General features: G+C 50.9%; 1 protein-coding gene across 1 annotated transcript; it reads left to right on the top strand.

Annotated features, from left to right (window-relative positions):
* Positions 1 to 28,525: 28,525 nt before the first annotated feature.
* On the top strand, positions 28,526 to 38,574 carry LOC141152662 (taste receptor type 2 member 114-like). Its single transcript, XM_073637219.1, has 2 exons — positions 28,526 to 29,400; positions 38,337 to 38,574. The coding sequence occupies exons 1-2, from the start codon at positions 28,526 to 28,528 to the stop codon at positions 38,572 to 38,574; spliced, it is 1,113 nt and encodes a 370-aa protein (XP_073493320.1).
* Positions 38,575 to 72,089: the final 33,515 nt, after the last annotated feature.

Raw genomic sequence — 72,089 nt, 5'->3', positions numbered from 1 at the left:
CCATCAGGTTGCAAATTAAAAATAATTTTTTTCTGCATCTAGCTCTGAAAAAATATTTGGGCTTCTAGCAGTGTGTGGGACTTGGTCTATTAGTCCATCTATACTGACCTCCATCAGGTTGCAAATTAAAAATAATTTTTTTCTTCATTTAGCTCTGAAAAAATATTTGGGCTTCTAGCAATGTGTGGGACTTGTTCTATTAGTCCTTCTATACTGACGTCCAGCAGGTTGCAAATTGAATATAATTTTTTTCTGCATCTAGCTCTGAAAAAATATTTGGGCTTCTAGCGGTGTGTGGGACTTGGTCTATTAGTCCTTCTATACTGACCTCCATCAGGTTGCAAATTAAAAATAATTTTTTTCTGCATCTAACCCAGCCAATAGTTTTGGCCTAATACCACAGTTTGGCCACTCAGCTCTGCTCGGTTACCATCCATTGTTTTTTTGTGCAAACAACTCCAGAGTTGTGAATTAGTTAACCACCAAAATGAGTGGAAAAAGGCCTGCTGCTGGTGGAAAGGGGAATAGGCGTGTTGGGAAGGGGAAAAAAGGTTGTGTCCGTGGGGTAGGTGCAGAAGAAAGACCATCTTCCAGCCAAACTAAAATGTCTACTTCTTTTAGCGGACAATGTGATAAGATCCCTTTCTTACGGCCACGCCAATCGCTACAAATTCCAGATGAGGCACAAAAACAGCAGGTGCTTCAACGGATATCAAGTGCTCCTTTAAGTGGGCTCTCCTCCACATCAACTTCAACATCACAAATACTCCAGTCCTCAAAGGTGTCACCCAAATCGCACTTGCTTCCTCACAGCTCCCAAATCTCCAGCTGCCCGTCTGAGTATGAGGTAGAACAGATGGTTGAGTCTGCAGAGCTGTTTACTCATACTATAGCCTGGGAATCAGAGGTCGACTCCAGCGCTTCTGTGAATCCAGACGAGGAAATGATCTGCACTGATGCCCAGAATCTTTATGAGTCGGATCCAGGACCAGACGCAGAAGGTTCTGACCATAATGTAGACCCTCATTCCCAAACTGTAACTCCTGTTGGTGGAGACAATGAGGAAGACGATGATAAGACTCAAATACCTGATTGGAGCGACAACTTTAGTTTTTTGTCAGGGCAGGAACAGGTTGGCTCTGAGGACGACGGGTGTGATAACGCACAGGGTGATGATGATGAGGTCGGAGATCCCACTTACTGTCAACCCACAGTCAGCCAAGAGATGAGGTCAGCAGAGGAGGTGGAGGAAGATGCTAGTGACGACGAGGTCAGGTTGCGCCTTCCTGGACAGAGACGTAGTACTGGAAGCACGTCAACAACTGCATCCTCAAACACAACTCTGCCTCTCACCACAAGTCGTGGTGGCTCTTCAGGTCGCATGGGTGCTAAGCCTTGCATAGCCTGGGCATTTTTTCAGATCGATAAAGATGACCCAACTCGTGTTATCTGTAACATTTGTCAGCAAAAGCTAAGTAGAGGCCAAAAAATACATAGTTTGAGTACTTCATGCATGAACCGGCACATGGACATGAAGCATAAGTTGCAGTGGGAAGATCAGTGTGCTACAATGCGGTCTAGCCGGCCGGGCCAACCACCGTCTGCCATATCTTGTGCATCCGCGGCCTCTTCATCCTCTGTGACTGGGGGGACAGCAGTCACACCTGTTTTGGGGCGCAGACCTGCCACCTCTTTACCCGCAACAGCCAGCGTGATTGGCAGGTCACCAGCTGGTCTTGAGCGCTGTCCGACATCGATAGCACCACCTTTGGATCAAGGCAACCTAACATGTCCGCCTGCATCTTCCTCACAGACCGGCAGTTTGCCGGGGACACCCTTATCAACCCCGTCTAAGCACAATAGCCAGCCCTCGGTCCCTCAGATGTGGACAAGTAAAAGACCATTTCCTCCTAGCCATGAGAAAGCTAAGAGGTTGAATTTCACCATCTGCAAGCTCTTGGCTACAGAAATGCTGCCTTTCCGCCTGGTGGACACAGAGGATTTTCGAGACCTTATGTCCGTCGCAGTGCCCCAGTACCAGATGCCCAGTCGGCACTACTTCTCAAAGAAAGGTGTGCCTGCGCTCCACCAGCATGTCGCACACAACATCACCGCTTCTTTGAGAAACTCTGTGTGTGACAGGGTGCATTTCACCACAGACACTTGGACGAGTAGGCATGGACAGGGGCGTTACATGTCGCTGACTGGGCACTGGGTAACTATGGTGACAGCAGGACAAGGGGCTGCTGTCCAAGTCTTGCCGTCCCCACGAGTTGTGCGTCAATCCTCTTTATGTCATTTTTCCTCCACTGCTTCTGCCTCCTCAACCTCCTCTCGGTCTTCCACCTGCACCCAAAGCCTGTCTGGTCATGCCACAAGCTTTCTAACTGCGCAGAAGGGATCCTGCACACCTCCTTACTATGCTGGCAGTAGGGCTCAACGTCATCAGGCGGTTTTTACATTGAAATGTCTGGGAAATGTGAGTCACACAGCTGAGGAGTTGTGGTCAGCTCTGGAGAACCAATTTCATGAATGGTTGTCTCCACTGGACCTGAAACCAGGGAAGGCCGTGTGCGACAATGCTGCAAACCTGGGTGCGGCCCTTCGCCGGGGCAATGTCACACACGTGCCTTGTATGGCTCACGTGTTGAACCTGGTTGTCCAGCAATTTTTAGCCCACTATCCCAGACTAGATGGCCTTCTGCAGAGGGCACGGTCGCTGTGTGCTCACTTCCGCCGTTCGCATCCCGCAGCTCAGCGACTTACATCTCTACAGAAGTCGTTGGGCCTGCCACTTCACCGGCTAAAATGCGATGTGCCTACCCGGTGGAATTCAACTCTGCACATGTTGCAGCGACTGTGGCAGCACCGACAAGCCCTGGTGCAATACGTTCTGACGTATAGCCTGGGCCAACGAGATTCAGAGGTGGGGCAAATCACGCTGGAGGAGTGGTCTCAGATCAGGGACCTATGCACCCTTCTGCACAGTTTTGAAATGGCGACGAAGATGTTTAGTGCTGACGATGCCATTATCAGCATGACTATTCCGGTGATTTACATGCTGGAGCACATGTTAAACAGAATTCGGAGTCAGGTGGTGGCACAAGAGGAGGTGGAGGAAGTAGAGGAGGAGGAGTTGTATGCGGAAGGGCTAACATCTGCAAGGTCCAGACGGTCGGCAGCACCAGGGCGGCAGGCATGTGAGGGTGGGGGAGATGATTTTACCAGGGCGCATGGTAGCAGCCAAACTAGTGAGGAAGGTGCAGGAGCCCAGGAAGAAGTGGAGGACGAACTGATGGAAGACTCATCAGATGAGGGAGACCTTGATCACATTTCTGTTGTGCGAGGTTGGGGGGAGAGGACAGAGGAAGGAAGCATGATTGTTACCTCGCCACCAACACAACAGGGACTTGGTGCTCCTGGATGCGCAACACACATGAGTGCCTTCTTGCTGCACTACCTGCAACATGACCCTCGAATTGTGAGAATTAGAAATAATCCTGACTACTGGGTTGCCACACTGTTAGATCCCCGGTACAAAAGTAAATTTGCAGAAATTATTCCTGCCATAGAAAGGGATGCACGCATGCAGGAGTATCAGCAGAGACTGTTGCAGAATCTTACATGTGCTTTTCCACAAAATACCAGTGGTGCACGTAGTGAATCTCACGGTTCCAACTTGCCAACCGTGGGACCGTCAAGTGTTCAGCACTCAAACCGTAACAGAACCACAGTATCTGCTGGTAACATCAATTTTGCGGAATCATTTCACCACTTTTTTAGCCCATCCTTTGCAAGGCCACAGGAGACAAGAAGTCTGACACATAGTCAACGCCTAGAGACGATGGTACAGGAGTATCTCCAAGTAAACATTGAAGCCACGACTGTGTCACTGGACCCTTGCTCTTTTTGGGCTTCCAATCTGGATAAATGGCCGGAGCTAGCCACTTACGCCTTGGAGATCTTGTCATGCCCCGCAGCCAGCGTTCTGTCTGAACGTGTGTTCAGCGCTGCTGGTGGTGTGCTGACAGATAAGCGCACGCGGCTCTCCACTGATAATGTAGACAGACTCACGTTCATAAAGATGAACAAATCATGGATCCGAAACGACTTTTCTACCCCTGTGTCATCCTGGGGAGAGTAAAAGATTGATGATTGGTTAAAATCACCCTACCAACCGTTTTAAGCTTTCAAATTACTAATCATGTTTATCTGTATCTTGACTGGAAAATAATTTGGGCTTTGTAGCAGTGTGCAGCACTGATCCTATTAGGCCATCTATAATAAGCTTCACCAGATTTAAAATTAAAAATAATTTTTAGCTGCATCTAGCCCGGAAAATAATTTTGGGGCTCCGAGATGCGCAAGACACATAAGTGCCTTCTTGCTGCACTACCTGCAGCATGACCCTCATATTGTCAGAATTCGAAGTAATCATGACTACTGGGTTGCCACACTCTTAGATCCCCCAAACTTTTCGATCAACCTTTTCATTTTAATAAAGACCAAAAAAATGGTCATTTTTGAAATTATAAGCATTAGCAGGTTGTTAGAAACTGAAATCAAACAGTTTTCAACTCAAAACTTTATTCTAGGTGATGTTACATTTTCACATAGGACCCCTTGTTCGAAAGGAGCTTCTGAACTCTCTCGTCCATTGAATTTGTCAGGTTTTGGATGGTTTCTGCTTCAATTGTTTTGCATGAGGACAGAATACCCTCCCAGAGCTGTTGCTTAGATGTGAACTGCCTCCCGCCATCATAGACACTCCTTTTAATGATGCTCCAAAGGTTCTGAATGGGGTAGAGGTCAGGGGAGCATGGGGGTCACACCATAAGTTTGTCCCCTTTTATGCCCATATCAGCCAGAGATGCAGATGTTTTATGTGCAGCATGAGATGGTGCATTATCATGCAGAAAAATGATCTTGCTGTGAAATACACGGTTCTTCTTCTTGAACCATGGCAGGAAGTGCTGTTTGAGAAAATCCACATACATTATGGAGTTCATCTTTAGCGCCTTCAGGGATCCTAAAGGGGCCGACAATCTCTCTCCCCATGATTCCAGCCCAAAACATTACTCCACCTCCTCCTTGTTGGCGCTGTAGCCGTGTTTGCGTGGGGTGTCCATCAACCAGCCATCCTCCACTCCATTCATCTGGACCATCGAGCGCTGCACGGCACTCATCCGTGAACAAAACAGTTTTGAAATCAGTCTTCATGTAATGTTTGGCCCACTGGAGCAGTTTCTGCTTGTGTGAAGTGGATAGAGGAGGTCGACAGGATGGCGTATGCACAGCTGCAAACCTCTGAAGGACCCTGCATCTTGTTGTTCGGGGGACGTTGGAGGCACAAGCAGCTTCAAAAACTTGTCTGCTGCTATGACAAGGCTTTTTTGCCGCTGCTCTTTCAACCTGACGTAATTGCCTGTAGGAAAGAGTCCTCAATTTGCCCTTATCAGCACGCACACGTGTGTACTGTGAATCAGCTACATACTTCTTGATTGCCAAGACACTTCATCCTGATCATCGCACAATGTTGATTGTAGTCATGCCTTGACCTAAACACTCCACAATTTGTTGCTTCTCAGCAGCCGACACATCCTTTTTCTTTCCCATTTTGGCAGAAAATGTAGGCTGCTTAATAATGTGAGAGAGCCTTCTTAAGTAGTCTTGCCTTTCATTGGACACACCTGCCAAACTAATTAGCACAGGTGTCTGCAATTGCTTACAGTGATATAAAGAGCCCTGACACACATCACCATCAATGAGTTTAACTAACAAACAAACAAATTCTTCCCTTATCACTCCTAAACACTTTTTGCATAATAATTTGGAACGCGGTGTACATGTGCTTTTCCACAAAACACCAGTGGTTCACGTAGTGAATCTTACAGTTCTAACTTGCCAACCGTGGTCTGTATGGAATTGTTCAATAAAGGGCCCAAAATTAAGATAACATAGATGGGAGAGGTCTCTATGAATAGGAATTCCAAAGTATTTGATACCCTGTGAGGGCCAGGCAAAGGGAAAGTTGGACTGGATGGAATCCTATATGGATTTAGGGAGGGAGACATTGAGGGCCTCAGACTTCGCTGCATTGATTTTAAAATTTTACCATGTAACAAAGTGATCTATTTCAGCCATAACAGCAGGGATGGATATATGTGATTGAGTGATATATACTAGGACATCATCAGCAAATAGAGAGCACTTGTACTCGGTGCCTCCCACCTCAATCCACCTAATATTGGGGTTATGGCGAATTGATGAGAGCAGGTGCTCCGTCACTAGGATGTATAAGAGAGGGGACAGAGGACATCCCTGCCTTGTCCCATTGGTGATTGTGAAAGGTGATGAAAATGTTCTGACGCACCCCCTGGGCCTTGGGACACCCGGAGCCGGACCCTTTTTGGTAGATGCTGGTGGTTGTAGTCTTCGTGGCGGCGACCCAGTTCCGTGGCTCAGGGCGGTCAAACCAGTGGCGAAACTATTTATGTGGTTTTGATGTTTAAATGTCCGACTACGCCACCCGTGGATTGCGGTCAGAGTGAACCGTCGCTACAGGGCAGACCGCTAAGGCTGGTGTTGTGGGTGCAGCAGAGCGTAGCATAACTCCCCACGGGAGGAGTATAGCCTCAGGGCAGTGTATGCGGAGGATGGGGGTGATGGTGCAGGGCAGCAGCAGTAACGACATGGAGTCAGTGATGCAGTTCAGGGCCTTTACTCACAGTTCTTATTATCCAGACCACGTCTGCAGGTAACGGCTGCCCACGTCGTACTGTGCTCACCAGGTGAGGGGCTCAGACAACTCCCAGATAACTTTGGAGCGCTTCACAGGACCCCCTTTGTGTGTCCTCTGTCTGGCCTTTCTTACCAACACTTCTGTCCGGCTGCCTCGGGCCTCCTCTTGGTAAACTTGGCGCCAGTTTCCCTGACCCTATGTGGTGCCTTCCTAGCGGGTGGAGCAAGGGGCTGCGCCACATAAAATGTCAGAGCCTCCGGTTTCTAGCTGAGGGTCGTTTCCTGCCTCCACTAGTTCGGGGACCGGTCTCCCCCTTTGGCCTGACCCCTCCACGCAGGTGGATTCGGGCGTGCGGTGGCGACTCGCCCGTCCGCACCCCTGGGATCCCTTCATTCCTCGTTCCTGGAGCCTTCTCCGCTCCTCTTCCTTCCTTCTCCCTCTTGCAGGCCTGGGCCTCTGTTACTAGGCCCGCCTCCGGAGCAGAGCTCATGCAGAGCCCCTGCTCCCTGCCACTTCTGCTCAGACTTCTCTGCACTGAACTAAGATGGTGCCCACCTTTTATACTCCCTTCTCAATGCACCCAGGAACTGCTTCCTCCCTGCTCCTGCACTGCAGGGTTCCCCTTCCTCAGTGTTCCCTCCCCCCACTCCAGCCAGGGACAGGGACTGTCGTGCCCATCTCAGGGGCATATTGGTCGCCCTGCCCCACGGCAATGTGGTGTAATGCATGCAGGTGTCGGGTCCTGATCCACACTCCATCCTTACCTGAGAGTGAGATATCACACCTCTGGGTGAGGTGCAATACGTCTGTAGCAACCGAGCCCTCGGTGCTACAGTTCCATTTATCTTCAGCCTAGGTGACGTATTGTGATACAGGGCCGTGATTTTGGCTATAAAAGGGTCCCCTAGACCCCTACCCCAAGCTTTTTAAGAGAATCATATATGGCGTGCCAGGAGACTCTATGGAATGCTTTCTCAGCATCCAACGAGAGTATCTACTTACAAATTTTTAACTGCATCTAGCCCAGGAAATACTTTGTGCCTAGTAGCAGTGTCTGCTAGTCAGCGGATTATCCCGGCTGTTAAGCAAGCTACACCACCTGTAGTTTGGACACTTAATTTTTTCAAAGGAAATGCTTCGGGACCACGGGATACTTAGTGAAGAGCATCAGGAGGCACCCCAAGGCATAGGGGCTGGGACTGGCACTAGGATGCCTTGCGGTGGACAGCCGAGCTCGATCCTTATAAAAGCTTTTTAACTGCAGCAGCTTTAGTGGACGCTACTGGAGCTGGAATTACGCGGCTGCTGGCATGAGACTTGCCCTCCAATAGATCCTTGTAAATGGATTTAAAGTGTATTCATTCAAATTAGAGGGACAATTTAAATTAAAAAGCTTAGAGCTGCCTCCACCACAGGGGGGCTCTCTCGACCCACCAGCGGACAGGCACCAGTATTGGGAGAGGGGGGCTGGCCGTCAGGGTTCACCGCGGCTCTGGCACAAACCCGGCGACACGGAGGTGGCACGGGCAGGAGCGGACTGGCCGTCTCGGCTTCTCACTTTTTGGATTTTAGAAGGGCATGACATGCCTATATCTGTGTCTCCCCCTCCTTTTACTCCTCCACCTCTTTTCTTTTCGCATGACTATATGTACTTGTCACTTTTCCATGTGTTAGTTGTGTCTTCTGAGCAGTTTGTCAGCTTTTGGACACCTTTGAAGGTGTTTTCTATGTGTTTCTATGTGTTTTTGTTTGCCTGCCATTGGTTTTAACGGTGTTCGAAGGTGTTCGACGAACAGTTCGACGAACAGTTCGGCGAACACACGGGTGTTCGACGAACCGAACCGAACTCGAACACTACGGGGGTGGCTCAACACTAGTTGCTAGGTCTACCTTGGCTCCAGACACATGAACCCGTATTGAACTGGCGGTCCGGTGAAGTACTCCGATGGGGTCCTGACTGCCATAGGACCTGCCTGGTTCCGGTCCGTCCACTTCGCCCTCAGCCTACTCCAGCTAATTTACCTGGTCTCCCGGCTCCCTACTGGCCCTATGCGGACGTCTTCGGTAAGAAGGAAGCTGAGACGTTGCCGCCCCATAGGCCATACGATTGCCCTATCGACCTGGTACCTGGCACCACTCCTCCCCGTGGGCGTATCTACCCGTTATCTGCAGCCGAGACCCGAGCCATGTCTGAGTACATTGAAGAGAATCTGGCTAGGGGATTTATCCGAAAATCTACCTCCCCGGCTGGAGCCGGATTCTTCTTTGTCAAAAAGAAAGACGGCTCGCTACGTCCCTGTATTGACTACAGAGGACTCAATCTCATTACGGTAAAAAACAAATATCCCCTGCCACTCATCTCCGAATTGTTTGACCGGCTCAAGGGCGCCAGGATCTTCTCCAAGCTGGATCTTCGAGGAGCGTATAATCTGGTCCGTATCCGTCAAGGAGACGAGTGGAAGACGGCATTCAATACCCGGGACGGTCACTACGAGTACCTTGTGATGCCCTTCGGTCTCTGTAATGCTCCCGCGGTCTTTCAGGAACTAGTCAATGACATCTTCCGTGACCTCCTGTACTCCTGCGTAGTGGTATACCTGGACGATATCTTGGTCTTCTCTCCGGATCTCCCCACACACCGGAGGGATGTTCGTCAGGTCCTGCTTAGGCTTCGGCAGAACCACCTTTACGCCAAATACGAGAAGTGCCTCTTCGATCAGACCTCCCTTCCGTTCTTGGGCTATGTCATCTCCCAAACAGGTCTGCAAATGGATCCCGAGAAGCTCTCTTCCGTTCTAAAATGGCCTCGTCCTGAAGGTTTGAAGGCGATACAGCGATTCCTGGGCTTCGCTAATTATTATCGTCTTTTCATCCCATACTTCTCGTCTCGGACTGCTCCCATATCTGCACTTACCCGTAAGGGGGCTAACCCCAGGATATGGTCGCCTGAAGCCGAGGAGGCCTTCCTTTCCCTAAAGAAAGCCTTCGCCTCTGCTCCCGTCCTGCACCGTCCGGACTGTAATAAACAATTCTACCTGGAGGTTGATGCTTCCTCCTCCGGAGCCGGAGCGGTGCTCACCCAGAAGTCTTCTACCGGGAGAATGGTAACGTGCGGCTTCTTCTCCAAAATCTTCTCCTCGTCGGAGCGCAACTACTCCATTGGAGACCGGGAATTGCTAGCCATCAAATTGGCACTAGGAGAGTGGCGCTATCTGCTTGAAGGGGCTCTCTACCCGGTAATTATCTACACGGATCACAAAAACCTGGCATATCTCCAAAATGCCCAGAGGCTCAATCCTCGCCAGGCCCGGTGGTCGTTGTTTTTTGCCCGCTTCGACTTCACTCTTCATTTCCGTCCGGCGGACAAGAACGTCAAAGCTGATGCCTTGTCTCGGTCTTTCCTGTCCTCCGATCAAGAGGAGGAACCTACGCACATCATCGACTCCTCCAAGGTGATGAATGTGGCTCCCTTGGATCTAACTCGTCTTCCACCCGGTAAGACGTTCATAGCTGTGCCAGATCGGGAGAGGGTTCTTCGCTGGGGACATTCTTCTAAACTAGCTGGCCATGCTGGCCAAAAAAAGACCTTTCAACTTATTGCCCGGCATTACTGGTGGCCTACCCTACGTAAGGACGTGGTAGACTTCGTCGCGGCCTGTTCATCCTGTGCTCGTAACAAAGTTCCCCGACATCTACCTGCCGGCCATCTCCTGCCCCTTCCCGTACCTGCTGCTCCTTGGCAACACATCGCTATGGACTTTATCACCGACCTTCCAGTTTCTGCCGGTTGTACCGTCATTTGGGTTGTCGCTGACCGTTTTTCTAAGATGGCCCACTTCATTCCCCTGCCTGGTCTTCCGTCTGCACCCGAGTTGGCTAAAAACTTTATCCGCCACATCTTCCGTCTCCATGGTCTACCCCTCCACATCGTGTCGGATCGTGGGGTTCAGTTCACCTCTCGTTTCTGGAGAGCCACTTGTAAGCTGCTGGACATTACCCTGGATTTCTCCTCCGCTTACCACCCTCAGTCCAATGGTCAAGTGGAGCGGATCAATCAGATCTTGTCCAGCTACCTCCGGCACTTCGTGGATGCTCACCACTCGGACTGGGTGGATCTTCTACCGTGGGCCGAGTTCTCTTATAACAACCATGAGAGCGAGTCCTCTTCCAAATCCCCGTTCTTTATAGTTGGTGGCCAACATCCCCGGATTCCACTTCCTGTCTCCGTTTCTGTGGACAACCCTGCTGCGGAGTCTCTTGTCAGCGAATTTTCTACTATTTGGGAGAGCACCAGGTCCGCTCTTCTCCTCTCCTCTGAGCGGATGAAGAGATATGCTGATAAGAGACGTCTGGATCCGCCCCAATTCCGTCCGGGAGACAAGGTTTGGCTCTCATCCTAACATGTGCGGCTCAAAATACCCTCCTACAAGTTGTGTCCTCGATTCATCGGCCCCTTCGAAGTCCTCAGGCAAATTAACCCTGTGGCCTACAAATTAAAACTCCCGGCCACCCTACAGATCCCCAACTCCTTCCACGTATCTCTCCTCAAACCCGTTGTCTTTAACTGTTTTTCCAAAAATCCAGGTGCCCCTCCTGCTCCGGTTTCCGCTGATGACATCTTTGAGGTAGAGAGTATTCTGGCCTCCAAGAGGGTAAGAGGAAAAACCTTTCTTCTGGTAGATTGGAAGGGGTTTGGTCCTGAGGAGAGAACTTGGGAACCCAGGGAGAACATCAACGCCCCGCTTCTCCTTGAAAAATTTCTTTCTGGCCTAAAAAAGAGGGGGCCTAAAGGGGGGGGTACTGTAGCATCGGCGTCTCTGCCCCGTTCTAGGCAGAGACGCCGTCCCTCTCACCTCCCCGCTCCTGGCGCGGCGTCCTCCAGCGCTGCTCTCCCCGCTGCTTCCGGCGCGCGCTCCTTCCCCGGCAGTGTGCTTAGGGCGCGCGCGCGCGCGCTCCCCCTCTCTTAAAGGGACCGCGCGCGCCGTCCTAAGGAGTCCCCGGCCAATTGCCGGAGAACCTCCCATATAAAGGGCACCTCCTCCAAAATGGAGGTGCCCGAGCAATGTTGTTTGCACCTGTGTCTCACCTGTGCTTCAGCCCTCAGGTCCCGTTGCCAGTTACCTGCCAGTTACCTGCCAGATTCCTGCCAGCTTGCTGCCTTTGTCCTGCCTGATATCCAGTCACCTGCCTGCTAGCCTGAGGTCCGACGGTCTGCCTTCCAACTCCTGTCAGTCTGTCTATGGACCAGCTTGCCCGCTCACCTGGGAGCGCACACCTGTTACCTGCCTGCTAGCCTACCTGGAGGCTCCGCCGTCACGTGCTGTGACCATCTGCCTTTTCAGAGACTCCTGCCCGCTCACCTGGGAGCGCACACCTGTTACCTGCCTGCTAGCCTACCTGGAGGCTCCGCCGTCACGTGCTGTGACCATCTGCCTTTCCAGAGACTCCTGCCCGCTCACCTGGGAGCGCCCACCTGTTACCTGCCTGCTAGCCTACCTGGAGGCTTCGCCGTCACGTGCTGTGACCACCTACCATTCCAGAGACTCTCGCTTGCTCACCTGGGAGCACACATCTACCATCTGCCTGCTAGCCTACCCGGAGGCTCTGCCATCACAGGTCGTACCTACCCTTTACCCAGAGACTGCCCCGGTCACTTGCAGTAACTCCCTGCCCGTTCATCCAGAGACTGCCCCGGTCACTTGCCGTAACTCCCTGCCCGTTCTTCCAGAGACTGCCCCGGTCACTTGCCGTGACCTCCTGCCCGTTCTTCCAGAGACTGCCCCGGTCACTTGCCGTGACCTCCAGCCCGTCCACTCAGAGACTGTCCCGGTCACCTGCTGTGACTGCCTGCCCGTCATCCCTGATTGCCACCCGCTCCCTTACAAGGACCGCCCCCTTGTATAGTAGCTCAGAGGTTCCGCCTCCCAGACCCGTTACATGGGCAAGGCACGTGGCAAGGGACAGGGAACTGGACGTGATGGTAATGGTGCATGCAGAGGCCGAGGGCAAGCCGAAATTGTGCCACAACAAACACCCACATCTTCTTGCCTGACCTTCCTGTCCCAATTACTAGGTGACTGCAGCACACCACTATTGAACCCAGAGCAGTGTCAAAAGGTTGTTGGTTGGATAGTGCATAATGCTTCCAGTCACTTAGCCACCACCACCACCAACTGTCTTCCACACGGTCAAGTCTCAGTAGCCGTGAGTCTGGACCGCATATTCCTCACCCTGATCCTCCTTCCTCCCACCATGCCGAGTACCCAGAGACAACTGATCCCACACTTGGACACTCTGAAGAGCTGTTCACTTTTCCATTTATAGATTCGGGCCTCTCACCCGGTCCACTTGAAGCGGAGCAAGAGGAAATCGCGTGTAGCGATGCCCAAATATTTGAGCAGCCACAGTCACACGAAGGCGACGGTGGGAAAGTGTCACAAGAGGTGGACGATGATGAGACACAATTGTCAAAAAGTCAGGAGGAGGACCAGTGTGCAGAAGTGGAAGACGAGGTGGTGGATGATATAGTAACTGACCCAACCCGGCAGAAAGATATGCAGAGCGAGGACAGCAGCACACAGGGGGAGGGAGGCAGAGCACCCCAACAGACAGGAAGAAGCAGCGTGGTGGCCGCATACAGAAGGCAGGCAACCGTTCCCCGTAACACCAACTCGAAGGAAGTTGCCAGTACAACGGTTAGGTCTTCCCGAGTCTGGTTGTTTTTTAAAGACTCTGCCGATAACCCTAAAAAGGCCATTTGCACCACCTGCCAGGCCAGCATCAGCAGGGGTGGCAAAACGACCAGCCTGACCACCACCAGCATGATCAAGCACATGGCAGCAAAGCACCCGACTTTGTGGGCCGAACCCCAGGAACAGTGTCTGCGGGTGGCACCATTGCTTCTTCCGCTGTTGTACATGCAAGCCAATCAACTGTCCATGGTGCATGCAAAGACACCTCCTGCCCTGCACCTGTCACTGCACACTCTCAAGTAGCAGCATCAGGAAGCACGTCCATGTCCGTGTCCCAGCACAGCATTCAGTTCTCCATACCTCAGTCCTTGGAACGAAAGCGCAAATATGCAGCCAACGCCCCACAGGCCACGCTACTAAATTCTCACATTTCACGACTGCTTGCGCTCGAAATGTTGCCTTTAGGCTCGTGGAGACGGAAGCATTCCGCAGCCTGATGGCGGCGGCCGTCCCTCGGTACTCGGTCCCCAGCCCCACTATTTCTCCCCGCATTACACAAGCACATGTCACAAAACATTAGCTGTGCTCTCAACAATGCAGTTACCGGTAAAGTCCACCTAACCATGGACACGTGGACAAGTGCTTGTGGGCAGGGACGGTACATCTCGCTGACGGCACACTGGGTTAGCATAGTGGAAGCCGGGACCCAGTCAGACCTTGGGACGGAAAACGTCCTCCCAACGCCAAGGATTGTGGGCCCGAGGTCAATCGGGGTTGCCCCCACGGTCTACAGCTCCTGCACCTCATCCTCCTCAGCCTCCTCCTCCTCTTCAGCCTCCATCTCCGAAATGACCACATCAGTCACAAGCTGGAAGCACTGCAGCACTGCCTCAGCCAAGCGGCAACAGGCTGTGCTGAAGCTATTATGCTTAGGTGAAAAACCGCACAATGCTGAAGAGTTGTGGACAGATCTGAAACAGCAGGCAGATCTGTGGCTCACACCGCTGAACCTACAGCCAGGCATGGTCGTCTGTGACAATGGCCGGAACCTGGTGGCAGCTCTGAGGTGAGGCGAGCTCACACACGTACCATGCCTGGCCCATGTGCTTAACCTCGTGGTTCAGTGGTTTCTCAAATCCTACCTGGAGCTGCTGGATCTGCTTGTTAAAGTACGCCGCCTGTGTTCCCATTTTAGAAAGTCAGCTACAGCTTCTGCAACCCTTGCAGCGTTTCAGCAGCGTTTGCAGCTTCCGGCTCACAGACTGGTGTGTGATGTCCCCATGTGTTGGAACTCTACACTGCAGATATTGGGAAGGATTTGTGAGCAGAAGAGGGCAATTGTTGAGTACAAGGATCAACAAGGCCGTCGGTATTCAGTTCAGACTCCACACATAAGACCTCAGGAGTGGACATGGATGTAAGACATATGTACCATCTTCCAAAACTTCGAGGACTCCACCAAGATGGTGAGCGGCGATGACGCCATAATTAGCGTCACCATCCCGCTTCTCTGTCTTCTGAAGCGCTCTCTGCTCACAATCAAAGAGGATGCATTGCACGATGAGATGGATCAAAGAACCATACAGGGTGATTACACACAGCCAAGCCTCATCTCATCCCAACGTGGATTAAGTGACAATGAGGAAGAGGAGGAGGACGAGGAAGGACAGGAGCTAGTTTCATGCACTATAGACAGTACTACCTGCACAGCTGTCAAACCGTCTGTTCAGCGTGGATGGTCAGAGTGTTATGTTCTGCTACCAGAGCTAAGGAAAGAGAGGAGATCTGTCCCTATGATAGAACTCAGCTTTATCCCTACGATGTAACAGGGGACCTGATCCTGCGATCAGACCTGCTAAAGTCCTAAGCTAGTCTGTACGGAGACCTATAGATGTGGGGAAGGAATCCCTACAAGTACCAAGGACTGGGAGGAAAATGGGACACCTCCTAACAGAAATAGTAGCAGACAGACAAACAAACAAAATATATAGAACATAGAGGTCCGTAGACCAAGCAAACTAACAGAGTTAGATACAGAGCACAGGCTAGCTAGAGAGTAGTTATACAATGAAGTCCAGCAAAGCCAGAAGGGCGGGGCAGGATTAAATAGGCCAACAAGGTCATGTGACCAGCAAAGGAAAAAACCTAAGAGCAAGGTTCTAACAGTACCCCCCCTTCTAAGAGGATCCTCCGGATCCCCTAGGACCAGGCTTATCAGGAAATCTCCTGTGAAACGCTCTGATAAGTCTGGACGCGGAAACATCATCTGACCTCACCCAAGAGTTATCCTCGGGTCCGAAACCTTTCCAGGCCACAAGATACTGCAAACTACCTCTATACCGTCTAGAGTTAAGGATGCGAGAAATTTCATATTCCCCGTCCTCCACCACCGGAGGAACAGAGGCAGAGGCGTCACCATCCGACACAACAGCTTTTTTTAACAGAGAGACATGAAATACCGGATTAATTCTCCAGGAGGTAGGAACCTCCAACCTAACAGCAGATTGGTTGACAACCTGAAGCACCTTAAAGGGCCCTACAAACTTGGGACCCAATTTCTTAGAAGGAATCCTCAACCGCAGATTCCTAGAGGACAACCAAACCATGTCACCAACAGCGAACAAAACCTCCTGTTGTTTCCTATCAAAGTAGTCTTTAGATTTTCTGTTGGCCTCCTGAAGATTACCATGCACATCCGTCCAAACTCTCTCCAAATCACCGGAAAAATTCTCCTCCTCAGGCACGGCAGATCCCAACTTGGAGAACGACCCAAACGACGGATGTCTCCCAGAACAACAAAAAAAAGGCGAACAACCAGCAGAAGAAGATGTATGATTGTTCAGAGCAAATTCAGCAAGTGGCAGAAACTCAGACCACCCCTCTTGATTGTCTGCCACAAAACAACGCAAGAACTGCTCAACATCCTGGTTTTTCCTTTCTGTCTGGCCATTAGATTCAGGATGATATCCGGACGAGAACGACAAATGAACTCCCAACCTGTCACAAAAGGCACGCCAAAAACGAGCCACGAACTGAGGACCCCTATCAGAAACAATGTCAGTAGGAACGCCATGAAGTCTGACAATTTCCTTGACAAAGGCCTTAGCGAGAGTTTTAGCGCAGGGCAGTTTGACGAAGGGAACCAAGTGACACATCTTGCTAAAACGGTCCACGACCACCCAGATGACAGTAAAACCCTTAGAGGGGGGAAGGTCAGTTATAAAGTCCATAGCCAAATGTGTCCAAGGAGCACTGGGAACCTCCAAAGGACAAAGCAACCCCGCAGCAGGAGTATGTGAGGACTTAGATCTAGCACATATAGTACATTGACGCACCCACTTAATGACTTCCTTCTGCCATCCAGGCCACCAAAAACTGCGACCCACCAGTCTCTTGGTCTCAGAGATTCCGGGATGACCTGCCAACCGAGATTCGTGACACTCAACAAACAAATCTCTCCTAAAGGTCCCAGGCACAAACAACCTCCCATGAGGAGTGTTAGATGGGGCATTCTCCTGTGCTTTAAGAATCTCATCTTCCAAAACGGAGTCCAAAGCAGCTATCAAAACACCTTCTTGTAAAATATTCTCCTCTTTCTCAGCACCGACTATGGGAGAAAAACTGCGAGACAAGGCATCCGCCTTAACATTCTTAGTACCAGGGATGTAAGTAACGGAGAAATTAAACCGCGAGAAAAACAGTGCCCACCTAGCCTGACGGGCATTCAGGCGCTTGGCAGCATCAAGATAAATCAGATTTTTATGATCCGTAAGAACCTGAACGGGAAATTCCGCACCTTCCAAGAAGTGGCGCCAGTGTTCAAATGCGAGTTTAATAGCCAATAATTCCCGATTACCAATATCGTAATTCAGTTCAGTCTCCGAAAATTTTTTGGAAAAAAAGGCACAGGGATGTAATCCATCCCCGTTATCCTGAGACAATACTGCGCCAACCCCCACAGAGGAAGCATCAACCTCAACCAAAAACGGCTTAGTCACATCAGGCTGCATAAGGATGGGAGCAGAGGTGAACCTCTCCTTGAGATACACAAAAGCTTCAATGGCCTCAGAAGACCACTGAACCGCATCAGCACCTTTCCTGGTGAGATCGGTCAGAGGTTTGACAATACTAGAAAATTTTTTTATGAATTTTCTGTAATAATTGGCGAAACCTAAAAACCTCTGTATCGATTTCAAACCAATAGGCCTAGGCCATTCCTGTACAGCTTGAACTTTAACCGGGTCCATCTCAAAACCTTCGCTGGAGATAATGTAACCCAAAAAACTAATTCTCTGTACAGCGAACTCACATTTCTCCAGCTTAGCAAAAAGCGAATTGTCCATTAACAACTGTAATACCTCACGTACGCTCCGCCAATGAGACTCCAGATCCGGCGAATAAATCAAAATGTCATCCAAATACACAACCACATTTTTGCCGATCAAAGGTCTAAGGATGTCATTAATAAGATTCTGAAAAAATGCAGGAGCATTAGTAAGACCAAAAGGCATAACCAGATTCTCAAAATGACCCACAGGAGTGTTAAAAGCAGTCTTCCATTCATCACCCTCCTTCATGCGCAACAGATTGTATGCCCCCTTAAGGTCAATTTTAGAGAACCACTTGGCCCCCATTAACTGGTTAAACAGATCAGGAATCAATGGCAGTGGGTAAGGATTGCGTACAGTAATTTTGTTAATCTCACGAAAATCCAGACAAGGACGTAAACCGCCGTCCTTTTTTTTTACAAAAAAAAATCCAACCGCCACAGGAGACTTAGAGGGCCTAATGTGACCGGCGGCCAAACTTGTCTGTATGTATTCCTCCAAAGCCTTCCTCTCAGGAATAGTAAGGTTAAATAAACGACTTTTAGGAAGAGTCGCTCCAGGGACAAATTCAATAGAACAATCATAGACTCTATGGGGAGGCAAAACCTGCGATTCCTTCTCAGAAAAAACTCTCCAAAAATCCTGAATAGGAACAGGCAATTCTCCCCTATCCAAAGCTGCAATACGCCCGTTACAACACTTGTCATAACATTTATGGCTCCAGGATTTAATTTCACTGGTAGACCAATCCAGTACAGGATTGTGAAATTTTAACCAGGGCAATCCCAATATTACTGGAGAAGGCAAGTTATTCAACACTACCAAATCCAATTTCTCATGGTGAACACCATTAATAGTGAGAGGAAATTCACAGACCTTGAGAGTAATATTCTTCAAAAACCAGGGGAGGAGTCCTGAGGAGATAATTTGCATATTCCCACTGCATTTTGGGGTAAGTGAAGAGTCTCCGCGAGCTCAAAGAACACTGGATTTTGGCTGTTGGAGCTGAAAAGAGGACATCGGTAAACCGCGCGCCTACCGGCGCGCGCATTTTGAAGCTTTTTTTTAAAGTTTTTTTCACTGTTTTCAGAACATTAACAATAAGAACATGGAAGAGTCCAGGAGCCATTTGGTGAGCTGCATATCCTGCTACATGTTCACAGACTTGCCAGTGGAAAAGCCAAACTTCACATGCCAGAAATGCAAGCTTGTGTCCCTGTTGGAGGAAAAGTTGCGAAATCTAGAAGAGAGGTTAACTACCTTGAAAATCATTAAGGAAGGTGAAGAGTTCTTAGACAGAGCAGAATTATCTCTTCGTGATTCAGAAAGAGAAGAAATTCGAACTGCACCTGACGAAACAGAGGAATGGAAGCATGTGACCCACAGAAGCAGGAGGATCGAGAGGCAGTCAGCACCCATACTGCTCAGGAACCAGTACCAGGCTCTCACGCAGGAGAACCATGAAGAAATACAGCAAAATAAGACTTTGCCAGCAATGAATAACCTTGTAAGCCCTCAGAATCCTCCTGGATGGAGAAAGAAGAATGTTGTGAAGAAAAAACGGAGAGTGGTGGTCATGGGGGATTCCCTGTTAAGAGGAACAGAGGCCGCTATCTGCAGACCAGACATAAGCACAAGAGAAATGTGCTGTCTTCCAGGAGCAAAAATTAAAGATGTGTCTGACAGGATATCAAGACTCTTCAGACCTACAGATCACTACCCATTCCTGCTAATACATGTGGGGACAAATGACACCGCAAGAAAGGACCTGGAAACCATCTGCAGTGACTTTGAAGACTTAGGCAAGAAAGTGAAAGAATTGGGAGCGCAGGTGGTCTTCTCATCCATCCTCCCAGTGGATGGCCATGGAACAATGAGGTGGAATAAGATTCTACAGGTGAACAACTGGCTACGTCGATGGTGCCGTCAACAAGGATTTGGATTTCTGGATCACGGAATGAATTACCTATACGATGGACTACTTGCTAGAGATGGGGTGCACCTTACGAAGACTGGAAAACATGTATTTGGAAGTCGCCTTGCTACACTCATCAGAAGAGCTTTAAACTAGAACAATGTGGGAAGGAAAGCAAAAGGCCAGAAAAAGCCATACAGATGACAAATACTATTGAGATCTCTGCTACTGGAAGTGGAAAGGAAGAACAAAGACAAAACAATTTAAATAATAAAAATATGGGAGGAAGAGAAACCAATCACAAACTAAAATGTTTTTATACAAATGCACAAAGTATGGGCAACAAACAAGGAGAATTGGAACTACTAACGCAGGAAAAGAAATATGATGTCATTGGAATCACTGAAACTTGGTGGGACGATACACATGATTGGAATAAAAGGTTAAAAGGATACAACTTATTTGCAAGAAACAGACTTGATAAACGAGGAGGAGGTGTTGCATTGTATGTTAGAAAAGCGTATATCTGCACAGAGATTGAAGCTTCAGAGACTGGGAGTTCTGTGGAAACTGTTTGGGTAAGAATACAAGGAGAGAACAATGGAAAGGACACCATTGTAGGCATTTACTACAGGCCACCTGGGCAAGCTGAAGATATGGATGAACTCTTTATGTATCAAATGACCAAGTTCTCCAAAAAATATGACGTAGTGGTCATGGGAGATTTCAACTATCCAGACATTTGTTGGGAATCTCTCTCAAGTAAAACTAACAGGTCAAGCAAATTCTTATCCTCTCTTGCTGACAACTTTATCTTCCAAAAGGTAGGGGAGAAAACAAGGGGATCTGCTACTTTGGATCTAATCCTTATAAACAGGGAGGAAATGGTTGAGGAGGTAAAGGTGGCTGGGACCCTAGGAGGCAGCGATCATGCTGTTATAGAATTTTGGATAACTAGAGGAGGAAGACATGCGAAGACTCAAACTTCAAGGTTAGATTTTAGAAAGGCAGATTTTAAGAGACTCAGAAAGAGAATAGGAGGGATCCAATGGCTGGATGTCCTTAAGGACAAAAATGTCCAGGAAGGATGGGAAATTTTTAAAAATGAGATTCTCAAAGCACAATCGTTAATAATCCCGAAAAGTAGGAAGAATGGGAAGCATTTAAGGAAACCAGGATGGATGAACACAGAACTTAAACACATGCTAAAAAGAAAGAAAGAAATGTTTATTAAATGGAAAGAGGGAGGCATATCTAAAGAAGATTATAATGCAGTCTGCAGATCCTGTAGGGCACGTATCAGGTTAGCTAAAGCTGACAATGAATTAAGGCTTGCAAGAGATGTCAAAAGCAATAAAAAAGGATTTTGGGGGTATGTCAAAAGTAAAAGAAAAGTCAAAGATGCTATAGGATTTTTACAGGATGAAAATGGAGAAATGGTAAGAGAGGATGTTGAGAAGGCCGAACTTTTTAATTCCTATTTTGCATCTGTTTTCTCTCAGAAAGAAAATGTAACATCAACTGATCTTCACTGTCCTTTTAAAGGAATAGAGGAATCAATGTTATCTGTAAACAGAAAGATTGTGAGGGAATATTTAGCTAACATAAATGAGTTCAAGTCTCCAGGTCCAGATGAATTACACCCCAGAGTACTGAAGGAGATCGTAGAAGAAATTTTAGAACCACTCTCCATAATCTTTGAAAATTCTTGGAGAACAGGAGAAGTCCCAGAAGACTGGAGAAGAGCAAATGTTGTTCCTATCTTCAAAAAGGGGAAGAAGGTGGACCCAGGGAACTATAGGCCGGTGAGTCTGACTTCTATACCAGGAAAGATCTTTGAACAAATTATTAAACAACATGTATGTAAGTACATGGATAAGAATGAAGTGATTAACCAGAGTCAGCATGGGTTTGTAACTAACAAGTCATGTCAGACTAACTTAATTTCCTTCTATGACAGAATCACTGACTGGGTGGATCAGGGAAATGCTGTAGATATAGTATATCTTGACTTCAGCAAAGCATTTGACAAAGTATCTCACACCATCCTTATTGAAAAAATGACCAAGTATGCAATGGACCAGGCAACTGTTAGGTGGATTCATAACTGGCTTAGTGATCGGACTCAAAGGGTGGTTGTAAATGGCTTCACATCCAGCTGGATGAATGTCTCAAGTGGGGTACCACAGGGCTCCGTCCTGGGACCTGTATTGTTCAACATCTTTATCAATGATTTAGATGAAGGAATTGAGGGTAAACTGATTAAATTTGCTGATGACACAAAGCTAGGAGGGATAGCTAATACTAGAGAAGAGAGAGAGAGGATTCAAAAAGACCTAAATAAACTGGAGCAATGGGCAGCAACCAACAGAATGGTTTTTAACAGGGAAAAATGCAAAGTACTACATCTGGGCAATAAAAATGAAAAAAGCATATACAGAATGGGAGGAATAGAGCTAAGCAACAGTACATGTGAAAAAGACTTAGGTATACTAATAGATCATAGACTGAACATGAGTCAACAGTGTGATGCAGCAGCAAAAAAGGCAAATACAATTCTGGGATGTATTAACAGGAGCATACAGTCTAGATCACGTGAAGTCATTATCGGTCTTTACTCCTCTTTGGTCAGACCTCATCTGGAATACTGTGTACAGTTTTGGGCACCACATTTTAAAAAAGACATAGACAAACTGGAGCAAGTTCAGAGAAGAGCGACCAGAATGGTGACTGGTCTGCAAACCATGTCCTATGAGGAACGGTTGCAGGATTTGGGAATGTTTAGCTTGCAAAAAAGAAGACTGAGAGGAGACTTAATAGCTGTCTACAAATATGTCAAGGGCTGTCACATTGTAGAAGGATCATCTTTATTCTCATTTGCACAAGGAAAGACTAGAAGCAATGGGATGAAACTAAATGGGAGGAGACACAGATTAGATATTAGAAAAAACTTTTTGACAGGGTGATTAATGAGTGGAACAGGCTGCCACGAGAGGTGGTGAGTTCCCCTTCAATGGACGTCTTCAAACAGAGGCTGGACAGACATCTGTCTGAGATGATCTAGTGAATCCTGCTTTGAGCAGGGGGTTGGACCAGATGACCCAGGAGGTCCCTTCCAACTCTACCATTCTATGATTCTATGATTCTATGATTCAAAGGGGAACCATCCACAGAAACCACAGCAATGGGGGATGATAAAGGTTCGGGTTTTAAATTGAGTCTTTCCAAGAATCCCCCATCAATAACATTCAGAGTAGACCCACAATCAACAAACACCCGAAATTCCATTAATATTTCCTGAGCAATCGTGGAAGCAGCTAAAAATACACCCTTGGAATTTAAACAGGCAATACGGGCATGACTGACCATTTTTTTTTCTTTCTTCATACGAAGCTCACAGCCTTTAATCAAATGACCAGATTTTCCGCAATAGAAACACAAGCCTTCAGAAAATCTGCGATCTTTTTCTTGAGAGCGAGGTGCCACCGATCCAATCTCCATCGGTTCACCACTGTTAGTACACACATTCTCATAACCAGAAACTGACATAGCAGAGGATTTGCTCTCATTAACCCTTGCACGCAGTCTCCTATCCACCCGTATAGCTAATTGCATAGCCTGTTGCAAATCTTCAGGTGTAGGATAAGCAATTAGCAGGTCTTTAACCCTTTCATTGAGCCCAGCAAGAAATAGACTTTTCAGAGCAGAATCGTTCCACCCTGTTTGAGTAGACCAACGACGGAAATGAGTACAATATTTTTCCACATTACCTGATCCCTGTCTCAAACGTCTCAACTCAGTCTCAGCTGATGAGACACGGTCAGGATCATCATATAATAGCCCCAAAGCAGAAAAAAAACTATCCACTGATCTGAAGCATGTATCACTAGGTTGCAAAGAAAAGGCCCACTCCTGAGGCTCTTTGCGCAAAAGTGACATTATGAACCCTATGCGCTGGGATTCATCCCCAGAGGACTTGGGTCTCAAACGAAAATACAATAAGCAAGCATTTTTAAATGAAAAAAATTCTCGGTGTTCACCAAAAAATAAATCCGGCAAACATACCTTAGGCTCCAAGAAATGTGCTCCAGGACAGTTACTCACGTGCTGACGGAGCTCGGCCACCTCCAGAGAGAGTCCCTGCAGGCGTTTAGCCAAATCCAGAACCGACACCATGATGGAACAGAAAAATCTTTCCTTAGAGAATTTGCAGGCTGGACTTACTGTTATGTTCTGCTACCAGAGCTAAGGAAAGAGAGGAGATCTGTCCCTACGATAGAACTCAGCTTTATCCCTACGATGTAACAGGGGACCTGATCCTGCGATCAGACCTGCTAAAGTCCTAAGCTAGTCTGTACGGAGACCTATAGATGTGGGGAAGGAATCCCTACAAGTACTAAGGACTGGGAGGAAAATGGGACACCTCCTAACAGAATTAGTAGCAGACAGACAAACAAACAAAATATATAGAACATAGAGGTCCGTAGACCAAGCAAACTAACAGAGTTAGATACAGAGCACAGGCTAGCTAGAGAGTAGTTATACAATGAAGTCCAGCAAAGCCAGAAGGGCGGAGCAGGATTAAATAGGCCAACAAGGTCATGTGACCAGCAAAGGAAAAAACCGAAGAGCAAGGTTCTAACACAGAGGACAGAGAGGAGGAGGAGGAGGAGAGCATGGTCAGTCATCCTCTTGGTGAGGACACGGAAGTCTTGCCTGTTAGTAGTCTGGCACGCATGGCTGAGTTTGTTACACTGCCTTTCCAATGACCCTCGCGTTCTCAAAAGTTTGGGTGACAGTCATTACAAGTATAGAAGGACCTCTCCTTTCTCATGGGAACATTTTTTATGATGCCCTCCTCCACGTCTCTTCCAAGGGTCATTGAAGTGCTTCCAAATTTTTGGCATCCTTGCATTCACTGCATAGGCCAACACTATGGGAAACTCTCACCTTTCTAATGGGAATTTGTTATTACTGTGGTCCTGCTCTGTGTGTCTTTAAATTTTTTTGGGGGTTTTTCCCTAAAATTGGTCAGCCGTTGGACTCACTGCATACCTTATAACTGTATAGCAGACGCTCTCCTTTCTAATGGGAACATGTCGTACTTTGTTACTGTGGCCCTGCTCTATGTGTCTTTAAATTCTTAGTGGGGTTTTTCCCAAATTTTGGAAGCCCTTGCAATCACAGCATGGGCATTACCACTATAGGAGACCCGCTCCTTTACAATGGGAACATTTTTTTTAGAGAGACCCTCCTCTATGTCTCTTCAAAGGGGTATTGGGTTGCGTCCAAATTTTTGGCAGCCCTTGCAGTCACTGAATACGCAATAACAGTATAGTGGACCCACTTGTTAATAATGGGAACAACAAAGCATAGCCGGCTGATGGCTCTCTAACAATAGTTAGGGCCGACTGCTGGCCTTTTAACAATAGTAAGGGCCGTCTGATGTCCCTGTAAAAATAGGATTTATGACTTTCAGAGTCCCTCCATCATAAATAAAAAAGGATGTGTCTGATGATGTGTCACACACGACATTGCCAGATAAGGTTGTAAAATGTTAAAATGACATTTCCCGGTGAATGCATTTGTCTTAAAAAATAACGTAAAAAAAACAAAACAATAGGATCTTTCTTTAGTATAAAAAACAGCGTCACCAATTTAACCTCAATGTAATCACATTGTTCAGCTCATGCACCTCCTCCTCCATCTCCGAAATGATCACATTAGTCACAAGCTGACAGCACTGCAGCATTGCCTTTGCCAAGCGGCAACAGGCTGTGCTGAAGATAACATGCTTAATGCTTAATTGACAAACCGCCCAGCGCTGCAGAGTTGTTGAAAGCTGTAACACAGCAGCCTGATCTGTGGCTCTCACCACTGAACATACAGCCAGGCATGGTCGTGTGTGACAATGGGCTGAACCTGGTGACAGAGAAATGACTGCCGGGGTAGATACGGTTTCCCTCTATGCCAGTCCTTTCACCCAGCTAAAGAATAAGGCTGTGGTGAAAAACAACTCCCACTGTGAAGCTGTTCCATATTGAAAAACATCGTGCCCACCAGAGGATTTGATTCTGAGGGCTCACCTTTCTCAGGGCTCAAGAGCCCCATAGCAGCTGCAAAAGTTAGTGCTATCATGAACTCTCCTGAGGTAGAAGCTAAGGCACACCAGAAGATTCTCTGGTGGGACCATCCAACCCTGCCGAGATTCAGTCCTGGCTAAGAAAAGTGTGTGGGAAGGTTCCCGGACACTCTATGGCTGCTTTTTTACTGAGGAGGAAAAACCCGCAAACACGGGGAGAACATACAAAGTCCTTGCAGATGTTGTCCTTGCTGGGATTTGAGCCCAGGATCCCAGTGCTACAAGGCTTCAGTGCTAACCACTGATCCAATGTGCTGCCATTCACCTTCTAATATCCAACAGGCTGGAGAAACTTGCACCTACTGCCACTCTATCTTCAGCTCCTTTGTGAGAAAATGTATTTGGGCAGCCACTCAGTCTACCAAATAAAATTCCTGAGAGGGGAAATTGGGGATGGCTTCGCTACTGGTACTGGGGGTAGTGCTAATACCATGGCGTCATACCATAGTTTGCTGGAAATATTCCAGGCTGGTAGGAGGCAAGCAAATTCCCACAGAAAAGTACCAGCAGTAATGTTCAGGCCACATTTCAAGTACAAGCAGCTTCCTGGGAAAAATGACACGCACGGTAGATACGGTTTCCCTCTATGCCAGTCCTTTCACTGAGCTAAATACAACTCTTGGCAAAAAAAGTTGTGGACTGGCTCCATACCGTCCCTGGCCAAATTCACCTGTCCATGTGTTTGTGGTTAGGCGGTCCTTCCCAGTAAGTGCACTGGGGAGGGCACGGGTAATGTTGTGGGACCCGTGCTTGTGGAAGGCAAAGGCGATACCTGGAAATATAGTAGCGGCTTGGGACCGAATATGGACACCCGGCCGCCGCCGGCATGAGGTTATGAAAAGCTTCCCCCTCCACGAGCTTAAAAGGCCATATTTCAAGTGCAAGCAGCTGTCAAGAATTTGGCAATATAGTATTGCAGCCTGTGGGTGGGTGGGTGGTTGGCTGGCTGCACACTTGCGCTTGCATTCCAAGGAATGGGGTAGGGACAACTGAGCGCTGCAGTGGGACAAGGACGTGGACGGTGATTGTTGCAAGTCTGCAACGACAGCTGCATGGCAGGAGGCATCTTCGCAAGGATCACTTTTGATGGGCACACTTTTAGGCAGTGACCTGGGAGTCAGAGATGCTTCCAGATGTCTTCCCTATGCTGTTCCCATGTCTTTTCAGCACTGTATGCATGTGTCTGATGATGTGTCACACACCACATGGCCAGATAAGGTTGTAAAATGTTAAAATGATATTTCCTGGTGAATGCATTTGTCTTTGTTGAAAGCAATGCAAAAGTGCAAAAACGCATCAAAAGCGCTACGTGTGAACATAGCCCAAGGTGTGGAGGACTATTTTTGGTTTTGGTTATTTATTTTGCCTTATATACAAGTCATTACCCTGGAAAGGATGTTCCTTAATATATTTCCCAGGAAAATCCATTTTGGATTAGTTTTTGTATGTTTTATTGTGAGTCCGTAAAAGTGGCATAATACCTCTGACAACATTGTTGACAGCAGTGACCTGGGAGTCAGAAATGCTTTGAGCACTGTTCCCATCGATTTGGGCAATTTTTAGGCCCTCTGCAGACCGCCGGGGGCAGCTGCCTAAAAAATGCTCGAGTTTCCCATAGACTTACATTGGGCTCGTTGCTCGGGTCAAGAACCCGAGTATTCCAATGTGCTCGACCCAAGCAACGAGTACCCGAGCATTTTAATGCTCGCTCATCACTATTGACTATACATAGACTGTGACTGGCATTGAGATAACTGAATTTACTCTGTGGTTGATACAAAACCCACAAAGGGTGTAATATTTGGTTTATTGCTTTTAATGCTTCTTTTCATGCTGGTCTTTGATGATCATGACTAAGACCTAAAGAGTCGAAACGCGTCGATCTGGATCGCCATGCAGGGTGCATCGTAGTTGCTTTTGACTGTATCTACTGGATTATCTTTAAATTTTACTCAATAAAGAGAAATTAATTTTTATTAACAATATCATCGCTGGATAAATCTTCCAATTTGCTGTCTCTCTCGAAATTAGAGCCTGGTGTGTTTTTAATCAATGGGATGACAATGACGTGTGATTGGGCAACCAGTTTTTTTTTAAATAACAGGGATCTATCAAAGTCCATTCTTCACAACACGTTCGCATAGAGTAAAGAACACCAAAAGAAAGAAGACACTGGAAATCACTCGACAAAGGAAAATAGAGGCTAGACAGGTCTTGGTAGGGAGCGGTGCCGTAAGGACAGGCACGGGAATGGGGAAAGGTGAGTATGCGTTATTTTTGTAAACCTTTCCTTGCAGCTGCCATTTTGCTGAATTCATATGAAACAAATCCTAATTTTGAGAAATATAAATTTGATTTGTTTAGAATTTATTTTTCTCATTTCTAATAAAGAACATGTAGATTCCATTAGTATCTGATATGGGAATGTGCCTTATAAAGTTGTTCCAAGTCTTTGGTAAAACAATGATAACTTTTTGATCGGCATATTTAAATAATTTACTAAAAGTATATAAAGGCCATCAAAATATCTAAGGATGGAGAAATATTTGCATTTCGTATATCAAATTGGGCTACTTTGCATCTTTCCATTTCATTTTCATATTCTCTTTGAAACATTTGTTGCAGGACATAAGCTTTTCTTCGAGACAAGAGTTCCTTTCAGCCGTTTATCGCCTTCTGTTTAATCTACTCGTATAGGATAACAACATGAAATCATTTTTGGATATCATCATGTTGATTGTACAATTTCTTTCCCTCTTAATAACATTTCCCGGATACACGTTCATATTAGTTGTGAATTTTCTGGACTGGATGAAGAACAAAAGACTTGAAATAAGTGATCAGCTCATCTCCGGAATTAGTCTGTCTACCCTTATTTATGGATTCCTTGAAATAAATTATGACTACATTGTGATCACAAAAGAATATTTCACAATTTCCGCAAGTGTTACACTCTTGATTAATATTTTGTATCTGTCTATATTATTCTGCATTTTGTTGTTCTCTACATTTCTCGCCATCCACTTTTGCCTGAAGATTGTGAACATCAACCACAAACTCTACATCTATTTTCAGCGTAGGTTCTCCAAGATGTTTCCATGGATCTTTCTTCCATCCGTCTCAGCTTCTATACTTGTAAGTGCTCCTATCGCAAGGAGGTTCACACAAACACTATTTCTAAACTCGACAGATGCTCTACAGAATCCAGGGCACTCAGCCTTAGAACTTTTTCTGTTCTTCATACCTTACATTGTTCTTTGTTTTTTGTGTTTTTTACTGTTTGTTAGTTCTACCCTGAACATAATTTTATCTCTACGTAGACATATTAGACAGATAAATGAAAACATTGGAGAATTTAGATCTGAGATTCTTGAGGCTCATGTCACCGTAATGAAAACCATTATCTCTTTATTCGCTTTTAATCTCTTCTATTTTTCTTTACTAACTATCGTAATTGTTACGCATTTAAAGCAATTTTGGAGTCACGCCTTTCCTATCATATATGCAATGTCTCATATTCTCGGTGTGCCAATGTTAATACGAGGGAGCAACAAATTACAGAAAAAGCTTCAGTCTATTTGGTTAGATATTTGTCTAACTAGAAGTTCTGTTGCATAATATGGCAACTAAAGACAATAATTATCCAAAGAAATGTATCCTCTACTCTATAATGCCATTTATTCTTGTGGGACACACGGCTTCTTTATATTTAAATTAGCGAAGAACAGAAAATAGAACATTTGTAATTGGAACAATAATCAAACGATAATGAATCAGAAGAATTAATTAAATTCCCAAAGTTAAAAAATCACTACGTTGTTTACGTGTGTATAAGGAGTAGTGTGTGTGTTAATATACTCAACTATCGCCGCCTTCTACAGGATCCACCACTACTCCTCTCCGTGACGTCACCACTATTAAGACTATCCAGCCCATTCTGTGCTCCATGCATGAGACGGAATTCTGGGAAGCGTAAGACATGTAGATGAGGAGAGCAGGCTGTCAGTCGTTATATGTCTCACCTTGGTAATGCCTCTTTTTATTTAAAATAAGCTCTAGAGGCAGATTCTCGAGAAAAGGACCTTCCGGGGAATGCATGTATGGAAAGGAGGGGGGGAAATGCAGTCCCTGGCCCCGAAGGGGCTCAATGAACATATGTCATATACATGTTTTTTGTGACCCCCCCCCTGCTTAGTCACTCCTGTACTTTTTCTCCTCCCCTCTCTCTCCCCTCTTTTCTTTATGTTTCCTAAATTCTCAGCATCCAACGAGAGTATCTAATTACAAATTTTTAACTGCATCTAGCCCAGGAAATACTTTGTGCCTAGTAGCAGTGTCTGCTAGTCAGCGGATTATCCCGGCTGTTAAGCAAGCTACACCACCTGTAGTTTGGACACTTAATTTTTTCAAAGGAAATGCTTCGGGACCACGGGATACTCAGTGAAGAGCATCAGGAGGCACCCCAAGGCATAGAGGCTGGGACTGGCAGTAGGATGCCTTGCGGTGGACAGCCGAGCTCGATCCTTATAAAAGCTTTTTAACTGCAGCAGCTTTAGTGGACGCTACTGGAGCTGGAATTACGCGGCTGCTGGCATGAGACTTGCCCTCCAATAGATCCTTGTAAATGGATTTAAAGTGTATTCATTCAAATTAGAGAGACAATTTAAATTAAAAAGCTTAGAGATGCCTCCACCACAGGGGGGCTCGCTCGACCCACCAGCGGACAGGCACCAGTATTGGGAGAGGGAGGCTGGCCATCAGGGTTCACCGCGGCTCTGGCACAAACCTGGCGACACGGAGGTGGCACGGGCAGGAGCGGACTGAACGTGTCGGCTTCTCACTTTTTGGATTTTAGAAGGGCATGACATGCCTATGTCTGTGTCTCCCCCTCCTTTTACTCCTCCACCTCTTTTCTTTTCTCATGACTATATGTACTTGTCACTTTTCCATGTGTTAGTTGTGTCTTCTGAGCAGTTTGTCAGCTTTTGGACACCTTTGAAGGTGTTTTCTATGTGTTTCTATGTGTTTTTGTTTGCCTGCCATTGGTTTTAACGGTGTTCGAAGGTGTTCGACGAACAGTTCGACGAACAGTTCGGCGAACACACGGGTGTTCGACGAACCGAACCGAACTCGAACACTACGGGGGTGGCTCAACACTAGTCAGGACGTTGAGGAGAGAGGAGCTGGGGACTGGAGCTGCGCTTCAGCTCACCCCAGAAAGACCAGCACAGAGGAACCGGACACCGGAGTCCAAGGCTGTGAGGCACTGAAGGCCCAGCAGCAGAAACCGGAGGGCAGGAGACTGCAGGTCTCCTGGCCCCATCAGACTCCCGGAGGCTCAGCAGCACCGCAGGGTCCAGCACCGCCACGTGGGAGCGACGCACCAGCAAGGCCCGAGCTGCCTGATATACGAGTGAGCACAGAAACGTTGCACTCAGGGACTAGGGCCACCGCACAGCTACAAGAAGCAGGGCCAAAAAGTTTAGTGGAAAGGGAAGGCCTCCAACTTCACCTGGCAGGGAGGATTCTTTACTTGCTTCCAGGCTGCCCGGACTTCCACTTCTAGCCAGTACCCTAGTCCCGGCTTTTCTAATCACCACCAGTAAAGCTAAGAGGAAACCGCCATTAAGTTGTGGACTGATTATTGCTGCGCCATCAATCCCTGCACTACAACGCCCAGCATCACCTATAACATCTACACTGCCCTGGAGCTAACCTCTTCCTGTGGAGAGCCACACCATCCCTGCTGCAGTAACATCAGCTCCAGAGGACTGCTCCGCAGCGGCGGCTCCCTGTAGCCGCATACCACAAGTGGCGTCATGAACTGTATGCAAACACTATAAATTCCCTATAAATAACCCCTTTTTTATTGACCGCCCTGGGTCACTGACCGGGTCACCGCCACTGTGACATCCCCCAGCATCTACCGGCCCAGCACTGGGTACCCCACAACCTAGGGGGCGCGTCACTTACACACAGGACATGCGCATTTGATCTCCTGGGGACAGGGGAGCCCATTGGTACCTGGATAGGCTCTCTCTGAGGGGCGTGGGGAAATGCTCTATCCATTAACAAGGGGGATATTTAAACCTGGCCTTTGACATAGCTCTTAGTGTCATCAATCCTGCAGCAGCATTTATCATGCAGCTCCATGTTTTATGAATCTATAGTACTTACATCGGCCTCCTGATGAACAAGACACAGTTAGGGAAAAGTCTATCAATTTTGATTTTGTTTAAATGTCAATCAATATCTCCTGTAATCTTTGATTAGAAATAGGAGCAACTCTGTATTAGACCAGGCAGTCACCTTTATACCTTGGGATTAACAGGGAGAGACAGGGACAGCTGTCGCTGAGTGGGGGCGCCAAACACGCAATTTGACAACCTCCACGCTAGGAAAGAATCAATTAGTGGCATACCAGGCCATTACACTGTGTTCCAAATTATTATGCAAATAATATTTTCTAAGATTTTTCCAAATTACCTATGTGAATTGCAGTCATTGTAATTTCCCAGTCATATAACTATTCGAGTACAATTGAAAGGTTTTTGTATAAACTGCCGATGATAACAGGATATTTTTTAAAAAATAAAACACTCAAACTGCACTCAAAATGCATGTTCCAAATTATTATGCACAGCAGAGTTTTCAACCTTTTCATTTTAATAACGAACAAAAAAGTGGTCATTTGTGAAATTATAAGCATTAGCAGGTTATTACACACTGAAATCAACCAGTTTTCACCTCAAAACTTTATTCTAGGTGATGTTACATTTGCACATAGGACCCCTTGTTGGAAAGGAGCTTCTGAACTCTCTCGTCCATTGAATTTGTCAGGTTTTGGATGGTTTCTGCTTCAATTGTTTTGCATGAGGACAGAATACCCTCCCAGAGCTGTTGCTTAGATGTGAACTGCCTCCCGCCATCATAGACACTCCTTTTGATGATGCTCCAGAGGTTCTGAATGGGGTAGAGGTCAGGGGAGCATGGGGGTCACACCATAAGTTTGTCCCCTTTTATGCCCAATCCATCCATCTGGACCATCAAACTGTTTTGTTCACCGATGAGTGCCGTGCAATGCTCGATGGTCCAGATGGATGGAGTGGAGGATGGCTGGTTGATGGACACCCCATGTAAACACGGCTACGGCACCAACAAGGAGGAGGTGGAGTAATGTTTTGGGCTGGAATCATGGGGAGAGAGATTGTCGGCCCCTTTAGGATCCCTGAAGGGGTAAAGATGAACTCCATAATTTATGTTGAGTTTCTCAAACAGCACTTCCTGCCATGGTTCAAGAAGAAGAACCGTGCATTCCTCAGCAAGATCATTTTCATGCATGATAATGCACCGTCTCATGCTGCACATAACACATCTGCATCTCTGGCTGCTATGCCACAACAAACACCTATATCTTGTCGCTCGACCTTCCTGCCCCAATTACTAGGGGACCGCAGCACACCACTATTGAACCCAGAGCAGTGTCAAAAGGATGTTGGTTGGATAGCAGATAATTCTTCCAGTCACTTTGCCACCACCCTCTATTCGACCCTGTCTGCCACCACCTTGTCTTCCACAGGGTCAAGTCTCAGCAGCCTCATATTTCTCGCCCTGATCCTCCTTCCTCCCATCATGCCGAGTGCCTGGAGACAACTGATCCCACACTTGGAAACTTTGAATAGCTGTTCACTTTTCCATTTATAGGTTCAGGCCTCTCGCCCGGCCAGCTTCAAGCTGGGCAAGAAGAGAATGCGTGTAGCGATGCCCAAATATTTTAGCAGCCATGGTCACATGAAGGTGTGGCACCCCAGGGGTCTGGTTTCCACAGTAACGGCAATGTTATGTCTGAGAGCAGGTGGGAGGTCTCTTGGTCAGGAATCCTGTGCATGCCACACCTCCTGCCCAGTCCTGGGAGGGGAAGAACTTCCCCTATATAAACCTAGGGTTGAGGCAAGGTTAGAGAGTTCAGAGGGAGAGTTCAGCCAGGAGGGCTGACAGGGAGCTGTGGCTCCGGCTGGGCCCAGCTCCTGGGCCATGCCAGAAGTAGAGACCGAGAAGAGAAGCAGCTATGGGAAGAAACAACAGGAGCTCTGTGGGAGCAGTGTTACAAGGAGTCAGGGGCTGGCAGCTGCAGAGCTCGCCCTGACTGAGAAGATTTCTTACCGGACCCGGAGTCCGAGGCTGTGGGGACTAACTCCTACCCAGCAGCAGAATCCGTCAGGCAGGGGATTTCAGGTCCTCTGGCCAAGAAACCCGAAGGCACGGTCACACGCATGGGACCAGCACCGCCGTCGTGGAGCGGAAGCTACTAGAAGGCCCCGAGTCACCGGCCATACGGGTGAGCACCACACGGTACACTCAGGGACGTGGGCTACTTATACCCGCCTCTAGCAAGGTAGCCAGAAGAGTACAGTTAGTTTGGGAGGCCTACAACTCCGCCTGGCCAGGGGAGATCCCATCTGCTCAAGGACTGACCAGGCCCCAATTGCTAGCCAGTACTCCGGGAGGGTCTATCTTTGTCACCAGTAAAGACCCTGAACTACACCGTACCGTCTCCGAGTGGTTCCTGCTACCCCCATTATCCACGTCGGCTGCCCTGAGGCCATACCCCTCCCGTTGGGGGTTATACTATCACGCTGCACAATCCTACCACCGGCCTCAGCGGACTGCCCTGCAGCAGCAGCTCCTTAGCTGTACTCAACGGGTGGCATAGTCGTCCAACATCTACCGCTAATACAGCGCCACTTAGTCTGACTCCCTGGGCACGGACCGGATCACCGCCACGAGACTACAACCCTCAAGAGATCCGGCTCCGGGTAAGCTCCCGCATGCGCAACGCAGCGCGACACAGGCCCAGGGGCGCGTCAACTTTTGGCGTAGTCGGCAGGATTTCGTGCCCGCAACCACCGGGTACTGCGTGCCTGAAAAAGACTGTTCAAACTTACCAGTGGTGAAGATTCCCGCCATCCGGCGCCATCTTCTGTCTTCTTCCCGCCATCCGCGAAGTTTTCCCGCCATCCGGCGCCATCTTCTGCCTTCTTCCCGCCATCCGTGGAGTTTTCCCGCCGTTGGACGCCATCTTGAAGACGCCGCGCGGGAAGAAGAGGGGCGTGGACTCCGAAAGCGCGCGAGAACTGAAGCCCCGCCTCACGTCCGGACGTTGCGTAAGGTCCTGGAAGGAGCCCAGCAGACGCCGATGTCACAGGAGCGCGACGGAAGATCCTCAACCCTGACGATCCACTGCGGAGCCGCGGCCTACGGAAGAGGATCATCGCAAGGTAGGCCACGGTCCACTGGGGGGGGAGAAGTATGTCGGATACGGAGGAGAGCTTCACCGCTTCAACCCCCGCCAGCGCCACCGCTGTTGCGGTCATGCCTTTCACCATGCCCTATATCCCGGGGGCAGCCTGGCTACCCCAGTACTCAGGGGAGTCACATACCCTGCATGACTTTAGAGAAAAGCTGGATAGCCTCTTCCAGGTGTACCCCCTCACAGAGGAGCAAAAAGTGAGCATCCTGGTGGCCTAATTAACCGGGGCAGCCCAAAGGGAGGTAAAGTCCTGGCCACCTGGGAGGAGGACTGTCGCAGAGATACTAACCCAGCTAACCGAGGAGGAGCTGCAGTACTACCAATACGAGGAAAGCCAAGAGGACCCGGACGGGTCTGAGGACTACCCTCAGGAGGGAGCACAAAGAGGACATAGCTACTGAAGGGAAGTAGCGTGAATAAAGAGCTGTAAATAGTTACCCGTAAGGGTACAAGGACTGCTGCTAATTAAAATATGGTCCCCGTTGGGATTAGTGAATTGTTCCCCATGTGCCCCTATCTTAAACCAGGCTGAGGACTGTGAGCAGCCATTCCTTATCCCCACTGGCCGAGGACTGAGAGCGGCCATATCCTGTAAATAATTATGTGTTTCTAGTAATTTATGGGAGTCTTTGGTGGATTTACCGGGAATCCTTTGTACATGGTTGGAGCGTAACCCAGGACGGACTAAAGACTGTTAAGGACTCGGGGCAGGACAGACCCCTACCTGGTTACGTCTCCCTGTTTTGGTGAAATGGACACCTTGCTTTTCTTCAAAGACTGCACCCGGTTGCGGACACGCCGTAACCATCTTTATGTGTTTTTCTTATTGTATTATTATTGTTTATACCTTGTTATGTTTTTCTAAAAATATGTTTAGTCCCGGAGTACTAAATTTCACTAGGGGGGAATGTGGCACCCCAGGGGTCTGGTTTCCACAGTAACGGCAATGTTATGTCTGAGAGCAGGTGGGAGGTCTCTTGGTCAGGAATCCTGTGCATGCCACACCTCCTGCCCAGTCCTGGGAGGGGAAGAACTTCCCCTATATAAACCTAGGGTTGAGGCAGGGTTAGAGAGTTCAGAGGGAGAGTTCAGCCAGGAGGGCTGACAGGGAGCTGTGGCTCCGGCTGGGCCCAGCTCCTGGGCCATGCCAGAAGTAGAGACCGAGAAGAGAAGCAGCTATGGGAAGAAACAACAGGAGCTCTGTGGGAGCAGTGTTACAAGGAGTCAGGGGCTGGCAGCTGCAGAGCTCGCCCTGACTGAGAAGATTTCTTACCGGACCCGGAGTCCGAGGCTGTGGGGACTAACTCCTACCCAGCAGCAGAATCCGTCAGGCAGGGGATTTCAGGTCCTCTGGCCAAGAAACCCGAAGGCACGGTCACACGCATGGGACCAGCACCGCCGTCGTGGAGCGGAAGCTACTAGAAGGCCCCGAGTCACCGGCCATACGGGTGAGCACCACACGGTACACTCAGGGACGTGGGCTACTTATACCCGCCTCTAGCAAGGTAGCCAGAAGAGTACAGTTAGTTTGGGAGGCCTACAACTCCGCCTGGCCAGGGGAGATCCCATCTGCTCAAGGACTGACCAGGCCCCAATTGCTAGCCAGTACTCCGGGAGGGTCTATCTTTGTCACCAGTAAAGACCCTGAACTACACCGTACCGTCTCCGAGTGGTTCCTGCTACCCCCATCATCCACGTCGGCTGCCCTGAGGCCATACCCCTCCCGTTGGGGGTTATACTATCACGCTGCACAATCCTACCACCGGCCTCAGCGGACTGCCCTGCAGCAGCAGCTCCTTAGCTGTACTCAACGGGTGGCGTAGTCGTCCAACATCTACCGCTAATACAGCGCCACTTAGTCTGACTCCCTGGGCACGGACCGGATCACCGCCACGAGACTACAACCCTCAAGAGATCCGGCTCCGGGTAAGCTCCCGCATGCGCAACGCAGCGCGACACAGGCCCAGGGGCGCGTCAAAGGCAAGAGTGGGAAAGTGCAATTACTGTTGCAAAAGGTGGATGATGATGAGACACAATTGCCAGACAGGAGGAGGACCATGGTGCGGAAGTGGAAGACGAGCTGGTGGACAATGAAGTCACTGACCCAACCTTGGCAATGTGATATGCAGAGCGAGAACAGCAGCACACAGGGGCAATGAGGTGTAGCACCACAGCAGGCAGGAAGAAGCAGTGTGGTGGCCGCAGACACAAAGCGGGCAACCGTTTCCCGTAACACCAGCATGACGGAAGTTGCCAGTACAACTGTTAGCTCTTCCCAAGTCTGGCTGTTTTTTAAAGACTCTGCTGATAACCCCAAAAAGGCCATTTGCACCATCTACCAGGCCAGCATCAGCAGGGGTAGCAAAACTACCAGCATGACCACCACCAGCATGATTAGGCACATGACAGCAAAGCATCCGACTAGACGTACCGAATGTCAAGGTCCAGAAACAGTGTCTGCAGATGACACCACTGCTTGTTCCGCTGTTGTGCGTGCATGCCAATCCCCTGTCCATGCTGCATTCGAAGATGCCTCCCGCCCTGCACCTGTCGTTGCACACTCTCAACTAGCACCATCAGCAACCACGTCCATGTCCTTGTCCCAGGGCAGCGTTCAGTTGTCCCTACCCCAGTCCTTGGAACTCAAGCGCAAATACGCAGCCAGGGCCCCACATGCCACACTACTAAATTCTCACATTTCACGACTGCTTGCGCTCAAAATGTTGCCTTTTAGGCTCATGGAGAGGGAAGATTTCCACAACCTGATGGCGACAGCCGTCCCTCTGTACTAAGTGAGCTCCACTTACTGCTGCTAATTAATACACCCTTGCTGGACCTTTAAATAACACCCAGTCTCTGTCTGTTTACCTTGTTTGTCTTTAGTTGCAGTGGGGCTTGCTAGTGCTCACCCTTCCCCCTCCCTACCTAGGGCCTAACTCTAGGGTCAGTCAGGGATTAGGTATCCTGCTCAGCGATAGATGAGGAACCTATTTAGGGTCAATAGGGGAGCCAGGGTGTTGTGAAATCTACTCTGCCTTTCCCTGGTTGCTGGGCTTCCCACCCTTTTCCCCCCCATCGTACGCTGGTTCCTTCCCATACCTTGCGTGATATTATCACCAGCCATATAAAAAAAAAAAAACCTGCCGTTTGTTTTTTTTCTTGTGTTTTTTTTGTGTGTGGTTTTTTTTTTTGTGCTGTTGTTTCCAGGTTCATGGATGCCGTTTCGGTGCTGGCAGAGCAGCTTCAGAGGCTGTCTCCGGAGGTGACTGACCTTCGATTACAAGTTCGGCAGCAAGGGCAGCGGCCGCAGACTCCTAATGTTGGAGTCTCTGCGGGTTGGCTGGTCCAGCATGAACTCAAAATTGCCCTCCCGGACAGGTTTTCAGGAGGTAAAGACAAGTTTTTTGTCTTTATAGAAGCTTGTAAGTTATATTTTAAGATTTGACCTTACTCCTCTGGAGATGAGGAGCACTGAGCAGGGATTACGATCTCACTGCTGCAAGGAAATCCTCAATCCTGAGCGTTCTGTTTGCCACAGGGTTCTGTTTTTCTCCAGTTGGTTGAGGGATTTTTCGGGGCTCTGGCCCTCATCTAAGATGATCCTGACTGAATCTCCTTGGCTGAATCCAGGCTGCTACGCCTTCAACAGGAGACTCGCTTGTTGTAGCGGTGGACACCACGTTATGGATCCTGCCAGGTCTCAGACATCTTAAGGTGGTCCTTACCATTGCCTGCTTAACTGATGGTACATCAGTACTCCTAGTCACATTTCAACATTGTTAACTGATGAAGGTCATTACGACCGAAACGTTTTACATCCACTTTTGGACTGCAATAAAATTTTCACTGCTTTGAAATATATTTTGAGTGCCAAGGTTATTTTTACATAGCAACGGGTTCGGCCCCTACTTGAGCACCATTTGGCAGCAGTGCAGCGATTCTTTTGTAATGTCATTGGCTATACACGTGGATAGACACCTTAAGGATAGATGGGTGGGACCACCTCCTCCTGAGCCCTCTTTTTGGGGCAACGCCCCTTTGCCAGGAGGGCGGTCTGGGAGTGAACCTGTGCCTAGGGAGATTAAGGAATCCATGCAGTTAGGGGGAGCTACAGCGTCGCATATTTCCCCTGAAATCTGCTAGAGAAAATGGGTGTGTTTTTTTTGTGGTAGCAAAGGACATTTTATTGGGGTCTGTCCCTCGATTCCGAAGCAAAAAAGAAACTCAATTAACCTTTGGAAATATGGAGTTGGATAATCAAGGAGAGTGTTTGGCTTCAACATACAGTTCTCAGTTAGTCCTGATGGCAGAGGTGGTGCTACAGAGCAGGACTGAGAAAATTTCTGTGTTTGTAGACAGTGGAGCTGGAGTCAGTATGGTTGCTGGGTTTGTGAGAACCCAATGACTTAGTTGCTGTACATTAACTAAGCCCATTACTATTTATGCCATCGACTCAGCGCCACTTGCACAGAGGACTCTGACTCAAATTGTACATAATATAAGACTGAGGGTTGTGTCTTTTCATTATGAGGTAATTCCTTGTTATATCCTGGAGGGTCTTCCCATTCTGATTGTACTGGGTCTACCCTGGTTGGTGAAACATAATCCGATAGTGGATTGGCAATCCAGGGAAATTGTTGAATGGGGAGATTACTGTCATGAGAACTGCTTAAATATTTCCCTTTCTGCAGTCTCTATGGAGACATTACCTGCTTTCCTGTCTGGTTTTGAGGATGTATTCTCTGAGAAGAAGTGTCAGGATCTGCCTCCTCATCGTGAATATGACTGTCCTATTAAACTGTCTCCCGGAGCTAAACTACCCAAGTCCAGACTATATAATCTTTCTGGTCCTGAGAGACAAGCCATGAAGGATTACATTGCTGAGAGTCTGGAGAAGGGACATATCAAACCCTCATCTTCGCCCGTGGCGGCAGGGTTCTTCTTCGTTAAGAAGAAAGATGGGGGTCTCCGTCCCTGTTTAGATTTCTGGGAATTAAATCAAATTACCGTCCGAGATCCATACCCTCTTCCTCTGATTCCAGATTTATTCAACCAGGTTGTGGGAGCTAAGGTATTCTCCAAGTTGGATTTAAGGGTAGCCTACAACCTGGTTAGAATCAGAGAAGGGGGTGAATGGTAAATGGTGTTCAATACCCCTGAAGGGCATATATAGAGTATGGTTGTGCCTTTTGGTCTGACCAATGCACCTGCTATGTTCCAGCAATTCATAATATTCACAATATTTTCCATCATTTAGTGGGCAAATTTGTGGTGGTCTATCTGGATGATATTTTGGTTTACTCACCTGTTCTTGAGACGCATCGGGGTCATGTTAAACAGGTACTACATATATTAATAGATAACAAACTATATGCCAAACTAGAGAAATGAGTTTTCGGCATCCAGGAGGTGCAGTTTTTGGGGTGCTTGTTGTCATCATCGAGTTTTTGGATGGATCCAGAGAAGATTCGTATTGTACTTGATTGGGACCATCCCGAGAGCCTGAAGGCATTACAGCGCTTTCTGGGCTTTACCAAATTTTACTAGAAATGTATCCAAAATTATTCAGAAATTGTGAAACCACTCACTGACATGACAAGAAAGGGGTTTGATCTTTCTAACCAGTCGAATCCTGCCCAGAAGCCTTTATCCTCCTTAAAAAGATGTTTTCCCACAGCACCTATACTCAGTCAACCCGATGTTTCTCAACCCTTTATTGTGGAGGTTGATGCGTCGGATGTCGGGGTTGGGGCTGTGTTGTCTCAGGGTCCGTCCCCTGGTAAATGGCGTCCATGCACATTCTTTTACAAAAAATTATCTTTGGCTGAGAGAAATTATATGTTATGCACACGCCCGGGCTGAGCGGCGTGTGATTGTAGTGATTCCACTGGACCATGAACCGGAGAGTGCCTGGAGGGGCGTGACTAAGTATCTGGCCGATCCGACCAAGATGGCACGACGGCATACGACGCCAGTGCACCAGGGAGAAACCGGGCAGATGGACCAGGTGCTACTCCAGGTCAAACTCCGGACACGGGGGTTGACCCACACAGGGATTACTGGATCAGGCTGGTTAGGCTGGCGCACAGACTGGAGGGTATAGGCAGGCACGACTGGTATGCAGGCAGGCGGGTAAAGGCAAGCGCAGCTAGAGTGCAGACAGGGAGGCACTAGCAGGTAGGAACACAGGCGGGATAGGACCCAGTACACACTGGGACTCAGGAACAATACAGGTAGAGGGGTACAGGCAAGCACAGCTAGAGTGCAGACAGGGAGGCACTAGCAGGTAGGAACACAGGCGGGATAGGACCCAGTACACACTGGGACTCAGGAACAGGCAGGTTAGGCTGGCACAGACTGGTGGATATAAGCAAACACGGCAGGTATGCAGATGGGTGGATACAGGCGAGTATGCAGGCAGGGAGGTACTGGCCGAAAGGACGGGCTGGAGCACAGAAAGGTTAAGACCCAGTACAGACTGGGTCACAGAACCGCAGATGCGGTAGACAACCACAGCAGAGAGGGAACGCCCGAAGCGGTGGGCAAGAACAGAGCAGGACAGGGCTGCAGGAGCAGCGAGCACAAGCAGGGCAGGACAGGACTGCCGGAGCAGCGGACAGAAGCAGGGCAGGACAGGACTGCCGGAGCAGCGGACAGAAGCAGGGCAGGACAGGACTGCCGGAGCAGCAGGCAGAAGCAGGGCAGGACAGGACTGCCGGAGCAGCGGGCAGAAGCAGGGCAGGACAGGACTGCCGGAGCAGCGGGCAGAAGCAGGGCAGGACAGGACTGCCGGAGCAGCGGGCAGAAGCAGGGCAGGACAGGACTGCCGGAGCAGCGAGCAAAGGAGTCAGAGCAGGCTAGGCTGAGTAGGGGGGACAGGGCTCTGTTCACACGGAACAGACAGGAAGGGAAAGGCAGAGCCAGACACCCACAGGGTACTTGCAGTGAAGTAGCGAGTGGACCACAAGCTCACAAACGGGAGTACAGAGACAACAAGCAGGAGTTAGGTACGAGTTCAGACTCTGCAGAAAAAGGAAGGGAACGGACATAGAGGCAAAACAGGTAAAGGATAGGAGAGAGTTCAGACTGGAACTGAGTGTACGGAGGAGACCGACACTGCAGCGGGATACAGGAGCGGGTCTGGGAATACGGCCCCCAGAGAGGCAGGACGAACAGGCAAGGAGCGTGTTCAGACAGGACAGACAAGATACAGAAGCGGGTCTAGGAAATCAGCCCCTAGAAGGCGAGAGGAACAGGCTAGGAGCGTGTTCAGACAGGTCAGACAAGATACAGGAACAGGTCTAGGTAAACGGCCCCTAGAAGGCAGGAGGAACAGGCTAGGAGCGTGTTCAGACAGGTCAGACAAGATACAGGAACAGGTCTAGGCAATCGGCCCCTAGAAGGCAGGAGGAACAGGCTAGGAGCGTGTTCAGACAGGTCAGACAAGATACAGGAACAGGTCTAGGTAATCGGCCCCTAGAAGGCAGGAGGAACAGGCTAGGAGCGTGTTCAGACAGGCCTGGAAATATAGCCTCCAGGATAGGCAGAAAAGAGAACACAGAACGGGACCTGGCACCTTCAGAGTGCAAGCACACACTGAAAGAAAACACTATGCTCAGGCAGGGATAGATGGGCGCAGCTGAGCTATATACCAGGTGACAGACAGCAATAGGCTGAGGACGCACAAGGGGTGTGACCCACAGCAGGTACAAAAAGCAGGAAGTGATCGGGCGCCGCCCTTAAGCAGCAGAAACAGACACAAACAGACAGCATGGAGGGAAGCCAGAGAGACATTCTGGACAGGAGATCAAGTGCGCGCTCTTGCACAGTGGGAGATGGACCACTATGCAAGGACGCCGCCAGGTATGTTACAGTACCCCCCCCTTTACGCCCCCTCTTCTTCAGGCCTGCCAGAATCTTCCGCAGGGAATTCGAGGGCCAATTCTTCACTTCGAAGAGATCACTTCCACTGTCCACCGGAAAAACTGGTCTCCTCTGGGTAGCTAGGATGCTACCTCCCATCCAGCCACCCTTAGCAACAGACGAAACGGGTGGAGTACCAGGAACAGCACACAAGGAAGTCTCTCTCCACATATTTTCAGGTGGCACCCCAGAGGGTACAGGAGACAACTGGAAGTCCTCCACCGGGTTGGAGGGGGACAGAGACTTGGGGGTAATCTCTGCTTCGAGGTACATCTTGACAAGCTCACAGGAAGAAATAGACGGGTTATCAGGTACATAATGAGGAAAAGTCACTGTCTCTTTGTTTTCTGGTGGTACCCCGGAGGATTCAGGAAACAACTGGAGGTCCTCCACCGGGTCAGAAGAGTGCAGAGGCTCAGAGAAAACATCTGCTTCAGAGTACACTAGGTCGGACTCACTGGACGAAGCAGGCGAGGTATCGGGTACCGAGTATAGGAAAGTCTCTGTCCATTCTCCACCAGGTGGCACCCCGAAGGGTTCTGGAGACAACTGGCGGTCCTCCGCCTGGTCAGAGGGGTGTAGAGACTCACGGGTAACCTCTGCTTCAGAGTACACTAGGTCGGACTCACTGGACGAAGCAAGCGAGGTATCAGATCCAGGATATAGGAAAGTCTCTGTCCATTTACCACCAGGTGGCACCCCGAAGGGTTCTGGAGACAACTGGAGGTCCTCCGCCTGGTCAGAGGAGTGTAGAGACTCGGGAGTAACCACTGCTTCAGAGTACACTAGGTTGGACTCACTGGACGAAGCGAGCGAGGTATCAGGTACAGAGTATAGGAGAGTCTCTGTCCTTTCGTTACCAGGTAGCACCCCGAAGGGTTCAGGAGACAACTGGAGGTCCTCCGCCTGGTCGGAGGGGTGTAGAGACTCGGGAGTAACCTCTGCTTCGGAGTACACTAGGTTGGACTCACTGGACGAAGCGAGCGAGGTATCAGGTACAGAGTATAGGAGAGTCTCTGTCCTTTCGCTACCAGGTAGCACCCCGAAGGGTTCAGGAGACAACTGGAGGTCCTCCGCCTGGTCGGAGGGGTGTAGAGACTCGGGGGTAACTACCACTTTGGGGTACCCATTGTCAGGCTCACAGGACGAAGCGGACAAAGTATCGAGTACCGGGTGTAGAGAATTCTCTCTCCATTTGTCATCGAGTGGTATCCCGGAGGATTCAGGAGGCAACAGGGGGTCCTCCGCCAGGTAGTAGAGGTGCACAGACTCTGAGGTAACCACAGCTTTGGAGCATCCTTGGACATGCACACCGGTTAAAGTGGGTGAAGCATCTGATGCCGGGTGCAGGAAGTTCTCCTGTGTGGAGTCTGGATGGGCAGAAGTCTCTTCGGGCAGGAGAACTGGTGCACTACCCACGCACATTACCCGTTGGGGCTTCTCCGGGATACAGGGAGATGAAGCTTCAGTAGGGACTTCAAGGTTGGGGTCAGGAGGTCTCAGGGAGGACAGACCCTGGCGTGACGGCTTGCCTCTACGTCTAGCACGTCTGGACTGCCTCTTGAGGTTGGGAGAAGTATTCCGGAAAGCGTAGTCACCCTGTGAGGATTCTGGGTGGGCAGTAGTCTCATTGGGCTGGAGGACTATTGCGCTACCCACACACATTACCCATTGGGGCTGCTCCGGGATATTGGGAAGTGAAGCTTCAGCAGGAGCCTCCGGGTTAGGATCATCGAAGACCATTAGAAAGGCCACCAGGAAGGCCATTAGGTCCAGGAGGATCGGATCCTGTGTTTCATATAGGGGGTTGATCCATTCCAAGGCATCACCCGCCAGGTAAGACATAATGAATGCCACCTTAACCCGATCGGTGGGAAAACATAGAGGGTAGAACTTGAAGTGTAGCATGCATTGCTCCACAAATGCACGACTTTGTCTAGGATCCCCATAATAACGTAGCGGATCCGCGGGAACGAGAGCAGATAGATCCATCTGGACGGGTGCGTAATTCGCCTGGAACTCAGCTAAAGGAAAAAAAAAATATTTATTTATTTATTTTAATGCATGTATTCGCTGGAAAACTTCTCAGAGAGCGAAGGCCGTGGGGCTCAACGGGAACCATGGCCTGAGCATGCTGTTATGCACATGCCCGGGCTGAGCGGCGTGTGATTGTAGTGATTCCACTGGACCATGAACCGGAGAGTGCCTGGAGGGGCGTGACTAAGTATCTGGCCGATCCGACCAAGATGGCACGACGGCATACGACGCCAGTGCACCAGGGAGAAACCGGGCAGAGGGACCAGGTGCTACTCCAGGTCAAACTCCGGACACGGGGGTTGACCCACACAGGGATTACTGGATCAGGCTGGTTAGGCTGGCGCACAGACTGGAGGGTATAGGCAGGCACGACTGGTATGCAGGCAGGCGGGTAAAGGCAAGCGCAGCTAGAGTGCAGACAGGGAGGCACTAGCAGGTAGGAACACAGGCGGGATAGGACCCAGTACACACTGGGACTCAGGAACAATACAGGTAGAGGGGTACAGGCAAGCACAGCTAGAGTGCAGACAGGGAGGCACTAGCAGGTAGGAACACAGGCGGGATAGGACCCAGTACACACTGGGACTCAGGAACAGGCAGGTTAGGCTGGCACAGACTGGTGGATATAAGCAAACACGGCAGGTATGCAGATGGGTGGATACAGGCGAGTATGCAGGCAGGGAGGTACTGGCCGAAAGGATGGGCTGGAGCACAGAAAGGTTAAGACCCAGTACAGACTGGGTCACAGAACCGCAGATGCGGTAGACAACCACAGCAGAGAGGGAACGCCCGAAGCGGTGGGCAAGAACAGAGCAGGACAGGGCTGCAGGAGCAGCGAGCACAAGCAGGGCAGGACAGGACTGCCGGAGCAGCGGGCAGAAGCAGGGCAGGACAGGACTGCCGGAGCAGCGGACAGAAGCAGGGCAGGACAGGACTGCCGGAGCAGCGGACAGAAGCAGGGCAGGACAGGACTGCCGGAGCAGCGGGCAGAAGCAGGGCAGGACAGGACTGCCGGAGCAGCGGGCAGAAGCAGGGCAGGACAGGACTGCCGGAGCAGCGGGCAGAAGCAGGGCAGGACAGGACTGCCGGAGCAGCGGGCAGAAGCAGGGCAGGACAGGACTGCCGGAGCAGCGAGCAAAGGAGTCAGAGCAGGCTAGGCTGAGTAGGGGGGACAGGGCTCTGTTCACACGGAACAGACAGGAAGGGAAAGGCAGAGCCAGACACCCACAGGGTACTTGCAGTGAAGTAGCGAGTGGACCACAAACTCACAAACGGGAGTACAGAGACAACAAGCAGGAGTTAGGTACGAGTTCAGACTCTGCAGAAAAAGGAAGGGAACGGACATAGAGGCAAAACAGGTAAAGGATAGGAGAGAGTTCAGACTGGAACTGAGTGTACGGAGGAGACCGACACTGCAGCGGGATACAGGAGCGGGTCTGGGAATACGGCCCCCAGAGAGGCAGGACGAACAGGCAAGGAGCGTGTTCAGACAGGACAGACAAGATACAGAAGCGGGTCTAGGAAATCAGCCCCTAGAAGGCGAGAGGAACAGGCTAGGAGCGTGTTCAGACAGGTCAGACAAGATACAGGAACAGGTCTAGGTAAACGGCCCCTAGAAGGCAGGAGGAACAGGCTAGGAGCGTGTTCAGACAGGTCAGACAAGAAACAGGAACAGGTCTAGGCAATCGGCCCCTAGAAGGCAGGAGGAACAGGCTAGGAGCGTGTTCAGACAGGTCAGACAAGATACAGGAACAGGTCTAGGTAATCGGCCCCTAGAAGGCAGGAGGAACAGGCTAGGAGCGTGTTCAGACAGGCCTGGAAATACAGCCTCCAGGATAGGCAGAAAAGAGAACACAGAACGGGACCTGGCACCTTCAGAGTGCAAGCACACACTGAAAGAAAACACTATGCTCAGGCAGGGATAGATGGGCGCAGCTGAGCTATATACCAGGTGACAGACAGCAATAGGCTGAGGACGCACAAGGGGTGTGACCCACAGCAGGTACAAAAAGCAGGAAGTGATCGGGCGCCGCCCTTAAGCAGCAGAAACAGACACAAACAGACAGCATGGAGGGAAGCCAGAGAGACATTCTGGACAGGAGATCAAGTGCACGCTCTTGCACAGTGGGAGATGGACCACTATGCAAGGACGCCGCCAGGTATGTTACATTATAACGTGGGTAATAGGGAGCTTTTGACGAGAATGGTGATATTGGTTGAAGGGGGCTGTCCATTTTATTACTGTTATCATGGACCATAAGAACCTGTCATATCTTCAGTCTGCTAAACGTCTCAACCCTAGGCAGGCTAGATCGTCTCTGTTTTTTTACTAGGTTCAATTTTATTGTCACTTTCTGTCCAGTGGTTAAAAACATCAAGGCTGATGCTTTATCCTGGAGTTTTGCTGGTGGTGACCATGAGAACCCTACCCCTATTTTGCAGAAGAGGGTAGTCATTTCGGCTGTGTACCCTAACCTGGAGGGAGAGGTGTTGGAGGCTCAGGGGGATGCTCCTGCCTCCTGCCCTTCAGCAAGGTTATTTGTACCATCTAATCTGCACCGTAAAGTAATTAGGGAACATCATGACTTGCTGCTTTCTGGTCATTCAAGTGGTAAGGCAAAGGCGGACCTCCTTTCTCGTTGTTATTGGTGGCTGGGATTGCATCAGGAAGTGGCTCAACATGTGTCTGCTTGCAGTATTTGCGACCGTTCTAAAGCATCGCATACACGTCCGTCTGGTCCTCTTCTGCCATTGCCTATTCCTAGCACGACATGGACACACTTGGATTTTATTACTAACCTACCGGTATCTGCAGGCAAGACTGTGTGTAAGATACCTGGCGGCGTCTTTGCATAGTGGTCCATCTCCCACTGTGCAAGAGCGCGCACTTGATCTCCAATCCAGAATGTCTCTCTGGCTTCCCTCCATGCTGTCTGTTTGCTTCTGTGTGCTGCTGCTTAAGGGCGGCGCCCGATCACTTCATGCTTTCTGTACCTACTGCAGGCACACCCCTTGTGCGTCCTCAGCCTATTGCTGTCTGTCACCTGGTATTTAACCCAGCTGCTCCAATCAATCCCTCTCTGAGCATTGTGTTTCATTTAGTGTGCTCTTGCACTCTGAATGTGCCAGGTCCCTTCTGTGTTCTCTTGTCTGCCTATCCTGGAGGCTGTATTTCCAGGCCTGTCTGAACACGCTCCTAGCCTGTTCCTCTTGCCCTCTGGGGGCTGCATTCCTAGACCCGCTCCTGTATCTAGTCTGTCCTGTCTGAACACGCTCCTAGCCTGTTCCTCCCGCCTTCTAGGGGCCGATTACCTAGACCCGCTCCTGTATCTTGCCTGTCCTGTCTGAACACGCTCCTAGCCTGTTCCTTCCGCCTTCTAGGGGCTGCTACCTAGACCCGCTCCTGTATCTTGCTACTCTGTCTGTTCTTGTCTGTATACTCTTCTAGCCTGTTTCCCGTGTTTCTCCATGTCCGTACCTTTCCTTTTTCTGCAGAGCCTGAACACGTACCTAACTCCTGCTCGTTGTCACTGTACTCCCGTTTGTGAGTTTGTGGTCCACTCGCTACTTCACTGCAAGTACCCTGTGGGTATCTGGTTCTGCCTTTCCCTTCCTGTCTGTTCCGTGTGAACAGAGCCCTGTCCCTCCTGCTCTGCCTTGCTCACCACTCCGGCTGTTCTAGCCTGCTCTGCCTTGCTCACCGCTCCGGCGGTTCTAGCCTGCTCTGCCTTGCTCACCGCTCCGGCGGTTCTAGCCTGCTCTACCTTGCTCACCGCTCCGGTGGTTCTAGCCTGCTCTGCCTTTGCTCACCGCTCCGGCGGTTCTAGCCTGCTCTGCCTTTGATCACCGCTCCGGCGGTTCTAGCCTGCTCTGCCTTTGCTCACCGCTCCGGCGGTTCTAGCCTGCTCTGCCTTTGATCACCGCTCCGGCGGTTCTAGCCTGCTCTGCCTTTGCTCACCGCTCCGGCGGTTCTAGCCTGCTCTGCTGTTGCTCACCGCTCCGGCGGTTCTAGCCTGCTCTGCCTTGCTCACCGCTCCGGCGGTTCTAGCCTGCTCTGCCTTGCTCACCGCTCCGGTGGTTCTAGCCTGCTCTGCCTTGCTCACCGCTCTGGCGGTTCTAGCCTGCTCTGCCTTTGCTCACCGCTCCGGCGGTTCTAGCCTGCTCTGCCTTTGCTCACCGCTCCGGCGGTTCTAGCCTGCTCTGCCTTTGCTCACCGCTCCGGCGGTTCTAGCCTGCTCTGCCTTTGCTCACCGCTCCGGCGGTTCTAGCCTGCTCTGCTGTTGCTCACCGCTCCGGCGGTTCTAGCCTGCTCTGCCTTGCTCACCGCTCCGGCGGTTCTAGCCTGCTCTGCCTTTGCTCACCGCTCCGGCGGTTCCAGCCTGCTCTGCCTTTGCTCACCGCTCCGGCGGTTCCAGCCTGCTCTGCCTTTGCTCACCGCTCTGGCGGTTCTAGCCTGCTCTGCCTTTGCTCACCGCCCCGGCGATTCTAGCCTGCTCTGCCTTTGCTCACCACTCCGGCGGTTCTAGCCTGCTCTGCCTTTGCTCACTGCTCCGGCAGTCTCGCCCTGCTCTCACTCCTTGCTCACTGCTCCAGCAGTCTTGCTCAGCTCTGACCCTTTGCTCACCGCTCCAGGCGGCCTTGTCCTGCTCTACTCTTGCTCACCACTCCAGGCGGTCTTGTCCTGCTCTACTCTTGCTCACTGCTCCAGGCGGCCTCATCCTGCTCTACTCTTGCTCACCGCTCCAGGCGGCCTCGTCCTGCTCTACTCTTGCTCACCGCTCCAGGCGGTCTCGTCCTGCCCTGCTCTCGCTCACCTCTCTGGGCGGCCTCACTCTGCTGTGTTTGTCCGCCACATCTGTGGTTCTCTTCCTGAGTCCCAGTGTGTACTGGGTCCTATCCCGCCTGTGTTCCTACCTGCTAGTGCCTCCCTGTCTGCACTCTAGCCGTGCTTGCCTGTACCCCCCTGCCTGCATACCCGCCTGCCTGCATACTAGTCGTGCCTGCCTATACCCACCAGTCTGTTCCTGTATTCCCCTGTGTGGGTCAACAGCCGTGTCTGGGGTCTGTCCTGGAGTAGCACCTGGTCCCTCTGCTCGGTTCCTCCTTGGTGCACTGGCGTCGTATGCCGTTGTGCGACCCTGGTCGGATCGGGTGAATACCTAGTTACGCCCCTCCAGGCATTCACTCTCCGGCACGGTCCAGTGGAATCACACACACACGCCACTCAGCCCAGGCGTGTGCATTACAGCATGATCAGGCCATGGTTCCCATTGAGCCCCGCGGCCTTCGTTCTCTGAGATGTTTTCCTGTGAATACTTGCATTAAAAATAAATAAATAATTTTTTTTTTCCTTAGCTGAGTTCCAGGCGAATTACGCACCCGTCCAGATGGATCTATCAGCTCTCGTTCCTGCCGATCCGCCACGTTACTATGGGGATCCAAGACAGAGTCGTGCATTTGTGGAGCAATGCATGCTACACTTCAAGTTCTACCCTCTATGTTTTCCCACAGATCGGGCTAAGGTGGGATTCATGATGTCTTACCTAGCGGGTGATGCCTTGAATTGGATCACCCCCCTATGGGACGCACAGGATCCTATCGTCCTGGACATAATGGCCTTACTGGTGGCCTTTCTAATGGTCTTCGATGATCCTAACCCGGAGGCTCCTGCTGAAGCTTCACTTCCCAATATCCCGGAGCAGCCCCGATGGGTAATGTGTGTGGGTAGCGCAATAGTCCTCCAGCCCAATGAGACTACTGCCCACCTAGAATCCTCACAGGGTGACTACGCTCTCCGGAATACTTCTCCCAACCTCAAGAGGCAGTCCAGACGTGCTAGACGTAGAGGCAAGCCGTCACGCCAGGGTCTGTCCTCCCTGAGACCTCCTGACCCCAACCTTGAAGTCCCTACTGAAGCTTCATCTCCCTGTATCCCGGAGAAGCCCCAACGGGTAATGTGCGTGGGTAGTGCACCAGTTCTCCTGCCCGAAGAGACTGCTGCCCACCCAGAATCCACACCGGAGGACCCCCTGTTGCCTCCTGAATTCCCCGGTATACCACTTGATGACAAATGGAGAGAGACTTCCCTATACTCTGCATCTGATACCTCGCCCGCTTCGTCCAGTGAGTCTGACCTAGTGTTCTCCAAAGCAGAGGTTACCCCCGAGTCTCTTCACCCCTCCGATCAGGCTGAGGATCTCCAGTTGTCTCCTGAACCCTTCGGGGTGCTACCTGGTAGCGAATGGACAGAGACTTTCCTATACTCGGTACCTGATATCTCGGCTGCTTCATCCAGTGAGTCCGACCTAGTGTACTCCGAAGCAGAGGTTACCCATGAGTCTCTTCACCCCTCCGACCTGGCGGAGGACCTCCAGTTGTCTCCTGAGCCCTTCGGGGTGCTACCTGGTAGCGAAAGGACAGAGACTCTCCTATACTCTGTACCTGATACCTTGCTCGCTTCGTCCAGTGAGTCCAACCTAGTGTACTCCGAAGCAGAGGTTATTCATGAGTCTCTACACCCCTCCGACCAGGCGGAGGACCTCCAGTTGCCTCCAGAACCCTTCGGGGTGCCACCTGGTGGTGAATGGACAGAGGCTTACCTATATCCTGGATCTGATACCTCGCTCGCTTCGCCTAGTGAGTCTAACCTAGTGTACTCCGAAGCAGAGGTTATCATGAGTCTCTACACCCCTCCGACCAGGCGGAGGACCTCCAGTTGTCTCCAGAACCCTTCGGGGTGCCACCTGGTGGTGAATGGATAGAGACTTTCCTATACTCGGCACCCGATACCTCGCCTGCTTCGTCCAGTGTGTCCGACCTAGTGTACTCTGAAGCAGATGTTTTCCTCGAGCCTCTGCACTCTTCTGACCCGGCGGAGGACCTCCAGTTGTTTCCTGAATCCTCCGGGGTACCACCAGATAACAAAGAGACAGTGACTTTTCCTCACCCTGTACCTGATAACCCGTCTATTTCTTCCTGTGAGCTTGACAAGATGTACCTCGAAGCAGAGATTACCCCCAAGTCTCTGCTCCCCTCCAACCCGGTGGAGGACTTCCAGTTGTCTCCTGTACTCTCTGGGGTGCCACCTGAAAGTATGTGGAGAGATACTTCCTTGTGTGCTGTTCCTGGTACTCCACCCATTTCGTCTGTTGCTAAGGGTGGCTGGATGGGAGGTAGCATCCTAGCTACCCAGATGAGACCAGTTTTTCCTGTGGACAGTGGAAGTGATCCCCTTGAAGTGAAGGATTGGCCCTCGAATTCCCTGCGGAACATTCTGGCAGGCATGAAGAAGAGGGGGCATAAGGGGGGGGGTACTGTAACATACCTGGCGACGTCTTTGCATAGTGGTCCATCTCCCACTGTGCAAGAGCGCGCACTTGATCTCCAATCCAGAATGTCTCTCTGGCTTCCCTCCATGCTGTCTGTTTGCTTCTGTGTGCTGCTGCTTAAGGGCGGCGCCCGATCACTTCCTGCTTTTTGTACCTGCTGCAGGCACACCCCTTGTGCGTCCTCAGCCTATTGCTGTTTGTCACCTGTTATTTAACCCAGCTGCTCCAATCAATCCCTGCCTGAGCATTGTGTTTCATTTAGTGTGCTCTTGCACTCTGAATGTGCCAGGTCCCTTCTGTGTTCTCTTGTCTGCCTATCCTGGAGGCTGTATTTCCAGGCCTGTCTGAACACGCTCCTAGCCTGTTCCTCTCGCCCTCTAGGGGCTGTATTCCTAGACCCGCTCCTGTATCTAGTCTGTCCTGTCTGAACACGCTCCTAGCCTGTTCCTCCCGCCTTCTAGGGGCCGATTACCTAGACCCGCTCCTGTATCTTGCCTGTCCTGTCTGAACACGCTCCTAGCCTGTTCCTCCCGCCTTCTAGGGGCTGCTACCTAGACCCGCTCCTGTATCTTGCTACTGTGTCTGTTCTTGTCTGTATACTCTTCTAGCCTGTTTCCCGTGTTTCTCTATGTCCGTACCTTTCCTTTATCTGCAGAGTCTGAACTCGAACCTAACTCCTGCTCATTGTCACTGTACTCCCGTTTGTGAGTTTGTGGTCCACTCGCTACTTCACTGCAAGTACCCTGTGGATATCTGGTTCTGCCTTTCCCTTCCTGTCTGTTCCGTGTGAACAGAGCCCAGTCCCTCCTGCTCTGCCTTGCTCACCGCTCCGGCTGTTCTAGCCTGCTCTGCCTTGCTCACCGCTCCAGCGGTTCTAGCCTGCACTGCCTTGCTCACCGCTCCGGCGGTTCTAGCCTGCTCTGCCTTGCTTACCGCTCCGGCGGTTCTAGCCTGCTCTGCCTTTGCTCACCGCTCCGGCGGTTCTAGCCTGCTCTGCCTTTGCTCACCGCTCCAGCGGTTCTAGCCTGCTCTGCCTTTGCTCACCGCTCTGGCGGTTCTAGCCTGGTCTGCCTTTGCTCACCGCTCCGGCGGTTCTAGCCTGCTCTGCCTTTGCTCACCGCTCCGGCGGTTCTAGCCTGCTCTGCCTTTGCTCACCGCTCCGGCGGTTCCAGCCTGCTCTGCCTTTGCTCACCACTCCGGCGGTTCTAGCCTGCTCTGCCTTTGCTCACCGCTCCGGCGGTTCTAGCCTGCTCTGCCTTGCTCACCGCTCCGGCGGTTCTAGCCTGCTCTGCCTTTGCTCACTGCTCCGGCAGTCTCGCCCTGCTCTCACTCCTTGCTCACTGCTCCGGCAGTCTTGCTCAGCTCTGACCCTTTGCTCACCGCTCCAGGCGGCCTTGTCCTGCTCTACTCTTGCTCACCGCTCCAGGCGGTCTTGTCCTGCTCTACTCTTGCTCACTGCTCCAGGCGGCCTCGTCCTGCTCTACTCTTGCTCACCGCTCCAGGCGGCCTCGTCCTGCTCTACTCTTGCTCACCGCTCCAGGCGGTCTCGTCCTGCCCTGCTCTCGCTCACCTCTCTGGGCAGCCTCACTCTGCTGTGTTTGTCCGCCACATCTGTGGTTCTGTTCCTGAGTCCCAGTGTGTACTGGGTCCTATCCCGCCTGTGTTCCTACCTGCTAGTGCCTCCCTGTCTGCACTCTAGCCGTGCTTGCCTGTACCCCCCTGCCTGCATACCCGCCTGCCTGCATACCAGTCGTGCCTGCCTATACCCACCAGTCTGTTCCTGTATTCCCCTGTGTGCGTCAACAGCCATGTCCGGGGTCTGTCCTGGAGTAGCACCTGGTCCCTCTGCTCGGTTCCTCCTTGGTGCACTGGCGTCGTATGCCGTCGTGCGACCCTGGTCGGATCGGGTGAATACCTAGTTACGCCCCTCCGGGCATTCACTCTCCGGCACGGTCCAGTGGAATCACACGCACACGCCGCTCAGCCCGGGCGTGTGCATTACACTGTGCTTTTGGTGGTTGTACATAGGTTCAGTAAGATGGTTCATTTTATCGCATTACCGACACTTCTGAATGCCAAAACTCTTGCTCAGGTATTTATTAAAGAGATTGTGAAGTTTCGCTCTCTTCTGTGTAGTGGGGGATTCAGAGTAATTTGAAGATCATGGGAGACAGATACAAAGTACACATGGCTGACAGATACAAAATATGCATGGCTGAGAGGAAACGCTCACCAGGTCCGGACCTAAATGTGAATGACTTTGTGTGGTTGTATACCAGGAATATAAAGTTGAAGGTTCCTTTCTGGAAGATGGGACCTAGATTAATTGGTCTCTAATAGTGATGAGCGAGCAAGCTCGCTACTGCTCGGTACGTGCCCGAGCATCTCACTGCTAGAGATGCTCGGCGCTCGCCGAGTATTTCCGGGTTGCTCGGGCGGGAACTCGGGTCCCTCCCTGCAGGTTTGGTGCTCTTTAGAGAGCCAATGAACATGCAGGTATTGCCTGCCATGCACTGTAATGCCGTAGCCATGGTGGTTCTGGCATTACAGTGATTGGCTGGCCGCACAGCATCATCAGGTGTATATCAGACCTGGCGCCGCCATGCTCGTCACAGTCACTCCGGATCAGACTGTGTAGGGAGAGCTGCTGCTGTGTCAGGGAGAGATTTGCTTGTGTATTAGGTAGTGTACATTACACATATCCATTTTAACAAACAGTCCTTCTGAGAACTAATCCATCTGCAGAGATATCAGGCAGGCAGGGTGTATAGGCAGGCATGCAGTGCATATAGCAGACTGCAGTGCATATAGCACAAGAGGCTCCAGTCCAATTTTGCCTTCTGCTGCTGTTAGATATTTCTATACAAAGGCCCAGGTCTCAGGGGCCAGGAATACTTTTCTTTGGATCTTAATCCTCATTATTTGCTTAAAAAGAAATCCAGAGAAAAACGTTTTTCTGCGCCATTTGCTTGTTTTGGGAGAGGTGCTGCTGCATCAGGGACAGATTTGCTTGTGTATTAGGAAGTGTAGGGGGAAAAACCGTACATTACACATATCCATCTTAACAAACAGTCCTTCTGAGGACTAATCTATCTGCAGAGATATCAGACAGGCAAGGTGTATAGGCAGCAGTGTATATAGCAGACTGCAGTGCATATGGCACAAGAGGCTCCATTCCAATTCTGCCTTCTGCTGCTGTTAGATATTTCTAGAAATAGGCCCAGGTCTCAGGGGCCAGGAATAATTTTCTTAGGACCTTAATCCTCATTATTTGCTTAAAAAGCAATCCAGAGAACACCATTTTTTCTGCGCCATTTGCTTGTTGGCACTGCAGAATACAGCCAGGTCCTTTCTGTAGCGTCGGCGTCCCTGCCTCCTGCTAGGCAAGGACGCTGTTCCCCTCACCTCTCCGCTCCGAGCCCGGCGTCCTCCTCCCGCTCTGCTGGCAGCGCGCGCTCCTTCCCGGCCACTGTGCTTAGGGCGCGCGCGTGCGCGCTCCCCCCCTCTTAAAGGGGCCGCGCGCGCCGTCCTAAGGAGTCCCCGGCCAATGGCCGGAGGACTTCACCATATATAAGGCACCTCCTCCAAAATGGAGGTGCCCGAGCAATGTTGTTGCACTGTTCACTACTCTGCTTCAGCCCTCAGGTCCTGTTTCCAGTTACCTGCCAGTTATCTGCCAGTTACCTGCCAGTTACCTGCCAGTTTCCTGAAAGTTTGCTGTCTGATTCCTGCCTGTTATCCACTTACCTGCTTGCTAGCCTGAGGTCCGACGGTCTGCCTTCCGACACCTGTCAGTCTGTCTATGGACCAGCTTGCCCGCTCACCTGGGAGCGCTCACCTGCTACCTGTCTGCTAGCCTACCTGGAGGCTCCGCCGTCACGTGCTGTGACCACCTGCCAGTCCAGAGACTCTTGCCCGCTCACCTGGGAGCGCTCATCTGCTACCTGTCTGCTAGCCTACCTGGAGGCTCCGCCGTCACGTGCTGTGACCACCTGCCAGTCCAGAGACTCTTGCCCGCTCACCTGGGAGCCCTCATCTGCTACCTGCCTGTTAGCCTACCTGGAGGCTCCACCGTCACGTGCTGTGACCACCTGCCAGTCCAGAGACTCTTGCCCGCTCACCTGGGAGCGCTCATCTGCTACCTGCCTGTTAGCCTACCTGGAGGCTCCGCCGTCACATGCTGTGACCACCTGCTTATCCAGAGACTCTCGCCTGCTCACCTGGGAGCACACATCTGCCATCTGCCTGCTAGCCTACCTGGAGGCTCAGCCGTCACAGATCGTACCTACCCTTTACCCAGAGACTGTCCCAGTCACTTGCCGTGACCTCCTACCCGTTTACCCAGAGACTGTCCCGGTCACTTGCCGTGACCTCCTGCCCGTTTACCCAGAGACTGTCCCGGTCACTTGCCGTGACCTCCTGCCCGTTTACCCAGAGACTGTCCCGGTCACTTGCCGTGTCCTCCTGCCCGTTCACCCAGAGACTGCCCCGGTCACTTGCTGTGACCTCATGCCCGTTTACCCAGAGACTGTCCCGGTCACTTGCCGTGACCTCCTGCCTGTTTACCCAGAGACTGTCCCGGTCACCTGCTGTGACTACCTTCCTGTCTTCCCTGGTCGCCACGCGCTTCCTTACAAGGACCGCCCCCTTGTATAAGTTGCTCAGAGGTTCCGCCTCCCAGACCCATTACACTTTCTATATTACAGCGCTAGAAATCCAGCTATTTAAAACTGTGTTTTCTGCGTCACACGGATCACATATATGTTGTCAGAAAATACTGCCATTTCTGGCCTCCATTAAAAATTTCCTTTAGTGTGTCATTGAAGCAATTCACCGCAGTTTGCTGTTCAAACTACTTACCTATCACACGGATCACATATAAGTTCGCTCCAAACTCAGTCATTTGTAGTGAGCATGGAAGATACTGTCATCCATTTAAAATGGGCAAGGCAGGTGGCAAGGGACGGGGAACTGGACGTGATGGTGATGGTGCATGCAGAGGCCGAGGACAAGGCGGTGGGCAAGCCGAAATTGTGCCACAACAAACACCCACATCTTCTCGCCTGACCTTCCTGTCCCAATTTTTAGGGGACCGCAGCACACCAATATTGAACCCAGAGCAGTGTCAAAAGGTTGTTGGTTGGATAGGGGATAATGCTTCCAGTCACTTAGCCACCACCACCACCCTGTCTTCCACACGGTCAAGTCTCAGTAGCCGTGAGTCTGGACCGCATATTCCTCACCCTGATCCTCCTTCCTCCCACCATGCTGAGTACCCAGGGCCAACTGACCCCACACTTGGACACTCTGAAGAGCTGTTCACTTTTCCATTTATAGATTCGGGCCTTTCGCCCGGTCCACTTTAAGCAGGGCAAGAGGAGATCGCATGTAACGCCCAAATATTTGAGCAGCCATGGTCACATGAAGGCAACGGTGGGAAAGTGTCACAAGACATGGACGATGATGAGACACAATTGCCAGAAAGTCAGGAGGAGGACCAGGGTGCGGAAGTGGAAGACGAGGTGGTGGATGATATGCTAACTGACCCAACCTGGCAGGAGGACATGCAGAGTGAGGACAGCAGCACACAGGTGGAGGTGGCAGAGCACCCCAACAGGCAGGAAGCAGCAGTGTGGTGGCCGCAGACAAAAGGCAGGCAACCGCTCCCCGTAACACCAACACGAAGGAAGTTGCCAGTACAACTGTTAGGTCTTCCCAAGTCTGGTTGTTTTTTAAAGACTCTGCTGATAACCCCAAAAAGGTGATTTGCACCACCTGCTAGGCCATCATCAGCAGAGGTGGAAAAACGACCAGCCTGACCACCACCAGCATGATCAGGCACGTGTCAGCAAAGCACCTGACTTTGTGGGTCGAACCCCAGTGTCCAGGAACAGTGTCTGCGGGTGGCACCATTGCTTCTTCCGCTGTGGTGCATGCAAGCCAATCCCCTATCCATGGTGCATGCGAAGACACCTCTTGCCCTGCACCTGTCGTTGCACACTCTCAAGTAGCAGCATCAGGAAGCACGTTCATGTCCTTGTCCCAGCGCAGCATTCAGTTGTCCATACCCCAGTCCTTGGAATGCAAGCGCAAATATGCGGCCAACACTCCACAGGCCACACTACTAAATTCTCACATTTCATGACTGCTTGCGCTCGAAATGTTGCCCTTTAGGCTCGTGGAGACGGAATCATTCCACAACCTTATGGCGGCTACCGTCCCTCGGTACTCGGTACCGAGCCACCATTATTTCTCCCAGTGTGCCGTCCCCGCATTACATAAGCACGTGTCCCAAAACATTAGCCGTGCTCTCAACAACGCAGTTACCGGTAAAGTCCACCTAACCACGGACAGGTGCTTGTGGGCAGGGACGGTGCATCTCGCTGACGGCACACTGGGTTAACATAGTGGAAGCTGGGACCCAGTCGGACCTTGGGACGGAACACATCCTCCCAACGCCAAGGATTGCGGGCCCTAGGTCAGTCAGGGTTGCCCCCACGGTCTACAGCTACTGCACCTCATCTTCCTCAGCCTCCTCCTCATCTTCATCCTCCATCTCCGAAATAACATCAGTCACAAGCTGGAAGCACTGCAGCACTGCCTCGGCCAAGCGGCAACAGGCTGTGCTGAATCTAATACTTAGGTGAAAAACCGTACAATGCTGAAGAGTTGTGGACAGCTCTGAAAGAGCAGGCAGATCTGTGGCTCACACCGCTGAACCTACAGACAGGCATGGTCGTGTGTGACAATGGCCGGAACCTGGTGGCGGCTCTGAGGCGAGGCGAGCTCACACACGTACCATGCCTGGCCCATGTGCTTAATCTCGTGGTTCAGCGATTTCTCATATCCTACCCAGAGCTGCCGGATCTGCTTGCTAAAGTACGCCACCCGTGTGCCCATTTAAGAAAGTCAGCTACAGCTTCGCCGCCCTTGCAGTGTTTCAGCAGTGTTTGCAGTTTCCGGCTCACAGACTGGCCTGTGATGTCCCCACGCGTTGGAACTCTACACTGCAGATGTTGGGAAGGATTTGTGAGCAGAAGAGGGCAGTTGTTGAGTATCAGCATCAACAAGGCCGTCGGTATTCAGTTCAGACTCCACACATAAGACCTCAGGAGTGGACATGGATGTCAGACATATGTACCATCCTCTAAAACTTTGAGGACTCCACCAAGATGGTGAGCGGCGATGACGCCATAATTAGCGTCACCATCCCGCTTCTCTGTCTTCTGAAATGCTCTCTGCTCACAATCAAAGAGGATGCATTGCAGCCGGAGCACAATGAGATGTAGCAAGGAACCATACAGGGTGATTACACACAGCCAAGCCTCATCTCATCCCAACGTGGATTGGGTGACAATAAGGAAGAGAAGGAGGAGGAAGGACAGGAGCTAGTTTCATTCACTATAGGCGGTACTACCTGCACAGCTGTCATACCGTCTGTTCAGCATGGATGGCCGGAGGACAGAGAGGAGGAGGAGGAGGAGAGCATGGTCAGTCATCCTCTTGGTGAGGACACAGAAGTCTTGCCTGTTAGTAGTCTGGCATGCATGGCTGAGTTTATGTTACGCTGCCTTTCCCATGACCCTCTCGTTCTCAAAATTTTGGGTGACAGTCATTACTGGTTGGTGACACTTCTAGACCCACGCTACAAGGCAAACTTTATATCTCTTATTCCTGAGGCGGACAGGTCTACAAAAATGGGGCAGTACCAGAAGGCACTTGTTGCAGAACTATTAAAAAAATTCCCATCTGAAAACGTTGGCGGCAGAGGGCACACTTCATTGGACAACCAAGGAGTACAGGCGAGAGAGACACAACTTCAATCCAGCAGAGGCAGGGGAACACTGTCAAAGTTCTAGGAGAGTTTTCTCAGATCCTCCCATCGCACAGGCCCTGAGGCCACCCCCGTAGTGTTCGAGTTCGGTTCGGTTCGTCGAACACCCGTGTGTTCGCCGAACTGTTCGTCGAACTGTTCGTCGAACACCTTCGAACACCGTTAAAACCAATGGCAGGCAAACAAAAACACATAGAAACACATAGAAAACACCTTCAAAGGTGTCCAAAAGCTGACAAACTGCTCAGAAGACACAACTAACACATGGAAAAGTGACAAGTACATATAGTCATGCGAAAAGAAAAGAGGTGGAGGAGTAAAAGGAGGGGGAGACACAGATATAGGCATGTCATGCCCTTCTAAAATCCAAAAAGTGAGAAGCCGAGACGGCCAGTCCGCTCCTGCCCGTGCCACCTCCGTGTCGCCGGGTTTGTGCCAGAGCCGCGGTGAACCCTGACGGCCAGCCCCCCTCTCCCAATACTGGTGCCTGTCTGCTGGTGGGTCGAGAGAGCCCCCCTGTGGTGGAGGCAGCTCTAAGCTTTTTAATTTAAATTGTCCCTCTAATTTGAATGAATACACTTTAAATCCATTTACAAGGATCTATTGGAGGGCAAGTCTCATGCCAGCAGCCGCGTAATTCCAGCTCCAGTAGCGTCCACTAAAGCTGCTGCAGTTAAAAAGCTTTTATAAGGATCGAGCTCGGCTGTCCACCGCAAGGCATCCTAGTGCCAGTCCCAGCCCCTATGCCTTGGGGTGCCTCCTGATGCTCTTCACTAAGTATCCCGTGGTCCCGAAGCATTTCCTTTGAAAAAATTAAGTGTCCAAACTACAGGTGGTGTAGCTTGCTTAACAGCCGGGATAATCCGCTGACTAGCAGACACTGCTACTAGGCACAAAGTATTTCCTGGGCTAGATGTGTAGCACCCTGAGGATTCGGCTGCTACAGGGGTATTGCACCTCAACCCAGAGGTGTGATATTCCACTCCCGGGTAAGGATGGAGTGTGGAACTGAGCTCGGTAGGCTGCATGCACTACACACATCCCATTTCCGGGGAACAGGCCGACGGTACTCCCACTTAGAAATGTGCAGGTACGACCGAGTCTGTTCCTGGCTGGAGTGGGAGGGGGGTGGTACATCCCATGTAGTGTAGGGGCAGATAGAGGGAGCAGCCTGGGTAAAGTTAGGAGCTCATTGGGTGCTGGTCACCTGAGCTCACACATAGAGGGTGTATATAAGGTGGGCACCAACTAAGATCAGGGTCAGATGCAGAGGATCAGATGCAGAGAGTCAGTCAGCTGCAGAGAACAAGTCAGGAGCAGAGGAGAGAAGAAAGACCAAGACCCAGAGTGAGAGAGGAGAAAAGAGAGAGACCCAGAGCACAGAAGAGAAGGACTCTGAGATCCCAACTAAAAGTACCGGGTGAAGAGTCGGCATCAGGGTACCGGAACCCAAGCTGGTGGGGGTAAAAACATTCCCCAGCCAGAGACCGGAGACCGTGGGCAGCGTCTGCCACGGTCACCCATCACATCCACCCCGAAGGCACACCACATGAAGGGTCAGGGAACCCAGGGCCAAGGGTGTCCCAACAGAAGGCCCGAGGGAGCTGGACCTAGGTGGATTACTGGTGGGGACGGCCAGAGAACGGGACAGAAAGAGAGCTCAGGGCCACGCTCCGGACTTGTTTGGGGGTTGGCTGGATCCAGGACCTGGTGGACGCAGCACGGCTCGGGTGGTCACTAGCAGCTGGAGTGACCAGTACAACATCTGCAGTAAGTAAACACCCTTAACTGCACAACCCGACTCTGTCTTCACTGCCGTCTGCACTACACCACCACAACCCCCATCCTCTGCGCCTGTCCCCTCTGAGGCTATACCCCTCCCGTTGGGGGTTATCCCACCAAGCTGCGCACCCACCATCAGCCTCAGCGGACCCTGCTGCAGCGGCGGCCACAGTGACCGCATCACAACGGGTGGCGTAGTCGACACAAAAGAACTCTTAATAACATCTGTAGGACTGCCACATAACACTGAGCTTGACGCCCTGGGCACGGGGCCGGGTCACAGCCGCTCGGAGACTACAACCCCCCATCTGATCCGGTGCCGGGTATTCCCCTCAAAAAGGAATATGTCCCAGGGGGCGCGTCAACTTTGGCGTAGTCGGCAGGATTACGTGCCCGCAACACCCGGGTACTGCGTGCCTGAAGAAAAGTGCAAGTTTACCTCAGAAAGAAGTCTCCCGCCGGTTCCGGAGGGTCCACGCCATCGGACTCCATCACCAGTCGTTTCCCGCCGATTGTCCGCCATTTCCAACTTGTTCCCGCCATCTGCAGAGTTTCCCGCCACTGGGCGACGCTTCCCGCCAAAACCGCAGATTTCCCGCCTTGGAAGAGCAGCGGACGCCATTATGGGCGTGCCAGAGGGTGGCGAGAGGCCACCTCCCATCGTGGGCCAGGACAGAAAATGGCGCCAAAAGTGGAAACCGCCCCCACCAACAGAGACTGTGATGCTGGAGGTGTCTGTCAGCGTGAAAGAACTACCCCAAGCCGTGACAGTCACCGAGTTGCTCCGGGACCGCCCTCGAAGTGGGAGGACTGAGAAGAAGAAAGCAAAGATGGGTGCCGCCTGGAGCAGTCTGGAGCGAGCGCACCCGGAGACAAGAAGTCTGGAGAGGAGTAGCAGAGAAGCTCACCCAGAGATGTCCAGAGAGCAGAGCAGCACCGGCCCGCTGGCCAGGAGCCTGCTGGAAGAAGAGCAGAGCAGCACCGACCCGTTGGTCAGGAGCCTGCTGGACACCACGACCCCACTAGGCCTAGTGGAGGTCCTTGCACAGCTCCCCCGAGACCGGGAGTGTGCACAGACTGCCCTGGAGGGCCTCGCACGGAGGATGGCCCGGGTACAGCGCGAGATATTGGCGGAATGGAGCCGGGAGATGGCCCAGCAAGCTGAAACCAAGACCCGGAGCACGCCAGCCGAGATGAGGAAGCAGACCGCCTCTGAGGATGGCGCGGGAGGACCAAAGGTCGGAGACGGCGCAGAGAAGGGAGCCGAACGCATGGAGGCAGGTAAAGGGGACGTCTATACCCCAAGCCGTGACACCGCTTACCTGCCCCAGCTCCCCGTCGCAGAGCCCGAAAGTCCCCCTGCTGTGCCCGAAAACGCCATGTCACCGACGCAGACTAGGCCCCAACCGGAAGCCGCCGCCGCGACCCCTGTGACGTCACACGCCTCGACCCTGAGCGTGACCAAGCAGGAAGTACCACCAGCCTGGTCGCAGGGCCTAGAATTCCCGGGCGCCGCATCACCAACAGCGCCCCCTACCTCCGCGGAGCCTCTGGCCTGGCCGCAAGGCCAGGTAGCCCAGGGCGCCGCCGTATTAACGGTGCCCTTCACCTTCCAGGTGCCCCAGGCCTGGCCGCAAGGCCTGGGCAACCCGGGCGCCACCACCACTGCGCCCGCACCCGTAAAATCAAGGGTGCCACACCTGGGGGAGGACTTGTTCAGCCAGCTCACATGGCCGGACGGGTCTGAAGTTACCACCAGCAAAAAGCAAAGAGCAGGAGGAAGACGCCGTTGAGTGTGGCAGAGCAGGTGCTGTAAATAGTTACCCGATCGGGTACCAAAGAAACTGTTGATACTTATATATAGTCCCCGTTGGGACCAGCTGAGTGAACTGTTTACCCGTTAACCCCTTAATCCCACAGGCTGAGGACTGTGAGCAGCCATTCCCTTCCCTCTACCTGGCCGAGGACTGAGAGCGGCCAACTTCCCCTGTATATAGTTGCGCGTCCTAAAGCGCCCCCTACCGGTTTTATAGAAAACCAGTTTTTCTAAGAGACTGTCGCACTTTTCCCGGACACACGTTGCACAGTGTCCGGAGGAGGAACCAGGAGCCTGAGACGACGAGAAAGTTTTATCTGCTAAGATATGTTATTTATATAATATTTTATATGTTTTATTATGTTTATATGAAAATTTTGTATGTTTTGGTGTTTTTGTCCTTACAGCCCGAGGACGTGCTGTGATTTACCAGGGGGGAATGTAGCACCCTGAGGATTCGGCTGCTACAGGGGTATTGCACCTCAACCCAGAGGTGTGATATTCCACTCCCGGGTAAGGATGGAGTGTGGAACTGAGCTCGGTAGGCTGCATGCACTACACACATCCCATTTCCGGGGAACAGGCCGACGGTACTCCCACTTAGAAATGTGCAGGTACGACCGAGTCTGTTCCTGGCTGGAGTGGGAGGGGGGTGGTACATCCCATGTAGTGTAGGGGCAGATAGGGGGAGCAGCCTGGGTAAAGTTAGGAGCTCATTGGGTGCTGGTCACCTGAGCTCACACATAGAGGGTGTATATAAGGTGGGCACCAACTAAGATCAGGGTCAGATGCAGAGGATCAGATGCAGAGAGTCAGTCAGCTGCAGAGAACAAGTCAGGAGCAGAGGAGAGAAGAAAGACCAAGACCCAGAGTGAGAGAGGAGAAAAGAGAGAGACCCAGAGCACAGAAGAGAAGGACTCTGAGATCCCAACTAAAAGCACCGGGTGAAGAGTCGGCATCAGGGTACCGGAACCCAAGCTGGTGGGGGTAAAAACATTCCCCAGCCAGAGACCGGAGACCGTGGGCAGCGTCTGCCACGGTCACCCATCACATCCACCCCGAAGGCACACCACATGAAGGGTCAGGGAACCCAGGGCCAAGGGTGTCCCAACAGAAGGCCCGAGGGAGCTGGACCTAGGTGGATTACTGGTGGGGATGGCCAGAGAACGGGACAGAAAGAGAGCTCAGGGCCACGCTCCGGACTTGTTTGGGGGTTGGCTGGATCCAGGACCTGGTGGACGCAGCACGGCTCGGGTGGTCACTAGCAGCTGGAGTGACCAGTACAACATCTGCAGTAAGTAAACACCCTTAACTGCACAACCCGACTCTGTCTTCACTGCCGTCTACACTACACCACCACAACCCCCATCCTCTGCGCCTGTCCCCTCTGAGGCTATACCCCTCCCGTTGGGGGTTATCCCACCAAGCTGCGCACCCACCATCAGCCTCAGCGGACCCTGCTGCAGCGGCGGCCACAGTGACCGCATCACAACGGGTGGCGTAGTCGACACAAAAGAACTCTTAATAACATCTGTAGGACTGCCACATAACACTGAGCTTGACGCCCTGGGCACGGGGCCGGGTCACAGCCGCTCGGAGACTACAACCCCCCATCTGATCCGGTGCCGGGTATTCCCCTCAAAAAGGAATATGTCCCAGGGGGCGCGTCAGATGCAGTTAAAAATTTGTAAGTAGATACTCTCGTTGGATGCTGAGAAAGCATTCCATAGAGTCTCCTGGCACGCCATATATGATTCTCTTAAAAAGCTTGGGGTAGGGGTCTAGGGGACCCTTTTATAGCCAAAATCACGGCCCTGTATCACAATACGTCACCTAGGCTGAAGATAAATGGAACTGTAGCACCGAGGGCTCGGTTGCTACAGACGTATTGCACCTCACCCAGAGGTGTGATATCTCACTCTCAGATAATGATGGAGTGTGGATCAGGACCGGACACCTGCATGCATTACACCACATTGCCGTGGGGCAGGGCGACCAATATGCCCCTGAGATGGGCACGACAGTCCCTGTCCCTGGCTGGAGTGGGGGGAGGGAACACTGAGGAAGGGGAACCCTGCAGTGCAGGAGCAGGGAGGAAGCAGTTCCTGGGTGCATTGAGAAGGGAGTATAAAAGGTGGGCACCATCTTAGTTCAGTGCAGAGAAGTCTGAGCAGAAGTGGCAGGGAGCAGGGGCTCTGCATGAGCTCTGCTCCGGAGGCGGGCCTAGTAACAGAGGCCCAGGCCTGCAAGAGGGAGAAGGAAGGAAGAGGAGCGGAGAAGGCTCCAGGAACGAGGAATGAAGGGATCCCAGGGGTGCGGACGGGCGAGTCGCCACCGCACGCCCGAATCCACCTGCGTGGAGGGGTCAGGCCAAAGGGGGAGACCGGTCCCCGAACTAGTGGAGGCAGGAAACGACCCTCAGCTAGAAACCGGAGGCTCTGACATTTTATGTGGCGCAGCCCCTTGCTCCACCCGCTAGGAAGGCACCACATAGGGTCAGGGAAACTGGCGCCAAGTTTACCAAGAGGAGGCCCGAGGCAGCCGGACAGAAGTGTTGGTAAGAAAGGCCAGACAAAGGACACACAAAGGGGGTCCTGTGAAGCGCTCCAAAGTTATCTGGGAGTTGTCTGAGCCCCTCACCTGGTGAGCACAGTACGACGTGGGCAGCCGTTACCTGCAGACGTGGTCTGGATAATAAGAACTGTGAGTAAAGGCCCTGAACTGCATCACTGACTCCGTGTCGTTACTGCTGCTGCCCTGCACCATCACCCCCATCCTCCGCATACACTGCCCTGAGGCTATACTCCTCCCGTGGGGAGTTATGCTACGCTCTGCTGCACCCACAACACCAGCCTTAGCGGTCTGCCCTGTAGCGGCGGTTCACTCTGACCGCAATCCACGGGTGGCGTAGTCGGACATTTAAACATCAAAACCACATAAATAGTTCCGCCACTGGTTTGACCGCCCTGAGCCACGGAACCGGATCGCCGCCACGAAGACTACAACCACCAGCATCCACCAAAAAGGGTCCGGCTCCGGGTGTCCCAAGGCACAGGGGGTGCGTCAGAACATTTTCATCACCTTTCACAATCACCAATGGGACAAGGCAGGGATGTCCTCTGTCCCCTCTCTTATACATCCTAGTGACGGAGCACCTGCTCTCATCAATTCGCCATAACCCCAATATTAGGTGGATTGAGGTGGGAGGCACCGAGTACAAGTGCTCTCTATTTGCTGATGATGTCCTAGTATATATCACTCAATCACATATATCCATCCCTGCTGTTATGGCTGAAATAGATCACTTTGTTACATGGTCAAATTTTAAAATCAATGCAGCGAAGTCTGAGGCCCTCGATGTCTCCCTCCCTAAATCCATATAGGATTCCATCCAGTCCAACTTTCCCTTTGCCTGGCCCTCACAGGGTATCAAATACTTAGGAATTCCTATTCATAGAGACCTCTCCCATCTATGTTATCTTAATTTTGGGCCCTTTATTGAACAATTCCATACAGATCATGGTTGGCAAGTTGGAACAGTGAGATTCACTACGTGCACCACTGGTATTTTGTGGAAAAGCACATGTAAGATTCTGCAACAGTCTCTGCTGATACTCCTGCATGCGTGCATCCCTTTCTATGGCAGGAATAATTTCTGCAAATTTACTTTTGTACCGGGGATCTAACAGTGTGGCAACCCAGTAGTCAGGATTATTTCTAATTCTCACAATTCGAGGGTCATGTTGCAGGTAGTGCAGCAAGAAGGCACTCATGTGTGTTGCGCATCCAGGAGCACCAAGTCCCTGTTGTGTTGGTGGCGAGGTAACAATCATGCTTCCTTCCTCTGTCCTCTCCCCCCAACCTCGCACAACAGAAATGTGATCAAGGTCTCCCTCATCTGATGAGTCTTCCATCAGTTCGTCCTCCACTTCTTCCTGGGCTCCTGCACCTTCCTCACTAGTTTGGCTGCTACCATGCGCCCTGGTAAAATCATCTCCCCCACCCTCACATGCCTGCCGCCCTGGTGCTGCCGACCGTCTGGACCTTGCAGATGTTAGCCCTTCCGCATACAACTCCTCCTCCTCTACTTCCTCCACCTCCTCTTGTGCCACCACCTGACTCCGAATTCTGTTTAACATGTGCTCCAGCATGTAAATCACCGGAATAGTCATGCTGATAATGGCATCGTCAGCACTAAACATCTTCGTCGCCATTTCAAAACTGTGCAGAAGGGTGCATAGGTCCCTGATCTGAGACCACTCCTCCAGCGTGATTTGCCCCACCTCTGAATCTCGTTGGCCCAGGCTATACGTCAGAACGTATTGCACCAGGGCTTGTCGGTGCTGCCACAGTCGCTGCAACATGTGCAGAGTTGAATTCCACCGGGTAGGCACATCGCATTTTAGCAGGTGAAGTGGCAGGCCCAACGACTTCTGTAGAGATGTAAGTCGCTGAGCTGCGGGATGCGAACGGCGGAAGTGAGCACACAGCGACCGTGCCCTCTGCAGAAGGCCATCTAGTCTGGGATAGTGGGCTAAAAATTGCTGGACAACCAGGTTCAACACGTGAGCCATACAAGGCACGTGTGTGACATTGCCCCGGCGAAGGGCCGCACCCAGGTTTGCAGCATTGTCGCACACGGCCTTCCCTGGTTTCAGGTCCAGTGGAGACAACCATTCATGAAATTGGTTCTCCAGAGCTGACCACAACTCCTCAGCTGTGTGACTCACATTTCCCAGACATTTCAATGTAAAAACCGCCTGATGACGTTGAGCCCTACTGCCAGCATAGTAAGGAGGTGTGCAGGATCCCTTCTGCGCAGTTAGAAAGCTTGTGGCATGACCAGACAGGCTTTGGGTGCAGGTGGAAGACCGAGAGGAGGTTGAGGAGGCAGAAGCAGTGGAGGAAAAATGACATAAAGAGGATTGACGCACAACTCGTGGGGACGGCAAGACTTGGACAGCAGCCCCTTGTCCTGCTGTCACCATAGTTACCCAGTGCTCAGTCAGCGACATGTAACGCCCCTGTCCATGCCTACTCGTCCAAGTGTCTGTGGTGAAATGCACCCTGTCACACACAGAGTTTCTCAAAGAAGCGGTGATGTTGTGTGCGACATGCTGGTGGAGCGCAGGCACACCTTTCTTTGAGAAGTAGTGCCGACTGGGCATCTGGTACTGGGGCACTGCGACGGACATAAGGTCTCGAAAATCCTCTGTGTCCACCAGGCGGAAAGGCAGCATTTCTGTAGCCAAGAGCTTGCAGATGGTGAAATTCAACCTCTTAGCTTTCTCATGGCTAGGAGGAAATGGTCTTTTACTTGTCCACATCTGAGGGACCGAGGGCTGGCTATTGTGCTTAGACGGGGTTGATAAGGGTGTCCCCGGCAAACTGCCGGTCTGTGAGGAAGATGCAGGCGGACATGTTAGGTTGCCTTGATCCAAAGGTGGTGCTATCGATGTCGGACAGCGCTCAAGACCAGCTGGTGTTACCACCTCCAAAGAAAATGATGACCTGCCAATCACGCTGGCTGTTGCGGGTAAAGAGGTGGCAGGTCTGCGCCCCAAAACAGGTGTGACTGCTGTCCCCCCAGTCACAGAGGATGAAGAGTCCGCGGATGCACAAGATATGGCAGACGGTGGTTGGCCCGGCCGGCTAGACCGCATTGTAGCACACTGAGCTTCCCACTGCAACTTATGCTTCATGTCCATGTGCCGGTTCATGCATGAAGTACTCAAACTATGTATTTTTTGGCCTCTACTTAGCTTTTGCTGACAAATGTTACAGATAACACGAGTTGGGTCATCTTTATCGATCTGAAAAAATGCCCAGGCTATGCAAGGCTTAGCACCCATGCGACCTGAAGAGCCACCACGACTTGTGGTGAGAGGCAGAGTTGTGTTTGAGGATGCAGTTGTTGACGTGCTTCCAGTACTACGTCTCTGTCCAGGAAGGCGCAACCTGACCTCGTCGTCACTAGCATCTTCCTCCACCTCCTCTGCTGACCTCATCTCTTGGCTGACTGTGGGTTGACAGTAAGTGGGATCTCCGACCTCATCATCATCACCCTGTGCGTTATCACACCCGTCGTCCTCAGAGCCAACCTGTTCCTGCCCTGACAAAAAACTAAAGTTGTCGCTCCAATCAGGTATTTGAGTCTTATCATCGTCTTCCTCATTGTCTCCACCAATAGGAGTTACAGTTTGGGAATGAGGGTCTACATTATGGTCAGAACCTTCTGCGTCTGGTCCTGGATCCGACTCATAAAGATTCTGGGCATCAGTGCAGATCATTTCCTCGTCTGGATTCACAGAAGCGCTGGAGTCGACCTCTGATTCCCAGGCTATAGTATGAGTAAACAGCTCTGCAGACTCAACCATCTGTTCTACCTCATACTCAGACGCAGGGGCGGACACAGACTGTAGTGGGCCCCTGTGCAAGAAATTTTTTGGGCCCCCCCCCCCCTGCGCTTCATAAGGCAACAAAGTTATCTAAACATAACCCCCCCCCATGTGCATCTCTCGCCCCCCCATGTGCAGCTCTCATCCCCCCCATGTGCAGCTCTCATCCCCCCCATGTGCAGCTCTCATCCCCCCCATGTGCAGCTCTCATCCCCCCCCATGTGCAGCTCTCATCCCCCCCGTGCATCTCCCATCCCCCCCATGTGCATCTCTCATCCCCCCCATGTGCATCTCTCATCCCCCCCCCATGTGCATCTCTCATCCCCCCCACTCCTAGTTAACTACTTGTATTTAAAACAAATAAAACTTGTTATACTTACCCCCATGCGATCCCTGCAGAATCCTGGCGCTCGTCCACGTCGCTGCCACCAGACGGTGCCACATGCATAGCCATCAGCTTTTGTTTTGGCCAAAAGATTTTTAAAGCCGCCACCACGATAAGGTAGACTCTTCTGGCAGGGCCCTACTCTAACCTATTAAAATTTTCTTAAAATATCCAATACTCTTTTTAGATATATTTTTATTTAGTTTTCTTTAAGGGAATGTGTCATATACATTTTTTTTTAAAAATGACCAATAATACCACATACAGGGAATACTGCCACACCATGACCAGACCACATATTACCACAACATAGTGACCGAATAATACCACACAGAAGGGGGAAAAACTGCCACACCATGACCAGACCACATATTACCACCACATTACTAATATTACCACCACATTACTAATATTACCATAAGTGTCATTATGCACGGGAGCTCTATACATGGTATGTATAATGTAAGTGTCCAGGTAATCTAGTGATCACCAGTGACATTATACACAGGAGCTCTGTATATAGTGTCAGTGTACAGGTAATACAGTGATCATCAGTGACATTATACACAGGAGCTCTGTATATAGTGTCAGTGTACAGGTAATACAGTGATCACCAGTGACATTATACACAGGAGCCCGGTACATAGTATATAGTGTAAGTGTACATGTAATACACTGACTCACTGGTGACGTCTCTAGGTGAAGTCCTTCAGCTACGCTTTTCTCCTTCATCCAGCACAGACCGCCATTACGTCTTCCAGCCAGGACTCGTCTCTGCATAAAATAACACAGTTATCTAGAGCACATTCCCCAACTTCTACATTACGCAGCTGAATACAGACGTGTATCCACCATCAATATATGGTTAGTTATTATACAACCTACCATTCCAAATATAAATTGTAATCCACCACGGTGCCCCCATTAACTGTAAATAGGCACTTAATATATAATTTAATTAGAACCTCTACTCTTTCCGCCAATTTGTTACCAGTTACACTCCTGCATCCGCAACGCCCCCTACTCTATACTTCCTGCTCCCCGCATTCATTATTTACATGCACCCCCTGCCCCAATTCATTATATCATGTCCTGCTCTCCCCACCCCATCATCATTTACTGTCCCCCACCCCACATTCATTATGTGCAGCTCATTATCCCCCTACTCCCAATTCCCCCATGTGCAGCTCATTTTCTCCCAATTCCCCCATGTGCAGCTCTCACCCCCCCATGTGCACATCTCTCATCCCCCTCCCCCACATGTGCCCCTCTCTCATCCCCCTCCCCCACATGTGCACCTCTCTCATCCCCCTCCCCCACATGTGCACCTCTCTCATCCCCCTCCCCCACATGTGCACCTCTCTCATCCCCCTCCCCCACATGTGCACCTCTCTCATCCCCCTCCCCCACATGTGCACCTCTCTCATTCCCCCTCCCCCACATGTGCACCTCTCTCA

The sequence above is a fragment of the Phyllobates terribilis genome, unplaced genomic scaffold (assembly GCF_046119375.1).
Source record: "Phyllobates terribilis strain yellow unplaced genomic scaffold, ASM4611937v1 Scaffold_6__1_contigs__length_29720123, whole genome shotgun sequence".
NCBI classification, from domain to species: Eukaryota; Metazoa; Chordata; class Amphibia; order Anura; family Dendrobatidae; genus Phyllobates; species Phyllobates terribilis.
The sequence above is the reverse complement of the archived record's forward strand: the minus strand, read 5'-3'. Positions and strand labels throughout refer to the sequence as shown.

Excerpts from the sequence above, each read along its gene's own strand:
- LOC141152662 (XM_073637219.1), top strand. The coding sequence starts at position 28,526 with ATGAAATCATTTTTGGATATCATCATGTTGATTGTACAATTTCTTTCC. Across the intron at positions 29,401-38,336 it reads AAAAAGCTTCAGTCTATTTG|GTTCATGGATGCCGTTTCGG; the intron begins GTTAGATATTTG and ends TGTTGTTTCCAG.